Source organism: Ursus americanus, chromosome 16, assembly GCF_024610735.1.
Source record: "Ursus americanus isolate L20-20 chromosome 16, mUrsAme1.1.p, whole genome shotgun sequence".
Lineage (NCBI taxonomy): Eukaryota > Metazoa > Chordata > Mammalia > Carnivora > Ursidae > Ursus > Ursus americanus.
This window is the reverse complement of record NC_142142.1, coordinates 5,506,070-5,569,533: the sequence shown is the minus strand read 5'-3', so window position 1 is coordinate 5,569,533 and position 63,464 is coordinate 5,506,070. Positions and strand designations below refer to the sequence as shown.

Genomic DNA, 63,464 nt, shown 5'->3' with positions numbered 1-63,464 from the left:
TAAATTTACTTATAAGACATTACTAAGGGTTGCCCGGGTGGTTCAGTCAGTTAGTGTCTACCTTTGGCTTGGGTCATGATCCCAGGGTCCTGGGATGGAGCCCCACAAAGGGCTCCCTGCTCAGCAGGGGGCCTCCTTCTCTTTCTTCCCCTGCCCCCACCCCTACCCCCACCCATACTCACTCTGGCTATTTATCTCTGTCAAATAAATAAATAAATACTTTTTTTTTTTTTTAAAGACAATACTTAGAGAAAGAGGTTAAGTAGCTTCAATTTATAGAGGGGCCAGGCTCCCTTAAGGGCACCAGAATTTGTAACACAGGGAGCTATAGGAAAACAATTCCAAGAGTATGGCCGTCTATTTTGAATGAAGTCAATAAGGTTGTTTACCTTATATTTAACAGACAGACTGCCAGGGAAGTCAGAAAGCCTGCTCACACCCTCTAGCTTCCTGTTAGCTCTGTTTTTGTATCTGTTTCTGAAACATAAAGATACAATGTTCCTTCTGCCACCTGGACTTTTTAGCATTTTACTGGCATCAGGGTTAGTTAGCAGAATCCCTTGCCTGCAACCTGCCACTGCAGAGAGCATGAGGTTAGTAGAGCGTGCAGTGCTTTCTATGTGAGCTGTTTTATTATATATAACATGCTTATACCATGTCTTAAATAATCTCACTTCAAGATATCCCACACAATGTTCCCTGTTTTCCTCAAAGCCCCCCCCCCCCCATCTGCCTGTATCTCATTTGCTGGCAATGGCAGTCACACAGTCATTTAAACCAAAACTCTCAGAGTTATTCTTGACCCTTTGCCCTTTATAACCTTAACAGTACAATCCAGCAGCCACTACATCTTACTGAATTATTTGATATCCATCCAATATAGCATATGTCATTCATCTCTGCCATCTTTAGTTGTGACATTTATTCATTCCCATGTAGTCTGTGGCATAGCCTCCTAATTATTTCTCCTGTTTCTGGATTTTCTTATACAGTCCACCTCCTCATATGATCAACTATCTTTCAAAAGTCAGATATGACTATTTTGCTTAAAATCTTATCACTGAAAACATCATCTTTCAAACAAAAAAATGTTAATTCATATTGTAAGTTTTTCTTACCTCTCTCAAGCTCCTAGTCTTGCCACTACTACCCTTCAGTGTGCTCTGGAAATTCTAGCAGCTCTGGGATCATGCTCTATGGTTTTATTTTTTATGACTTTAAACTGACTCTACCTTTGGACTTGATTAATTTTTCGCTTATTGGCTTGATGAACTCTTATCTGTCTTTTTAATTCCTGACGAACATTTTCTGAGTCTCTAAAGTGTTTGCTGTCTACCTTCACCATTGACGAACCCTCTCATCCAGTAGTCCCATATCTTTCACACACACTGATGATCACAAGTATTACACCTTGTGGTAAGTATTCCTTTACTTGTCCTAACTACTCCACTACCAATATGAGACATGAAATAAAAGGGCCATATATTAAGGACTCTGTGTCTCCAGTGCTTTGCTCACTTTTTGATACAGAGGAAGCAACTAACTGTCAGTGATTTGATATCAACTGAGATATTCTTTCTGCCAGATAATGTCACATTACAATAGTGTAAAGTTGGTTTTGAATCATGAGAGCATCTTATGTTCTACGTTGGCAAATGGGGAAGGTGGTGGTTCTGGACTCCCTAAATAGCCCTTCATCAACAAATACATTCCTCCTCCAGTTTAATCAAAGATAATACATTCTCTTAATTTTCATCAATGCTGTGCTTCCTTTCAAAAAGCAACTCCATGTGGAAGTGTAACATTATGTCCAAAGGACACTGATGTGCTGAATCCTATGGGTACAGAGGGAATTATTTTGAGACATGGAAAACAGCATTTCGTGACTATGTTTTTGAGTGACAGACATAAGTCCAAAACATCCTTTTTTTTGTTCATAATGGAATATGCTAATACATATGTTATTCTATATTTTATTTTCATTTTTTTCCAGAAACTATTATTATTCCAAATTTTGCTACCACTCAAGGAATAAGCCAAGCATATTCAAATAATAGAGAACAACAATTTATGTGTGCCAAATATATATTTTCAGCCCCTTAAACTTTTTTGGGGGGGCGAGGGCTTGAGGAAAAGACTTAGATGTATTTTGAAAGATCATTAAAGGCAATTTATTTTTCTCAACAACAAAAAAAGACATAGAAAATAGAGAAAACTTAACTCATGTCTGCAGCTTCAGCTTCATCCCATAAAATTTGCCCCATTTTCCATCTTAAACAAAAGAAAGACAGGCAAAGAAGTAAGGAAAAAGAGAAAGCTTTTTTTCTTACGTAAGCGATTGTCTCAAATTGCCATAATCTGGAGTGTTCAGGAGCCTCTCCCCTTGCACTGGTAATTTTCATTTCACTGCACTTTCACACCTCCCACTTCAAACACTCTTCATCATCAGCTTTGATGTCTACAGATAAGTAGATCTCGCCCATATTCATTGAACACTTTGCCATATGGCTTGTGCTTTACATTCCCACCTGCACTGTTGTTATATGAAGAGGTGACTTTGAAATATGTACATTTAGATCCTTTCTAACCCACTGGCTGGTCATCATTCCCACTTTCCTTCCTCCAACGATGAATTCACTGCACTATACATCATCCCACACACCTTTTTCATCATCTGTAACTGTGCCTCCTCTGAAAACCTAAATTCCAAAAACCGTATCATGGGTTGAGCATCGCGTTCTTTTCCCATACTCTAACACCCAGCACTAATTCCTTCTCTCTAGATAAACAGATTTTGTGGAATGTCACTTCAAACCTTTACTCATTAGCATACCCAGATATCTTATTCTATTCGCTTTTGTAGGGACCAAGGGCAGGCTGCCCCAAGATGGGCCATGTTGGCATGAAGATTACTCTGAGCTGAAGATTATCAAGACCCTACAGCCTCAAGAGAAACTTTTGTCCCTCCATTAAGTACATTAAATAATCCAAATTGGGGGTCTTTCCCAGAATAAGGGTTATTAGCAGAAATAATTTTTATCTGAGTGACCCATCCATATGGTAGGGCAAACATCTCATTACCAAACATCTGCTCTTCTTCTTGCCCAGTGAACTGCATTTTTCCCTCTGAAGTCCGTATTCTCTTTAGTTCGGGATGACCTATAGACCTCATTTTACCTGTCTTTGGAATTTCCATGTCTGTGTGGATTCCCTGTATGCACACTATTACGTCTGGTTTTCTCCTGTTAATCTGTCTCGTGTCAATTTGATACTGAGTCCAGCTAGAAGGACTCTTGAAAGGGGGTATGGGACACTCTTTCTCATCTATTTTTCAGCTCTCCCACATTGTCTCCAATGTGTTGAGCACTACTGGGGGAAATCATAGCTATAGGGATTAATATTACTTCAACTATATCTCGGTTTTTCAAACTCTAAAATGTAAGTAATAAAAATAAATTTTATTTCATTGTGTAATTTTGAAGAGTGTATAACCCAATTACATGAAATGTTTAGTCAGCCACCTGGCACCTAGAAAACCCCTAGTAAGTGTTAGTTATTATCATGAGAAACAATATTCAAACAGTATTCCATAGGAGGAAAGTCTGAGTATGCCACTCAGTATGTGCTCCATTCTTACTTCCTAAAAATCATGGCAATAGCAAGTATTCATTCAAATGGCTTCTATAAGAACTAAATAAGGATATTCATATAAATAAGAAAATATTAATATAATTAAGAATTTGCATTTCTTATTTATTTATTTTGATGTAAAGTTCGATGATTCATTAGTTGCGTATAACACCCAGTGCACCATGCAATATGTGCCCTCCTTACTACCCATCACCAGCCTTTCTAAAAGTGACTGGAACACAGTGAGCACTTAACAAATGCTACCTGTTAATAGATTCAATTGACCTACGCTTACTGTCTTGTCTTTGTACAGGATTAGGTATTGCTGTTTAGAAGGGAAAATTGTTAAGAATTATAAATTCCCTGAAATTCCTACTCTACTTGCAAATGCTCTTAAATGTACATTCATGTTCACCACCCCCATTCAAAGACATAAGAGAAGGACTCCTTCCCCATCTGTTTGTCTAATTATCCACTCACGTGAGCTCCAAACCAACAGTCTGCTCTTAGAGAGATTCACTGAATCAATAACTTGGGTCCTCTTAAACCCGAACTTCTTCCTCTCCACGGCATCCTCTCAGTCGACTGCACTGACTTTAAGACTCGCTAATGTTTTGCTGTTCTCCACTTAACTCAGCCCATTTCTCATATATTTCTTGGAAGAAAATTGAAAATTCCTTATTTTGTAACATCAGTATATTGCCCCTGCAGATATGTGAAACTGCTTTTGCAAAGCAGGTCAACGATTGCCTCAAAACTAATGAGTATATCTCTAACTACTGAATTTTTTGTGTCTATTTACTTTCACGTTCATCTCCTTCATGAGACCGTGAGCATCATGAAAAAGAAAATACTGGAACCCAGTAAACTCTCAATAAATTCTGAGAGCAAACTGTGTGTTTTTGTCCCTCCTCTGCAGTCTTAAGTAATTCACATATTTGTATCCTGCAATTCATGCCTCTGACCCTCCAGAGATGACCAATATCTCCATAGTCATTTTCTACTCTCAGTTTTCTTCAGCTGCTTTCATAGAACATAATCTTTCAACATTGTGACTGCCATGAGTTATAAAACCAGAAACCACTCTGTAATAGGAACTTCTTAGATTCTTGATTCTTAGATAAAAAGAAAAATACTGAATTAATACTTTTTAACCTCTGAGAATATTTCCTTCCTTTTCCAGGTCCAAGTCACATTACTCAAATATTCAAATGTCTCTTGTAAGCATGAATTGCGATTTCTCTACCTAGAAATATTCTTTTCTCACTTGACTGCCACCTGATTGATCTAAAATAATACCTCATATAATAACATGAATTGTTGTTCTCTGCAAATCTTTGAATGATGGTTTTCCATTGCAGTGTCCAGACAAAGTCACTTGCTTAGGGAATGGTTAAAATGTATGACAGCAGTGACTCTGGGGACATTTAGACCTCTGTGGACCAAGATGGCAGCCACGGCTGCCTTGTAGTGGGATGTTATGAGATTCAAGGGTCTCATCAGATTTAAGAAAGCCCAGAAGTCCTTTGATTATATCCACAGGAGACATAGAGATGGAAGGTAAACAACACAGGTCAGAACTATGCACAAGACATATTAACCCTGGAACATCCATAGAACACTGTGACTACCCAGAGTCTGTTTCTATTTGGGGAAATACCGTGTTTAGAGACAGACCTATAGTACCCAGTGTCACTGGACTGTTAATCAAATGCTTAGGCCATAGACAATGTTGTAAGAAGACAAGTGAAAATAAGTTTAGTGTAGACAGTCTGGCGATTCCTATTAAGTTCAGGAACTAATAAGGCTTGAGTTAAAAATAATTCACACTATTTCAAGATCTCCATTTTATTATTCTTTTCCCTTGTGCCATTTTACTGAGACCCAATGTGCATATGTGTGGTTACTTTTAATTCTTCTCACCAGCTACACGGGGGTTCATATACACTCATGGATTCATGTGTATTCTCTATCCTCCTATCAGTAATTCATAAGTTATATTTCTTATTATAAGCTCTGGATTTTAAGTCTCTGAAATTTTCTAAAATGGTAGATAAGTGGCGCTGCAAGTTTTCATACATTTCAGGCACTGCACTTTTATTGCTAATGCTTCTGAGCATCCTCACATATGCTGGAGAGACACCTTTATGTCATTTGTGCTTTTTTTCTCACATAAAGTAGTTGATTTAACTTATTATTTTTATTGTTGATTTTGAGTTTTCTTGTTGACTTGTGGGTGCTTCTTAGATATGCTAACCTAAAACTAGTAGTAAACTCTGCCAATGACTTCTATCTTACCGTTAACATTCTCCATGATGCCTTTAGTTGAGAAAAAAAAAATCCTCATTTTGATGTAAAGTCATCCAAATTTTGCCTATTTTTTAATAATTGACCCTGCTTTTAACATTTTCCCCGCCTTTTCCCTTGGATTTTAACCCCAAAGATCTATTTTCTGGACTCATTTCCTGCCTAAACTCTGAAAATCTAGAATAATGATCCTGTACCTATGTTTTGGCCACTCACCCTCCTTCCTTTCCCCCTTGGCTTCTGAGTGTCTCACTCTTGGCTTTTTCCAGCCTGGCCCATCTCACCCTCTAAATGCTAGTTTTATCATTTTCCTTAAAAATGCATACAGTTCATTCCTTCTTTCCCTTTTTTGTTCTTGCTCTTTTCTATTTGAGAGCCGGTGCCATTAACTTCAAAACGACCTTGAAAGTGCATAGAAATAATTATCGTTCATATTTTCCACAACATTCGTTTCCATATCATCTTGTCCATCTATCCAAGCTGTGTTATCCCTCCTGGGAATAATACAAATGCTCCCTGAAATGAAAAATTATGGGTCTCAGGCCTTATTAATAAACAAGGAAACAATCAACAAAACTAAAAGACAACCTATGGAATGGGAGAAGATATTTGCAAATGACATATCTGATAAAGGGTTAGCATCCAAAATTTATAAAGAACATATCAAACTCCACACCCAAAAAACAAATAATCCAGTTAAGAAATGAGCAGAAGACATGAAAAAAATGAAATTTTTTTTTCAAAGAAGAATACAGATGGCTAAGAGACACATGAAAAGATTCTCAACATCACTCATCATCAGGGAAATACAAATCAAAACCACGATGAGATACCACCTCACACCAGTCAGAATGGCAAAAATTAACAACACAGGAAACAACAGATGTTGACAAGGCTGTGGAGAAAGGGGACTCTCTTACATTGTTGGTGGGAATGCAAAGTGGTGCAGTCATTATGAAAGACAGTATGGACGTTCCTCATAAAGTTAAAAATAGAGCTACCCTATGACCCAGCAACTGCACTACTAGATATTTACCCAAAGGATACAAACATACTGATTTAAAGTGGCCATGCACCCCAATGTTTATAGCAGCATTATCAACAATAGCCATACTATGGAAAGAACCCAAATGTCTACCAACTGATGAACAGAGAAAGAAGATGTAGGATGGATAGATAGATAGATAGATAGATAGATAGATAGATAGATAGATGATAGATAGATAATGCAATATTACTCAGCCATCAAAAAGAATGAAATCTTGCCATTTTTGCAATGACATGGGTGAAGCTAGAGTGTATTATGGTAAGGGAAATAAGTTAGAGAAAGATAAATACCATATTATTTCACTCATACGTGTAATTTAAGAAACAAAACAGATGAATATAGGGGAAGGGGAAAAACAGGGGTAGGCAAATCATAAGAGACTCTTAACTATAGATTATAAACTAAGGCTAGATGGAGGGAAGTTGGTGGGGGATGGGCTAGATGGGTGGTGGGTATTGAGGAGGGCATTTATTGTCATGAGCACTGGGTGTTATATGTAAGTGATGAATCACTAAATTCTACTCCTGGAACCAATATTACACTATATGTTAACTAACTAGAATTTAAATAAAAACTTGAAGAAAAGTAAACAAGAGAAATACCATATGTGCTTCAGTTGCATAAAGCAGTAGTTTCTAGCCTATTTAAGTATAAGGATGGGTTTTGGGTAAGTTTTTATCTACTTGTATAAGGAATAATTTTGCTTTCAGCAATTGCATATTGAAAAAATACATTATGAAAAATATAGCTATACCAAAGAAATATTGAATTAATTGCACATTATTACTCATAGAATTTATATACTCTGAAAAACACATATATGCATTTAAATTTTATTCAAGTAATCTACAAAAGACGGTTGATAAATGCTTGGACTTACACATTGTTTGCAGTGAGTTTATGGCTCTCTAGGCATCAGAAGCCCACAGGCTGGGAAACACTGATATAATGGATTTTTTTTTTTTTTTTGTCCTCTTGGTCTCTGCCTTTCATCACCCCCCAGATATTCTTTTTCTACTTCTATTTAATTATTAATAAATCTGTTTTGGCAATAAAATAAATAAATAAATAAATAAATAAATAAATAAATAAATAAATAAATAAATTTTATTATGAAATAAATGTGATAGCCTGATTTTAAGTCCATAGTAGTAACATCATTTTTAATAAGAGACACATGGTTTTAGGGGTTGACAGGAATTAAGATGTTGTGAGACAATTATCACTGTAACTGAAAGAAATTGGTTTTGATCATGATATTAAATCTGAGTTTGGTTTCACATAAGTTGCCATGTTACTCTACCAGGTTATGTTGCCAGCCACAGGGAGCTAGTATTTTTCTTGGTGGTAATTTAGACCACAACCAGCTTGCTCCATATAGCCCACATGGAGACGTAACTTTAGCTATAATGAAACACGGATTAAAGGTTGCCTCAAAAGGCATACGAGGTAATCATATCTAAGGACTCTGTGGTGTTTACCATGGCAGAAAATCTTCTCTCCATTTTTAAAACTATTCCTTTCACCAGTGTTCATTTGCCACAATTACGGTGTTAGATACGTTAGAGCTCAGAGAGAAAAGTATGGTCATCTCTCCAGACATTATTTCCTAAACTTAAAGTTAAGATCACTTTCTTGAGAAAGCCCGTGGAGAATGTTTAATCTTAAATTTATTTAGCCAAGATTTAGTGATGTTTAGAAGTGTTTCTGTAACGTCCTAAAGCCTTATTCTCATTTCTTTTTGTCTTCCATCTTGTCATCATGGAAATATAGAACAAATTCAGGAAAAAAAAAAGTGAACTTTAGAGTTTATTTAATTCAAACGTTTTGTCAAAATTTTGGGAAATACTCAATACACAACTTTTAAAATAAAGAGTACATCTTGACAATTGTTATAAAATTAATAAATATTAGCTAATGACCCCCAAAGGTATACAAGTTATAGAATAGAATACATTTTAACAATTCCCCATCTAACCTAAATAAGCGATTTCACTATTCATATGTGTGATTTTTATCTCCAAAAATCTTGCTAACTTACATTCACATTAAAAGCATACACAAGTCTCTGTATCTTAACAACCTCAGCAACACTGGATCCTGATGAACATGTTTTATTTTTCCAGTTGTATACCAAATATGAAATTGTATTTGACCTCTTATTTTATTTTTTTCTCAAAATATACCTTTTATTATCATTTTGATGTCTGAACTGTAGTAATGCATTACCAAGCAAAAATTATTAAATTACAATTTTATTTTTTTACTTAATTTTTTTAATAATAATTTTTTATTATATTATGTTAGTCACCATACAGTACATCCCTAGTTTTTGATGTAAAGTTCCATGATTCATTACTTGTGCATAACACCCAGTGCACCATGCAATACGTGCCCTCCTTAATACCCATCACCAGCCTATCCCATTCCCCCACCCCCCTCCCCTCTGAAGCCCGCAGTTTGTTTCTCAGAGTCCATAGTCTCTCATGGTTCATTCCCCCTTCTATTTACCCCCTTCATTCTTTCCTTCCTTCTCCTACCGATCTTCCTGCTATTTCTTATGTTCCATAAATGAGTGAAACCATATGATAATTGTCTTTCTCTGCTTGACCTCTTATTTTAAATTTTGTGGTTATTGAATTTTAAATGAGATTGAACATATTTTAATATTTTATTGACTATTTCAGTTTCTAAGTACTGACAACTTAAATTCTGTATCTTGTTTTTATTGGTTATATTGTTTTTTGTCATATTGATTTGTAAGTGTGTTTTGTCTGAGTAAACTAATTTTGTCATGTGTTGAATTGCAAATAGTTAAAAGTTTGATATTTCTTATTGTTTTTATGTATCGCCATATATGTATGTGTGTTTGTGTCAAATTATTGATTTTCATTTTAAACTCTTGTTTCCTATCTGGAAGCTACAGCTTATTTAAAAATATTTGTAAAAGAACAGTTTTTCCTTAATTTTACAGTTTCAGTTTTATATGTGTGATATTGGTATAAGTATAAATGATTTTGGAATATTGTAATAACTGTATTTGTGTTAAGAAATTAGCCATAGGGCAGGGGGATGGGGTAAATAGGTGATGGGCATGAAAATAAAAACTTGAAATAAAGAGCAATTAGGTATAGATTTATCTCTTAATCAGCTAAATGATTATTAAATAATCCATATTTTCTTAAAACATTTAAATGACACTAAAAATTCATTAAATTTATTCCTTATTTTTTCTATGTATCTACTGTTACTTCTGTACTTAACATTATGGTATATTGAGATGTGTGGGTGTGGGTGTTCTTTGTTCTTATATCTTATTGTATAAAATATTGTTGTTTTATATGTATTTTATTAATTTTAGAAATGACTCCCAAGCATTACTTGAACTGTATTTTTTTAAAGATTTATTTATTTATTTATTTATTTGAGAGAGAGAGAGAGGGAGCATAAGCTGGCAGAGGGGCAGAGGAAGAGAGAGAGAGGACCTTTAAGCAGACTCCCCACTGAGCAGGGAGCTCAATGCAGGGCTCAATCCCAGGACCCTGAGATCATGACCTGAGCCGAAATCAAGAGTTGGACATTTAACCAACTGAGCCACCCAGGTGCCCCTTGAAATGTGTTTTTTAAATTCTATTATTTCTCTTTTAATCTTTCCTAAGAAACTACAAAAATCCTGTTAAAAATATTGCTATTTGTTTAGCCCAGTGAAACTATGGAAATATTTAGAACAGATACAGTTACATAGAGTAAGGAATGTATTTCTATTTCAGGTGTATGCCCTTACAACCTCTATCAGAGTTTTAATGATTTCCTTTTTTTCTTTTCTTTTCTTTTTTTAGACAGAGAGAGAAGAGGGGCAGAGGGAGGGAGAGAGAGAATCTTAAGCAGGGGGCCTGATCTCAGAACCCTGAAATCATGACCTGAGCAGAAACCAAGAATCGGACACTCAATCGCATGAGCCACCTAGTCACCCAGAATGCTTATGATATTAACAAATTTTTAGGAAAAGATCTTTGAGTATTACACTTAGAGTCAGTTTGAAGTCAATAAGAACATTACCTTCTTCCATCTCACATGAACATTTTAAATAATTTCTTAATTAATCTCATTAACTAATAAATAAAGAAATAACATTAAATTATCAACCTATAATGAAAATTCTTGACTTTTTCCCTACTTTAAAGAAAATGACAAAAATATGAAAAATCTTTTTTTTTTTTACATAATCATTGCTGTTTTAAACTCTATCTCTTTGATTATAAGTTGAATGGAAAAAACTTATTTCTTAAATAAATTCAGATTGGTGATTCTTTTCAGTTCACAAAGTAAAGAGGCATAAATAATTAATTATATGTTTTAAACCAGATTCATTTACAGTGTAGCCTCATTTACATTATGGAAATTACTTCCAAGTTTTTAATCATTTGACTATTTTTCCTTATTTTTGAGTTGTGAAATCTATATTTGATACACATTTAGATGCATTTTAATGGGAAGTAGGAAAAAAGACAAATATGATATTGTAAACCCAATGCCATTTTACCTTTGAAGACTGGAAGTTATTTTTATTTTCAGTCTACTACACCATTCATGATTTGCTCAAATCTTGAGTTTCCAAAATATAAGGACTCCGAAGGAATCTTAAAAGAAATGCACATTTTCCCTAGGTAGAGTTCTTCACCCATTCTTCTATCTCTATTTTACACATTTTCTAAAAGATTAACATTTAAGAGCTATCAATTTATACACTTATATATTTGCTATCAGTAAGCTGATCTCATATATATCCATGCATCTTAATACATTTTACATGTATGCCAAAACAAGCCAGCCTCTTCAAGGATGCATGTTATGAAGATTGAGTCATGAGATTATTGATTCAGACCCCCAACAATACAAGAGGGAAGAGGACTATGAATTACAGTAGTTGGAGAAATCCTTTAAGGACATGGAATGCTTGCCAAGTTTGCTCTCAGAAGCTTATGGACAGAGTTCCACAAAGCAATAAAGATCAGCTCTATCCAGTAGCATACGTACGACTATTTTTCCTAATTTGGTGAAAAGAATGAGAAGGATGAAGATGAGTTGTTGCTACAGATTAGAAAAGGTAATGGTGTCTTCTCTCTTCGAGATCCTCATGAATGAAATTCCACATGGTTTCAAGTACAGACTAGGCTTTATTACTTTCCCAAATGGCAGTTATCTGACCTCACATTAATTATTAAGGGAATGTGGTTTTACCATCAGTAGGAAATGCCCTTACAAAAAAAAAAAGTTTTGCCTTGCTGATATTTATCAAATCCAGAAAAGATAAAAGAAATTCCTGTAAAGCAGATCAGTGAAACATTTATTCTACACAGTAAAAGACATAAATTTCTGTAAGACTTAAATTAAGATTGTCAGTTGAGTAGTCATTAGAGATATGTAAAAAAGTGATAGAAGTTCTTCTGAGAAGCAGGAAACAGAGTTGTCTGTTGACAAATTAATGAAAAGAAAAGGGTGATGATGCTTTGGAATGACTCTCAATCAAACTACCAACCAGTCTGAAAACATCACTTAAGGTTAGAAACCAATTGTAATGTCTATATTGATCAAGGCAACCACACCAAGTGGTGATAAAATTGTGCCTCCAGGGTTGAATATACCCTGTGTGCTTGGATGACTTCTTTGTAGATATTCCTTGCAAGTTCAACTTCTCTGGACAACTGTAAATATTACTTCTCTAGTCAGAAATAATAACGAAATGTGATGAATGACTCTACTATCAGAACTTCAAACTTGGGCTTGATTACTATTGATTACTATTTTTGATACTTACGAATCTTTCAAGTAATGGCATGTCCTGGAAGTCTTAGTTTTTCAGTGGCTTTATTTTTAACTTCCTTAAATAAATATATTCCTTCCCTCTCCCTGCCTGAACTTTTCTACATGTAAACCACTCGTGTCTATGTAATCCAAAGCGTTTTACTCTCTCTTCATGGAGAACCACTTCTGAATCCTGCCACGGATCTGCTGGGTCTTCACACTGTAGATGATGGGGTTCATCAGGGGTGGGAAGATGATGTAGATGTTGCCCATGAGGACGTGGACCACAGGAGAGAGGTGTTTCCCGAAACGGTGCACCATGGTGAGACCAATAATTGGGATATAGAAAACCAGGACAGCACAGATGTGGGAGACACAGGTCTGTAAGGATTTTAGCCGCTCCTCCCGGGATGCAATTGACAAGACAGAATGCAGGATCAGAATGTAGGATACAAGAATTAACATGGAGTCAAACAAAAGAGTACAAATCACCAGAGCCAAGGCATAGAAACTGTTGAAACGGATGTCAGAACATGCTAGTCTCAGTAGGTCTTGGTGAAGGCAGAAAGAGTGAGAGAGGATGTGGGAACGGCAATAGTGGAAAAACTTTAGGCGGATTATGGGAGCAAGGATGAACGCAAAACTCCTAACCAAAATTCCCAGCCCAATCTTAATGATCCTGGCACTGGTTAGTATGGACGTATACCTCAGAGGATTACAGATTGCTGTAAAGCGATCAAAAGCCATGGCGAGAAGGACTCCAGACTCTGTGAGGGACAGACCATGGATGAAGTAAGTTTGGGCAATGCAGGCATCCAGGCTGACTTCCTGGCTGAGTCCCCACAAGATCCCCAGCACTGTACGCACTGTGGACAGCCCCATGCACAGGTCAGTGAGGGCCAGCATGGCCAGGAAGTAGAACATGGGCTCGTGCAGGCTCGGCTCCGTCCGGATCACATGCAGCACCAGGCAGTTCCCTGAGAGTACCATAGCATAGATACAGGAGAAGGGGATGGAGAGCCAGGGATATTCCCGTTCCAGGCCAGGGAAGCCTGTTAGGAGAAAGCTTGAGGAATTGGTGTCATAAGCAGGAAAAGCAGGCATGGGTAATGTGAAGTATTCTCTCTATGAGTCAGCACTTGTGTCCATTTGGTAGGTAACTTTCATACAACTTGTTTTCTCATACAGGATCAATCTGAACAAAAGTGGTGTATGTATGTAATACAGAATTCTTTACACTAAAAAGTCACATTTACTGTTGTTCACATCTGTTATCCAAGTACATCTCCACTCTGAGGAATCTTGTTTTATTTCTACTTAGTAAAACATTGAGGGTAGACAAAAGAAAAAGTGGTCTAAAATAGGTTTTGTCTTTTCCCAAGCAACTAGCGATCATGATAAATTCTGACTTTCCAGATGTCTATTAATTTTTCAGAGTATTTGTAAAAAGTAGTTACCCTTCACCTTCAGGATGCAATTCAGTCTGTCTCTTCATATGTTCTGTGATTCAATCTTTTCTCTTCTATCAGGCAATTACTGCCCAAGCCTCAACTCAGTTGCAAAAACTCAAGATATATTTGAATCTCTGCTCCCAAGAAAGTAGATCGTATCTTTGTAAGTGTGTGCATGAAGAGAGAGCTAGAGGGCTGTAGTGTCTAACATCAGCAAGGAGATGGGTATAAATGGACCCCATGTCCCTAGAGATATTCTGTTCACATTTTAAAGTGAATGATCAAAATAGCTATTATCTGACTGCAATCTGGAATTATCCGTGGGGAATGCACTTGTTTTATTTAACAGACACATATTCCATTTGATGTTCAAACACTGTTCCAGGAGTTTAAAAACTATTAGGGAAACTAATATAACACTGTATGTTAGTTATACTTCCATTATAAAATAGATAATATCACACAAACCCTAAGGAGGAGGCACTATTGTGAGCCATGCTTTATAGATGACAAAATCGAGTTCAAGAGAGGTTAAGGAGCTTGCTAAAGTCGCAAGTAAGCAAAGACTCGAATCCTTGCAGACTGACTCAAAGGCACATGCTCTTAACTGCTCATTTCCGTCTTCAGTTTCACCGTGATCGCTTTTCAGTGCCCGTTGCTTTCATATGGTATGAGGCTGAAAGGTTCAGGGGTTCTCTCTAATCTTTAAAACTACATTAAAAATGTCTCATTTATCAGTTCTATTTGCTTTCAACAAGATCATCAGTGAGCTTAAGACCCTCTATCATACTCCCTTCACAAATCAAGCATTCGACTCTCACCAGCTACCACAAGGTAGATACTCTGTCCTTCTGTCGCTCTGGAGACTTCGGTGTTTGTGAGCAACTGTTTTTCATCAGTCACAAACTTTCTCAATTAGAGCTTCTTCCCCCCACTCCTGCCAGCTTTACTGAGGTAGAATGGACTCCTAGCCTTGTGTAGATTTGAGGGTGCAATGTTGATTTGATATATTTACATATTTCAAAATGATCGCCGCCGTAACATTAGCTAACACCTCCATCCTGTCACATAATTTCCATGTTTTTTTCTTGTAGTGAGAACATTTATGGTCTATTCTCTTAGCAACTTTCACATACATGATACAGTACCATTAACTATAATCACCATGCTACATGTTAATCCCCGGAAATCGTTAATCTTATAACTGGGAGTGTGTACCCTTTGGCGAATATCTCCCCACTTCCCTCACTCACCAGCCGCTGGGAACAACCACTCTACTTTGATTCTGAGTTCAGCTCCAATAGATTCCACATATAGGGAATATCATGCGGTATTTGTCTTTCTCTGACTTATTTCACTTAGCACCATGTTTTCAGATTTATCTAAGTTGTTGCAATGCAGGATTTTCTTCTTTCTCATGGCTGAAAATATTATTTATTAATATCAATATTATTTATAAATATATTCATATATTTATTATATATAATATTTATATTTATTTATATATAATATTTATTAATATTTAATTATTTATCATAATGTTTTAATAAGTATATATATGTCACATCTTTATTCATGCATCTATAGACAGATACTTAGGTTGTTTCTATATTGTGGATAGTACTTCAATGAACATGGGCGTGCAGATATTGAAACCTGCCCAGTTACATTTAAGTATCTTAGTGTTGTTTTTTTTTTTATGCTATTGTAAATGGACTGATTTCCTTATTTCTTTTTTGGGTGTTTTGTTTTTAGTGTATAGAAATGCAACTCTTTTCTGTATGTTGATTTATGTCCTGTAACTTTACTGAATTTGTAGATTAATTCTAGCTTTTGTATGTGTGTGTGGAATTGTCAGGATTCTCTCCATATAAGATCATATCTGCAAACAACAGCAATTTTACTTTGTCATTTCTTATTGGGACGCCTTTTTCCCCTTTTCTTGCCTGAATGTTCTGCCTAGGACTTCCAATTATGTAGAATAAAAGTGGGGAGAATGGGCACACGTCTCTTATTCCTGTTCTTAGAAGAAAAACTCAACCTTTTGCCCCTGAATATGATATTGGCCAGGGGTTTGTCATATACGGCCCTTATTATGTTGAGGTATGTTTCTTTTATACTCAATTTGTTGAGAGTTTTTATCACGAAAGCAGATATATTTTGTCAAATGCTTTTTCTGCCTCTATTGAGATGATCGTATGATTTTGTCTTTTATTCTATTAATGTGATGTATCACATTTATTGATTTGCATATGTTGACTTATCCTTGCATCCCAGGGATAAATCCCACTAGATCATGACATATGATCCTTTTAGTAGACTGTTGTTGCTTTGTGTGTTCAGTGTGCTAGTATTTTGTCAAGAATTTTTGTATCTATATTCCTCAGGAATATTGGTCTATAGTTTTCTTTTCTTGTGGTGTCCTTATCTGGCTTCAGTATTAGGGTTATGTTGGCCTTGTAAAATGAGTCTGGAAGTGTTCCTCCTCTTCAGTTTTTTGAAAGAGTTTGGGAAGGATTGGCATTAATTCTTCTTTAAATATTTAGTAGACTTCACCAATGAAAACATCTGATCTTGGGCTTTTCTGTGTGCAATGGATTACTGATTCAACCTCCTTACTCATCATTGGTCTGTTCAAATTTTCTATATCTTCATGATTCAGTCTTTGTAAGTTTTATGTTTTAGGGAACCCATCCATTTCTTTTCGGTTATACAGGTTGTTGGTGTATAATGTCTGTAGAAGTCTCTCATGATTTTTAGTGTTTCTGTGGGATCAGTGATAATGTCTCATCTCATTTCTGATTTTGTTCACTTAAGCCTCCTCTCATTAAGGTAATTGGAACAATATTAATGCCATAGCTGGTGATCTTGAGAAAGTTTCCAGTACATCTCTCTAGCCAAGTGTCATCCCACAGCAATCCACTTACATAGTTTTAGATATTCTAAGTAAAATTAAATGGGTGAAACAAGTTTTAATGTTTTATTTAGCTTACTAAATCTAAAATGTTACGTCAACATGTAGTCAATATAAAAATCTTTGAAGAGACATTTTAAATCATTCTTTCCCCACTAAGTCTTTGATTGAGTATGTAATTTGTACTTACATAGCATCTCAATTTGGTTTGCCACATTCCAAGTACACAATAGTCTCTGGTGGCTCATGGACAACTTATTAGAGTGCCACTCTAACCTCAGTTTCATTATCTCTAAAAGGGAAACAATTACAATTTACTTTTATTAAGTGCTTTCTTTGTGTCTTTCATGATTCTAATTGCTTTATAGTGTCATCTAACTTAATTGTCAGGACAATCCTATGAAATAATATTATCATCCCCATTTTAGATGTGGTTAAGGATCTTGCCCAAGGACACAGTATCCAAAGATGTAGGAGAAAGGTTTTCAAACCAGAAAGGCTGGCTTTGTAAGCACATTCTTTATCTCTGTGGTCTATTGCCATTCAAATAAAAGATAACGTGCATTCAATAATTCTAGAAATTAAATTAGATAACGGAAGTATTCCAATTCTGAGAATTAAACAATTCTAAGGCTCCTGGCACAGTTAAAATGCTAAAAAAAGTGCTCAGTAAAACGGTTGTTATGAAAATAGAGACTCAGATTTCAAGCAGCATATAAGGATTATCCACTTTATACAAAACTATTATGACTTTAAACAATGTTTTATTTGCCAGCACATGGACTCTGAATACTGAAGCCATAGGGTCAAAAAAAGAGAGAAAATTTGTAACTGAAATGGAGGGAAATAAAATTAAATTTTATGTTAATAACAATAGCCTCTTTTATAGAGGACATATCTGCTGCCCTTCCAAAAACATGTAAAGACTAATTAGGGAGGAAGCAAGCTACAAGATATTTCTTGATCTGTCTGTCCAACGTTTATTTCTGAATCTCCCTAGACAGAGGAATTGTTATTCAAACTTGCACTTGTAAGAATATTCAGAATTTGGTGGAGTGGAGAGTCTGCTCTGCAGACACTGCCCCTGGGTTTGCCCTCATTCTCCCAAAGGAACACAGCCCCTGTATGTTGCATCACTCACTCTCAGCACCTCCCAGGGTTCGGGTTTTACTCCGGTGACTCCCAGACCTGCATAAATCTTGCTTCTGCTAGAACGTCAATGACACTGGGACAAAAGGAAGAAGAACAAGATCCATTTTCAAGATTGGCAAGACCATCTCTACTGTGAGTGACAGCTGTTCTTTATTAAGGTGGTGAAAAAGGAGTTGTCAGAATGGACAACATGCCTGAGAAATGATTTCTACAAGTGGCTGAGTTCTTTATGTAATAAGCAGATGTTAATCGTACAGCCCATGGCAATGATTTGCAGTTTAATTCACCAGGTTTTAAATGCAAGCACTCGAATGTGTTTTCCTTTTCTACTTGGTACCCGTTAACTTCATTATTATACCTTCCCAAGCCAGAAATCATTTTTTTCTCTGTTATTTGTAGCATGACGCATTGAAGTAGAAAGTGACAGTGAGGTTGTGGATATGGACACGGATTCCTCTGATGGGGTAACGACAAGGAGGTTTCACATGTAGACATAATGTAGTCTGTTTCAGAGCAAATGCAGTTTCTGAAAAAAATACAAGCATTGGTCTTATATGTAATGAGCTGTTGTCCAAATCCAAATGGCTGTTACTTCAAAGTTAATACTAAAGCAGTGGAAAACACATGGGATTCTTAATAAGCTGTTAAATATATATTTCTTTCTTTTTTTCTTTTCTTTTTTTTTCTGGGAGGTTTCTGTTTTTATAGATCCATGTCTGTTCAGCCTGATTCCAAAATCAGTAACTCCACCTTTCTTCTTACGGGTTTCCCTGGCCTGGAACGGGAATATCCCTGGCTCTCCATCCCTTTCTCCTGTATCTATGCTATGGTATTGTCAGGGAACTGCCTGGTGCTGCATGTGATCCGGACGGAGCCGAGCCTGCACGAGCCCATGTTCTACTTCCTGGCCATGCTGGCCCTCACTGACCTGTGCATGGGGCTGTCCACAGTGCACACAGTGCTGGGCATCCTGTGGGGGCTCAGCCGGGAGATTGGTCTGGATGCCTGCATTGCTCAAACTTTCTTTGTTCATGGTCTATCATGCATGGAGTCTGGAGTCCTTCTCGCCATGGCCTTTGATCGTTTCACTGCAATCTGCAATCCTCTGAGATATACATCCATCCTCACCAATACCAGAATCATCAACATTGGCGTGGCCATTTTAGCGAGGAGTTTCCTGTTCATCACTGCTCCCATTGTCCGCCTAAAGTTCTTCGATTACTGCCGTCCTCACATCCTCTCCCATTCTTTCTGCCTGCACCAGGACCTGCTTTGGCTCGCCTGCTCTGACATCCGCTTCAACAGCTTCTATGCCCTAGCTCTGGTGATCTGCACGCTGTTTTTGGATTCAGTGCTCATTCTCGTCTCCTACGTCTTAATCCTGCACTCAGTATTGACTATTGCATCCAGGGAGGAGCGCTTCAAGTCCTTGCAGACCTGCGTCTCCCACATCTGTGCAGTTCTAGTTTTCTATATCCCAATCATTGGTCTGACTATGGTGCATCGTTTTGGAAAGCACCTCTCTCCCGTGGTCCATGTCCTCATGGGCAACATCTATATCCTTTTCCCACCCTTGATGAACCCCATCATCTACAGTGTCAAAACCCAACAAATACGTACCAGGATCCAGAGATGGTTCACTAAACAAAACTGAGTACTGGAGGTAAATGTGTTCTAAGGAACGGAAGGTAGTGTTTGCAAGGGGAATGACTAATAACAATTTGTAGCAGAAATAATACATTTATATGTAATATTTAACAGATTAAAAGCATACTTAAAATAGCCATTTTCTAATTTAGTTTTCCAAAGCTAGAGAAATAAGCAGACAATGTGTTACCAATCTCATTTCCTAATTTTAAAATTCAGTATAGTGTTAACTACGGTGAGTTATGTTCCATAGTGTGCCAATGAGCACTTGCCTGGGTAATTACTAAGTGTACAGTACCATCCATGCTTTTTGAATTCTAATTCAGAGTGTGATTTTATTTTTTCATGTAACTGGTATGTCTGTACATTTACCATGTATGGAACAAATAGCCTTTACATACTATTATCAGGTGTCACAAGTTGACTCTGTTGAGGTTGTTGAGAAAGAAAATTTTACTCTATCTTTCAAGGTTCTCCTAAACTGATCTAAGAATTAAATTGGCATGAGACAGATTACCACAAGAAACAACAAAAGGTAACCATGTGCACGCAGAGGCCCCGTAGTAAGGTTCAGACCTGAAGAAATGACCAAGGCATGAAGTTTTGTTTACTTTTTTTTTTTTTGAAGATTTTGTTTATTTATTTGAGAGTGAGAAAGAGATCAGGAGGAGAAGGAGAGAGAATCTGAAGCAGACTCTGCGCTGAGCACAGAGCCCCATGAAGGGCTCAATCCCATGACTGAGAGATCGTGACCTGAACTGACACCAACAGGAGAGCACTTAACCGACTGAGCCACCAGGTGCCCCGGTGTGAATTTTTATTCATTTTGGACAAAGAAATATCTATCTGTGAGGGACTGACAGGACAAAGAAAACCTTATGCTCAGGAGCTTCAGTTAGTAAGGAATTCTAAATTTGGACTAGAATCTGGGTTGGGGTAATACATTAGTAATAGTTACAAGGTTTATGTATTTTTATTTTTTACAAAGTTTATTTATTTAGGCTGCTTTAGCCCTTACATTCCCTACCTCTGATGATAAGGATGTCTCTACCTCTTGGTGCAGACAGGGTAACTTTCACGGGAGAGATGGATTTTCTGCTTTCTGGAGACAAGAGTCAGCATTCTTGCACTTGTTGTTTTTTCTTAAATAACTTTAATTCAAAATAATCTGTATGACATTATGTCATGCTTTGGGGCCGCCTTCCCTGGGCCCCCACGAAGTCATTCACACCTCTTCTACCTATAATTAAGCAAAAGTGCTGGGAAAGCTCATTCTGTCTCCCTAATAGAATGCAGGACTGGTAGGTTAGATTACATAGTTTAGTGCAAAAGTTTTGGTGAACAATGATAGAATTGGCTATCACATCTCTACATATTCTATCACGTACCCCCAAATCTATGTAGTTCACAGTGCTCACGAGAGTTGTCAGTTGACTTCAATCTTGGTGTCAGCATATATGAAATTTTAAAAACAGTTTGATCAACCTCTTTATTTCTAAGGGAGGCTGCTAAGGCCCAGAGATATTAGGTAAAACATCAGTAGCTAAGCTGGGGATTGAATTGTGGTTTTGAGAATCTTTCCAATGTATATTTCACTTCTAAGTCTCATCCTCTTCATGGATAAAATTAGGAAATTCAACTCAATCATAAAATGTGGAATAATTTTTTTTTTGGCACTTGCTTTTTAAAAAATATTGACCTCTCAAAATAAAAATTAAACAAAACAAAACAAAACACAATTAGTACCAGTCTCAAGATTTTTTTTTTTTATTTCTTTAAATATTGTCACCTAATCACAGCTATGTACTAGCCATGACTGGAGCAGCAGGGTTACCAGCAGAGACAAATTACAGTTAAGCTGCAGAGATGGGAGGAAGCAAATTGTTGCACATATGCCTTCAGATATATGAAGTTCCATCATCAATATCCTAACAAAGAGGGGAAAATTCAATTTTGAAAATTACTGTTTGGTTTGTTACCTTTAATTTGTCTCTTAGTGGTTTATTAGAAAATTAATATGACTTTTTTTTAGCTTTTATTTATTTATTTGAGAAAGACAGAGGAAGAGAGATAGTGTGGGAACATGAGGAGTGGGGAGGAACAAGGGGGAGAGGGACAAGCCAACTCCTTGCTAAGCAGGGAGCTGGACGCAGGGCTGGATTCCAGGACCCTGAGATCATAACCTGAGCCAAGTCAGGCACTTAACCAACTGAGCCACCCAGGCACCCCTAGTATGATTTTTAAATTAAAAGACATCAAATCGATGTTTATCACTTCTGCCTTTCAGAACTGTCACCATGTAAACCCCCCATATCCCTATAGGGCAGTCTGCATAAACAGATCTGCACTTGTCAGGCTACTTTACCTTGATGGTTTCTTTCTATTGGGCTCTCTGTGATGGTACTTCTTTATTTCATAATGCCTGACTCTCCTGTCAGTCCTCTTTCTCTCTGCATAGCTCTTTTCCTAAAGATACTTCTTGCAAGTCATTGGCAAGTGCCCTGTTTTAGTTACAGTGGGAAATAACACATCTTATTTTTCCTCTTTGTTAGGGGAATTTAAGAAAAAGGATGAGAAGAAACCTTTGTGTTCAATTATAATATTGGTTGATGATGAAAATATAAATGATTGCCATTAAAAATGCATTAAGTTTTACATTAAAAATTTTTATGGATATTATAACTTAGATTTTGAAGTAAGAATAACTCTTTGAGTTATCAAAAGGCAATAATATTACCCCCATTTTATACAACAGTAAAATGGGTTTGGAAACCTAAATTTTGCATAAGTTGAGCTTTTATTTTTTTTCCATTAATATTTCTTTTTTTTTTTTTAAGATTTTATTTATTTATTCGACAGAGAAACAGCCAGCGAGAGAGGGAACACAAGCAGGGGGAGTGGGAGAGGAAGAAGAAGGCTCATAGCAGAAGAGCCCGATGTGGGGCTCGATCCCATAACACCGAGATCACACCCTGAGCCAAAGGCAGACGCTTAACCGCTGTGCCACCCAGGCGCCCCTCCATGAATATTTCTAAGAAAAGAAGACATTGTCCTATAGTTTTCTATAAAATTTCAATTTCTTCACTCTAAAAACGGATCAGAAGATACAATGAGCCCAAGTGAATAATAGTAAAAAGGAAAAAGTTTCAATAAATGGTTTATAACCTGTTAGAGTTAAAATCTGTGTTTGCACATTTATACTTTATTTTAATTAAATTGTAACTAAACTGATAGCATAATGAGAAGTTAGTTATTAATGCATTATGTATGTGTCTATAGATATACATCTTCATATGCATGTTTGTATTTATACATACACACACACATATATATATATATATTTAGTCAATCTTTATTATTTACAGATTCTGTGTTTGTGAATTCACCTACTTGTTAAAATGTATTTGAAACTTCAAAATCAATGCCCCAGGGCTGTCGCCATCAGTGGGCATGCTCAGAGCAGCAAAAAAAAAATTTTTTTAAAGATTTTATTTATTTATTCGACAGAGATAGAGACAGCCAGCGAGAGAGGGAACACAAGCAGGGGGAGTGGGAGAGGAAGAAGCAGGCTCATAGCGGAGGAGCCCGATGTGGGGCTCGATCCCACAACGCCGGGATCACGCCCTGAGCCGAAGGCAGACGCTCACCCGCTGTGCCACCCAGGCGCCCCCAGAGCAGCAAAAAATTTGAGTTGCCTAACACACATGTTCTCAGCTGAGGTTGTATAAGGTGAAGCTCTGTCTTCTGGTTTCATCTCCAATAGGAGTAAATGAGTATCCCTTTTTGTGGTCTGTTTAATGCTCTGTTCTTTTCATTTTGTTGTTGGTGGTGGTGGTGATGGGGACTGTTGAAGATAGCCCCCAAGCTATGTTGCAGAAGTGTTGTCTGGGCCCCTATACACAAGGCTGTGATCCATCTCACAGAGGAAATAGGTGTGTCGGATAAGCTGCCTTTAGGTGTGAGTTATAGCTTTGCTGCCCATGAGCTCAATCTTAATGCATCAAAAACGCTGTACATACAGAAAAAGGAAGAGGAGATTCACCGATCTGTATATGTGGCTCAAGTGCTAAGGTAATCTGTGATGAAACTATGGAAAAGAGAGAAAAGTGACTAAATTTGTGAATTCATGAGATAATGATGGCTTAAGTAAAGTGTAGTGGATAGCACTGTGGTAGGGTGAAATCCGAAGGAATCTACAGACACGTGACCCAGGGTCAGGAAAATGTGAAATGCTTCTCGGCTAGTGTTTTATTACAATGGAATAGTGCATGAAATTCATTATTTGTAAGAAATAGATATGTGCCTTTAAGCAGAAACACACACAGATTATGTATTAATTGGTTATTGAAAATGTGATCAGAGGCTCAAAAGCAAAAGCAACTTAATGCTATGTTTCAGAATTTATTAATACAGTGTTTGCAGTAACTTCACAGAATAAAACTGCAGCAAATAATAAAATTAGGTAGCATATATATTTATACTGCAATTCTATTTTTATTAATACATAGAGCAAAATTACAGCTGCGAAAAGACATATATGCACACAGATATTTATTACATCATTAATATGTTTCAAAAACTGTTTATTTAGAGAAAAAGTTAACTGAATTATGGCACTTCTATAATATTCATTGTCATGGGCATATTAAAAATGAAAAAGCAGAAAAGTTTTAAATTAGAGAGTTGCCTATATTATTACAATTGTAGCTAAAAACTGTGCAGAATGATATTTATGATATGATCTAGTTATTATTTAAAATAATTATACATATATTCAAGTATAAAAAAGCCTGAATATCATACTCATTAATTAGCTCTAATGAAAGCATGGGGAGAGAGGACAGAAGCATTTTTTATTGTTTTAGTTTTATACAATTAACGGTATTATTTAAATTTAAAACATATATTTTTTTCAAAAGGATTTTTCATGGGATATGGCATTATTTTAACTGATCCAATGAGTTCTTATGTACATAGGCATCACAAACAATTTCATATATTAAAGACCATATACAAATTTAGTGGTTGGCAAAGTTTTCTAAGCATACCCAAAAATGTATTAAAAAGGGAAAAATGAGGTAAATAAAAAATGTTTTGTGTATAAAATCCAAATTATAATTCAGTCCAAAAGGAGCAAAAAGGAGAAACTAGAGTCAAAAGTTCACCCAATGAACAAGTAAAGAAAGTACATAAAAAGAAATTAAAGTGCCTTCAGAGGAGTTTTGAAGCAATAAGATTTCAGTGAGGAGTATTTCAGAGGTTGGAGAAAGCTGACTTTCTGAAGCCACATTTGGCAAGAGCCGTCAGCTATTTCTGACCAAAAAGGAAGATTTTCCTGGCAGAAAGCCAATTTTGAGAGTCAGATAACAGAGATTTTGGAATTCTGGAAGAGCATAAAAGACAAAAGTAGGCAACCAAAAGATCTCATCACAGGTGAGAATGGAGGAACAGAGACCTGACACTGACAACAAGTTAGTTTCCGGAGGAGACATTTACTAACCTCTGAAACTGCATGGAATGGGAAGTCAAAAGAGTATCCGGAGAGCATTTGAAAAATAGAGAGGGAGTTTTGGGCAGTCTTTTCTTTCTTTCTTTCTTTCTTTCTTTCTTTCTTTCTTTCTTTCTTTCTTTCTTTCTTTCTTCCTTCCTTCCTTCCTTCCTTCCTTCCTTTCTTTTTTTCTTTCTTTCTTTCTTTCTTTCTTTCTTTCTTTCTTTCTTTCTTTCTTTTCTTTCTTTCCTTCTTTTTCTTCCTTCCTTCCTTCCTTCCTTCCTTCCTTCCTTCCTTTTTCTTTCTTTCTTTCTTTCTTTCTTTCTTTCTTTCTTTCTTTCTTTCTTTCTTTCTTTCTTTCTTTCTCTTTCTTTCTTTCTTTCTTTCTTTCTTTCTTTCTTTCTTTCTTTCTTAGATCTTAATTAAGATCCCTTAATTTTAGATCTTCACGCACTCAAAAAGGAAGTGTCTAACTATCCATAGCTTGAAAATACACAAATCAAAGAAATCTACAGCTCTAACAGGAGAAATAGACTAATCCACATTCCTAATGGAACATTTTCACACACTTCTTTCAAAAGCTAAAAATACAAGCAAAGAAATCTAAGGATAAAAATATAAAATCACCTAAAACTAACAAACTTCACTATACACACACAGCTATGTAAATGTGGATAGAGGTAGAGATATAAATAACACTTCAGTCAACAAGTACAGGGGAATGAAAAGAACCACAGAATGGGTCATACAAAAAGCTTTAATATGTATTTTTAAAATTAACTTTAATGTGATAAGAATAAACTGGAAAGTAATGGTGCAGCATTTCAGCTTAAGCACAATAGGAGTGATGCAGATTTTCACAATGAAAACGATGATGATGATACCATGCTGACTATGATAATCCCTACCGAGTCCTTACCAGGTACCAAATCCCATGTGAAGGGCCTTACATAAACATTTTCATTTTGTTACACCGTGACCACTCTGTCTATAGTTCCCAATGAAACCTCTGTTCTTCCTTGTTGATATTTTAGGTAGCTGAATTTATGACAATAAGTTGTGTTTCAATGCATGGAGTTTGTAAGTGACAAAATAATGTTTTGAACGAAGCTCATTTTGACTCCAGAACTCATGCACGTAACCAACTTCCATGATGTTTTTTTTCCCTACCAAACTTAAATCTCCTTTTCGTATAAAATATTCTTGACAAATATTTGACTACTTGCCTTCACTTATGATGGGCTTGCAGAATACAGCTTCTCTATGAAATATTATCATTAGCATATAATCATCTCAATGCATAACAAATGTACTTTGCTTTATATTAAAAAGAAAAACATATTTTGGAAAACCAACATAGTGAGAATCCTAGCCTCCAGAATTTCTGTCCAGGTTTCTTAGACCAAAAGGTTATTTTTAGTTGAATCAGGAAAATGATTGAACAAAGGTTTAGAAAAATGTTGTCTACAATAAGTCTAAAACTTACCTTCACATTCCTAAAAAAAAAAAAATTTAAAATGTCAGAGCTTTTCTCAAATTGCTCTTTATACAAATGAAGAAATTAAATGAACACTAAAGAACCATAAAAAATTAGCATGGCATTATAGGCCTTAGTCCCAGATTTGTTGGAGTAAATATATTTTAGGTCAAGAGAAGCAGCAATTTGATTAAACATGAATTACTTAATAGAGATAGACTTTGAGAACAGGAGATATTTATAGATATTTATTTCAGACAAAGTTCAGATTATGTTTAACAAAGAGATATTCAAGCAATTAATTTTTAAGGGACAAAGTAAGTTCTAAAGAAGATTTCAGAATAGTTGGAGAAGGAATGTAGGGGGACTTGTATACTATAATAAAGGAGGTTGACCTTAGTCTCTAAGTACAAAAGAGTCAGTGTAAATATTATGTTCCACTACAATCTGCAAAAGGATCTCTAATTTGTCTATTCTGCCCAGAACAGCATCAGTGATAAGGAAAGTCATGTGTTCTGACTGTTCTTACAGGCAAGCATTTAGTATTTCAGTATCTTATCTGCTCTTCTATTTCCCTCAATTTTCTTCTAACTGCCTTCTGACTTAAAGTCAGTATACTGTGGAATTTTTCAACACAATAATTCATTCATTCATTCATTCATTCATTCATAAGCATGATGATATTCCAAACTATTCACTGTACTTTCACATCACATAGGACCGATAAATGAGCCATGAAATCTGTAAGGGGAACTATTTCCATCAAATATCAAGTCTGGTCTTTAGAACGGAATATTTTTACTATCTTATCTCGGATGTGTTTGGTCTTCACCCCATAGACAAAAGGGTTGAGGAAAGGTGGAACGAGTAGGTAAAGGTTGGATAAGGTGATATGTATATATGATGGAATAGAAGATCCAGATCTGTGGGTGAAAAAGGAAAAAAAAGCAAGGAGATAGAACTGGAAGAAGACACATATGTGGGGAATACATGTATTAAATGCCTTCAGACGTGCCTCTTTCTGGGGCAGGTGGAAGACAGTGATAAATATTTGTATATAGGAGAGGGTGATCAGAATGAAGTCCAGGCCACCAACAATAAAAGCTCCAAGGAGACCATAGAATTTGTTGATGTAAACATCTTCAGTGGCAAGCTTCACAAGGGCCATGTGTTCACAGTAAGTGTGGGATATTAACTTGGTTCGGTAAAATTTCAGACGACACTTTATGAGCAATAGACATGGGATGACCAGAATGGCAGGCCGCAGTGTCACCCCAATTCCAATGTGAGCGACTAGCTGTCGAGTGAATATGGTAGCATGCCTCAGAGGATAACAGATTGCTACATAGCGGTCCAGAGCCATAGCCAGAAGGACCCCTGATTCAATACCCTGAAATGTGTGGACGAGCCACATCTGAAAGAGGCAAGCATCAAAATAGATCTCTGGCAAGTGGAACCAAAAAATTCCAAGCATCTTGGGGACAATGCTGGTGCTAAGTGCAATGTCTGTGGCTCCCAGCATGGCCAGGAAGATATACATAGGCTCATGGAGACTGGGTTCAGATTTGATGATGATCAGAAGCAGAGAGTTTCCCACCAAAGCAATGATGTACATAGCGCAGAATGGAATTCCAATCCAACACTGTATAGTTTCCAGACCACGGATCCCAATGAAGGTCAGCACAGAGGGCATGAACACGGTGCCATTTGTAATGGGCATGGCAGTTCAGGGGCCTCTTCAGTAAAGGGGCTAAGTTTTCCACTGTGATTCTATGTACTCTGATATATCCTATTCTCATCCAGTCATACAATTATTGAAAGACAAAAAAAAGAGAATCAACTTCATCAGCTTATTTTTCATTTTTTGCATGAATGAGAAATTGTCAGAGGAAAGGTTGACTGTATACACTTTAGTAGAAACAGTCACTGCTGCTCAGTGATAGCCACCACATGACAACTGCGTATTTGGACCCTATGCCTACGATAGGGCCACCGTGATCAGGCTGTTGAGTGGTATTCTCCTTCCTTCCCCAGTCCATCTTCTCTTCCTTCTAACGTGGTCATGGAAATCAGAGAGAGAAAAAATTGGAGTGATACTGTAGACAGAAAAACATCAAAATCCACTGTACCTTGAGTCTGACTTTTCTCTCGTTTTCTCTCTCCTTTTCACTTCCATTCACTTTAGGCTGGCAAAGTTGGTTATTTCTATAGAACATATCAACACTTCTTTGATAAAGGATCAACCGAAGATCCCTTTGTGGAGTTGTGACTCCATTAATGGGGTCCAAATGACCTCTCCTCACCTTGAACTTCCTGCTCGCCAGGGGATTTACAAATATGGCATTCCTATGGCACTCAGACTCCATAAACACAGACACTAGCAGGGCACACTTTTGTATCTCAATTCTGATTCATGACAAAAGTGTTAAATAGAAATACCTCTGTTAGATAAGCACCCACAGCTCCACACACTCTTTTTTCCACGTATTGGAGAGGAAGGACAGTTTGACAATATTAAATAAAATTAAAAGGGTTAAAGAGGACCTGGTGTAAAAGAGAAACCTTGGGTGTCTCACCAGGAGAGCCATCAGGAAGACGCTGAAGTGATGTGGGGTAATTTAAGTGAACGAGATTGGGAGCCCAGGGTTGGAAGAGACGATCCTTGTACAGACATTGGGGGTACATACTGCTGAAGGAAACTAGAAAGTTCTAATTTTTATCTACCACAAAAGCTGACATGAGAAAAATGTGAGGGATTCGGGTTCTTTGTGAATTATCCAAGTTATTCCATGGAGAATGGTTGCCAAACACATGGGTACATTCAGGTAGAAATGCCTGGGGAGTCAGCAGAGGCAGGAAGAGAAGCCTCCAGAACAGAATTCTCATTCCAATATGCAGCCTTTTGCTGGGCGCACTTTACACTCTCCAGCAACTAGACATCAGCAGCTCACTACAGTTAAGCTATGGGGCTGAAAAGATTGTGCGTGGGTAATTTTTTTTTTAAGTGAGAGTGGATTTGTTGTCCAAGTGATAGCTGTCTGAATCTAAATGAAGCTGATCAATATATCTTTAAAGTGCTATTTTGTTAAGCATTTCAAAACATTTGCCCATAAATCAAGTCATCACCTCCAAAACTTAATCTGAGATTTCCCTAGATTCCAAAAACCATAATTTCTACTCAGAATTTTTAAATTCAGAATGATGTGGAGATTATTCTGCCATATCACCCACCCAAAGCAGGACTTTAGTACAGAAACCTGGCAGCTGACTATAAGTATGCTAGTGCCTTTCCACACCTGCCTGTCTACCATGCAACTCTCACTCTCAGTAAGACCTCCTCATGAGGAAGAAACACATTCCCTGCAAGCAATGCCCCCCTTTTTGAATTACAAATCATCAGATATAATAGCACAAGATTCAAGTGACTCATGATCTGCTCTCCTTCAAGGAAAACATCTGCGGCTCTACCCACCTTCTCTGGGAGCATGCTGCTAACTTCCTTAACCTCCCAATGTTCTAAAGCAGATTCTCCAGTCTATCATGACTGCTGTTGAACTGTAGTTCCTAAAACATCAAAGTCAGACTCTATCAGAAATTTATTTGTACTCTTGACTTCTTTGATTTGTAACTCTGCTTCTGGAATCTACATCCATTGACTGTACTTGGGTTTATCCTCCAGGACATAGAATTTCATGTCCAGGTAACCTGCTACTCACTTACTTAGTATCCAGAAGCAGCAGTGGGAAGTGCCTGGAGCAGGAGAAAGTTGCTGTTTGCTGGTCCCAGTGGTGGAATATTTGTGGTTTCTAACATAATTTCCCCTGATGACCAAACTTCATAAGTGTCTTGCAAATCACGAGATATTTTTATTCCCTGTGGCAAAGATGGGCGATTAGAGTCAGAGGAGCAGCCACCATGACTCAGGACGAGCTTCTCAATCAGTTCCTGGGAGAGCTGATACGTGTTTAGTGCAGCCAGGAGCTGGTGGTGTTGAAGTCTCTTTGCTTAGTCAAACAGTGCAGTGTGTTTCACTCCACCGCAGATTGGGATTCCTTGTTCTCACTCATGTGATGGAGAAATGGAACACAAAATGGGGATGCACAGAATGGGACTCCATGTCTTGCCTGAGCAAAGGGGCCAACTTTATCTTTTGCTTGTTAAGGAAAGGAAGTTGGAAATAAAACAAATGGTAGCCTCTTCTTCTTTATCTCACGAATGAACTCTTGGCCACCCGTGGAATTCAAAGGATTCCCAGATGCAGTTCAGTGATCTCAGGGAGGGGGGTGTTTGCAAGTTGTGGGGAGAAAGCTTGGATGTGGCAGGGAGCTTATTGTATGGTAAGCTCTTTTGTCCATGTGTCTGATTCCTGGACTATGCCATTTGTTTGTCCATCTTTAACTTAAAGCAATCTCTTCCTGCTCTCAGAGCAAGACTTTAGATTAAGTCCCTCATTCCTTGCATCATAGACAGGGCATAGGTCACTGTGACACATATCTCCACCCATTAGCTGGTCCCTGTGGTTGCCTATTACCCTGGACTCTGCATCTAATCAGCCGGAACACTCAGTTAAGGGGACCTCAGAGGTGGGAGAGAAGCAGCTCTTCAGTGACTGTGCCTACAGCATGACTTCGTGGGCAGGTCCTCTGTACTTTAGAAAGTTGATATGTTCCCAGATCTGTAGCGTGGAAGAAATTTGACTGGGAAGCGGACTAAAAGGCAACCAAAATACCAGACAGTTCCATGTGTGGATTGAAATCTGATGGGCCAGGCTCTTGTGCTTCATATGGACGTTCTCTCAGTAGACTGGCTGGGTTTTCATCAAGAAGCACAGGAGGGATGATATTATGCTCTGAAAAACCATCTCTAGGGATAGGAAAAGTAGATTTCGATATAACAACTAAAGCATAGGACTCTCAAGCTCTGACCAAATACCAAGTGCTAATTGCCCTTCCTTGGAGTTTGAACCATGTGCTAGCTGGTGCAGACATGCCACTGGCCACCCATGAGAAACTAAATGCCAGAGGCAACATACACATTCCATAAAGCTGTGAGGTCACTTGAGCAGCCTGCAGTGGGAAAGAGCCAACTTTTGGAAGGAAACAGCTCTGGCCCTTCCTAGCCAGGACCCAAACTTGGGCTATTTGTGCTTCTGGATATTTAATTAACTCTTCAGAGCCTCATTTCCATCATCAGCAAAATAAGAATAAAACAGCAGATGCTCTTTATTGACTTCCAAAGTGACCTATGGAGCTCACTGCCACTCTCCCCTGCCAGACACACACCTACTGATGTTCCAGGGAGCTAAGTTGATCTCCTCTCAGCCTTTCTCTCTTTTTCTCATCTGCTGAATTTTGAGCTGATCGAGTCAGCTGCCTTCCTCTAAATCCAGTATATACGTGCTATATTTGTTTTTATAATTATATGTACCAATTAAATATTAGGTAAATCACACACAAAGAAATTCAATCAATGTAACTAGCCATGTAATCAAAACAAAGGAAAGAATTCATGTGATCATTTCAGTAAGTACAGAGAAAGCATATGAAAATATTCAATATCCATGGAAAATAGAAGCCATCAGAAAAGTAGGGATAATAGAGAACTTCATAAACTGATGAAACGTATCCATGAAAAACTTAGCTAATACCATATTTAAAAGTGTAAAACCAATATTTCTCCATTAGATTGAGAGAAATGCCAGAATGCCCAGTGTCAACACCTTTATTCAACATTGTACACAGGTCCAAATCATAGCAATATTATCATCATATTCTATTAGTGTTGATTACTTATTCAGAAATATCACACAGTTATCTCCATTCTTTATCCTTTTGGTCTATAATCTCTAAAATTTCATATATTTGCCATTTTCTTCCCTTGGAGGGATAAAGTCCTCATCGGTTATTCAGGATTGCCTATGGTTGTCACAACTCCCTGAAATATTTAGTCCCGTAAAACAGAATTAAATTGAATTAATTAAATGTTTATTATCCTTTTAAACATCTTTTTTCCTTGTCTAATAACCACAAATGTGTTTTATTCCTTCTATTGTCATACTTGCTATTTCTTACTTTATATACTTCATGTTCACATAAATTTTATTAAGCACCAAAACGTTGTGACTCAGATTTATTTGTTTTATTCAACAAGACTTTTTTCCCAAAAAATATCCTTCATCTCTGCCTTTTGAATTCTCTCATCCCCTCCATTTTCCATAGTGGTCTGCTTTCTTGGGTTATTTCTTCCTCTGACTATGTATAAGTCCAAAATTGGAGATCCAGATGTTTCTCTCTGTCTGCTCATTTCTTTTTAATAAGCACCTTATTGGTTCACAGTCTTGAAGACTGAATGAAGAAAATTTAACCGGGTATCTGTTGTGGAGGCATCCTGACAGAGGTTGAAGGGATTTGGGCAGAGGAACAGCAAAGAGTGAAGAGCTAAAGTCACTGTTTTAGGAGTCAGGATCTCCTATGCCAGTTTGTGTTTGGGTCACACTTTATTTCAGGATTTCATAATGATTCATTCAAGTCATCATCTTTGTTTATCTTATTAATATGGGAATAAACTCCGTTCTATGCAGGTATTCTGTATACTGATGTTGCATATTTCCTTAAGCTTTCAGATTGGTTCCTTTTGAATACCACTGATCAACAGCATGAAAATGAAGTGTTCCTTTTTCAAAGTCATTTTTACTGTATGCTGGCTAATTGAACATGATAATAAAAACAATAGAAAAAAACAAAGTCATTTTTACTGAGGTTCTAAGAAGTCTCAGGCATTTATTGCTGTATGTGTTGTTGAATCAGGTGTAATAAAATACAGGTTTTACTCAAAATACTTGCAGTAGACAATTACTAGCGGAATTATTTTCTATGTGTTCATTTCTGGAACCTCAGCTTTCACATTTGGGTGAAAGTCAAATTAGATAAAATCATTTGTACACGTGCCTATAGAAGGATTGTTTCTGTGTAAGTACTGATCACATTTTCATTCCTGAATAAAAGCATATTAGTGAGTGAAAGAAGAGACTAGAAAAGGTTCTACACTATATAAATCAAATTTATAAAATTCTTGAGAATACAAACTATGCCATAGTGACAGAAAGTAGATCGATGGTTGTTGGGGGCTGGCCAGCGGTGTAAGGAGGGTCAGTAGGAATTGGTCGCATGGAGCATGAGGAAACTTTTGCATTCCCACTAACAGTGTAACAGCGTTTCTCTTTCTCCATGTCAGCACTTGTTATTTCCTGTCTTGTTAATTTTAGCCATACTAACCGGTGTAAGGTGGAATCTCATTGTGTTTTTGATTTGTATTTCCGTGATGGCTAGTGATGTTGAACATTTTTTCATGTATCTGTTAGCCATTTTTATATCTTCCTTGGAGAAATATCTGTTCATGTCTTTGGCCCATTTATTGACTGAATTATTTGAGGGGACGGGAGTGGGGGGATGGGGTAACAGGGTGCTGAGTAATAAGGAGGACATGTGTGGTGATGAGCACTGGCTATTATACACAACTAATGAATCATTGAACACTACACCAAAAACTAATGATGTACTATATGTTGGTTAATTGAATATAATAAAATAAAATAAATAAATAAATAAATAAATAAATAAAATCCTTAAAATAAAAGTAAAAAAAAAAAGCATATCAGCTAATATGCTTAACTTTTCTATGTATCACTTTAGTATATTTTTTCTATGATATTCATCACTGTTTATAGTCTATGTCCATGTATTTGTGGTGTTGATCATATTGTTATCATTGGTTTTACATTATCTTTATATTTACTAGTATTTCAGACAGTATAGACAAACATAGATAAGTGATTCCAAATGTGTCAAAATATAGGTACAAAATCAAATATTAGAAAATGAGATATAGCCAGAATGATAACTATGGCCTGGGTTACCAGTTTGAGAATATTCATGTAAGACATGGTCCTTGGAAAAACCTGGAATTGTCCTATTTTCTGTAATTTGGTTTCTATGTAGGTCTAAGTGTTGCCCGAGAGGAACACCTACATTTAAATAAATAGATCAAAAACACAGGAATAACAGAAACATTTGAAATCAGGCCATAAGATAATTTCTTTCTCATAAGAATAGTAAACCACTGTTCTTTAGTATATCACAGTTGTTGAATGCCTCATTCAATTGTGAGCATCTAAAATTAAATATTTTTTGAATATAGGTATTTCTGAAAGATATTGCCTTTTCACCATATTGATGGTCCTATATTAAATCAACTTAAAATGTCTGGAGAAGGAGCCAATAATGATCAAGATGGTTTTTTAGAGAAAAATATTTTCAGGACATGGTCACGAATTTGTTTGGTCTTCACGCCATAGACTATAGGGTTGAGGAAAGGAGGGACTAACAGGTACAGGTTTGATAAGAGGATATGAACGTATGGTGGTATGTGAGCACCAAACCTATGTGTGAAGAAGGAGAAGAAGGCAAGGAGGTAGAACTGTAGGAAGACACAGATGTGGGCGATGCAGGTATTAAAGGCTTTGAATCGTGCCTCCTTCTGGGGCAACTGAAACACAGTGATAAAGATTTGAATGTAAGACAAGGTGATGAAGATTATGTCAAACCCTAAGATACTGAAGGCAACAAAGAGACCATATATCTTGTTGATCCGGACATCTTCAGTGGCCAGCTTCACGATGGCCATGTGCTCACAGTAAGTATGGGAGATGACTGTAGTTCGGAAGAGTTTAAGACGGCATTTGATGAGCACAATGGATGGTGCTACAAGAATAGCAGCCCTGAGTGTCACCCCAACTGCAATGTGAGTCAAGAGTTGTTGGGAGAAGAAGGTGGTGTGTCTCAAGGGGTGACAGATGGCCACATAGCGATCTAGGGCCATTGCCAGTAGGATGCCTGATTCAGTTGCCTGCAAGGAGTGAATCAACCACATTTGTAGAAGGCAGGCTGCAAAGGAAATCTCTGGCAAATGAAACCAGAAGATGCCTAGCATTTTGGGAAGAATGCAGGTGCTAAGTGCAATGTCTGTGGCCCCCAGCATGGCCAGAAATATGTACATGGGCTTATGGAGGCTGTGCTCATATTTGATTATACCTAAAATAAGGGAATTCCCAATCACAGCCATGAAATACATGACACCAAATGGAATTCCAATCCAACGCTGCACTGACTCCAGCCCGGGAATCCCAGTGAGTGTTAGGACAGCAGGCGTGAAGACGGAACCATTGGGTATGAGCATGATGATTTGGTCGGTAGAATCAAGTAGTGATGTTGCTGTTTCATCTTCTATTCTTCGTCAAGACTATATGAGTAAATAATAATAAGAAATTACTTTACTTTAGCAAAGTATACTTTAATCAGATAATGCATATTCCATCCTCTCCTTTTATTTATTGATGGAAATATAGGCGATATGAATACTTCTAAGCTTAAGGTACATGACCTTTTGATGTGATACATTTGCATATTGAACTTTGAGTGCTATTGTAGTGTAGCCAACACTCTATCACATCGCTTTATTATGTTTTCTTTCTTCTGGTGGAAAAAATGAAGATCTAGTCTCTTAATAAGTTGGAAGTTTTTAATACATTATTTTGTATTATCACTATCTTGTGCATTAGATCTTCAGAACTTATTTATGTACTAATAAGATATCTCCCCTATTTTCCTTTCCCTTAGTCCTTAGTACTCAAACACTTTATTTTTTATTTTTGAGAATTCAGCTTTTCCCAGGATTCCACATACAATGATATGATACAGTATTGGTGTTTCTTTCTCTGACTAATCTTATGGATCATAATGCACTTAAAGTCCGCCATTTTGTCACAGATGGCAGGGTATTGCCTTCCTTATGGCTGAATAAACTAATCATTAGAGAAATGAAAATTAAAATGATTGAGATGTCACCTCACTCCCATTAGAATTGCTGCCATCATTAAGACAAGAGATAACCAATGTTGCAGAGGAAGTAGAGAAGAGGAACCATTGTACATAGTTGTTGGGAATGTATATTTGTCAGCCACTAAGGAAAGCAATATGGAAGTGCATCAAAACTTAAAGACAATCTACATATAATTCAGCAAGTCCACCTCTCATATATATTCAAAGGAGGGGAACACAGAATATAGAAGAGAAATATGCAATCCCATGTTCATTGCAGCATTATTCACAATAGCCAAGATATGGAAACAACCTCAGTGCCCGTCAGCAAATGAATGCATAAAGAAGATGTGGGTATATGTGTGATGGAATGTCATCCGTCTTATTATTTCCCTTCAACAAATTATTTCAGATTTTCTCTTTTCACAAAGTCATTGTAAGAACAACCAGTATGTCTATGCTTCAAAGGGCCTTAATCATTTTCAATGAGAAAAGTTAAATGGGTAGGACGGTTTCTTCCTTTTCCATGACTAGTGGACCAAAGAGATTCCCTGTATCCTGTGTTTTCTACTCATCACCTGTGCTTTTTTTGTGACCTGGTAATTGGACCTGGAAAAAATTATTTAATGCAGAGTATAGTCATTTCAAGAACTGGACTCCAACTAGGCTGTCAGTGCTACAGTGCTGCTAAACCATTCCTCTGATCATAATCAGAAGACAAGTTTGACCAGAATATTTTCAGTTTTGTAGCTCATCAGCCTGTCTTCTCAGCATAGTGTCTTCATAGTCTGATCCCTCGCTCCTAGATTCAGAATGTTTTCAACCTAATTGGTCAAAGTGTCTATGGTTTTCCAAAACCTAACCATGCATGGCGCAACATTTCCTGCTTACTCTCTGTGAAAATAAATCAATTGCTTTTAATTCATGGCTTTCTTCTGTGGCAGTTTCCATCACAGCTTGTTCTTACTGTGCCCTGCTTTTCACACATCTCTTGAATATATTTGAAATGCCAATCTGGGCTCTCTGCTCTTTTCTTTTCCCATCAGTAATCATTCAGTCCCTAAGCCTGAGCAGGCATTTATTCTGAAGTCTTTGTAGTAACAGTGACTCTCTCTGAAATGTAATATTTTCTTTACTTCTACTCTTATGCATCTTCTGTCCACAGAAAGTACAATGAAATCACTTCACATGGTTTTTCATATGGTTATATCCATCCTATTCTTGTCTCTGCCCTTTGCTGCTCAATCTAACACATTACACTACATTCATCAGGGTCTCCTATGAGTGGATTTGCCTTATCATTTTCAAAGCCCTTGAGCGTTTTCTTGCCTGCTGACTCTTTACAACCAGCATTTATATTTTCTTCAAGAAAGTGTTTTCTCCTCAGAACGTGCAAAAAGTTATCACAAGTTATATTCATTTTCTCTTAGTAATTTCTAAAGTCATTTAAAAAATGATTTCAGCAAGTATAAAACAGAGAAATACAGGACAAGGATCTAAAATGAAAGATTGGCAATCATAAAACATCACACAATCACATCTTGTCCATAATCCTTCACGTATTTCCCTTAGATAAACTTAGGTTGTCCCTGAGATGCGTGAAGTTCTCCAGAACATAACTCAGTCAATTGCAGAAACATTTTTTCCTCCCTTTTCTTAGAACTTAATTCAGCTCTGAGTAAGGCTTTCCTATCTAAGACTCCTTGTTTTGGGGGTGCCTGGGTGGCACAGCAGTTAAGCGTCTGTCTTCGGCTCAGGGCTTGAGCCCGGCGTTCTGGGATCGAGCCCCACATCAGGCTCCTCCGCTATGAGCCTGCTTCTTCCTCTCCCACTCCCCCTGCTTGTGTTCCCTCTCTCGCTGGCTGTCTCTATCTCTGTCGAACAAATAAATAAAATCTTAAAAAAAAAAAAGACTCCTTGTTTTGGAACCCTTCCTTTTTGCAAATAAATATGAGTCAACCTAGATATACCTCAAATCAGAAGTTTATATTATTATCCACAAATAGAGGATTATGTGCTAATGACTTATTTCAATACACATTTATTTGTATCTATGTGTTTCAAACACTTGAATAACAATTGGATGACATGTTAAAGTTATTTATCCTATATTTTGAAGAATCACTGTTGTTGGTTTTTTGTTTTTTCTTTTTTTTGTGTGTGTGTGTGTGTGTGTGTTTTTTTTTTTTTTGCCTTTAAAAATCCACTCCAACCGATCCAGAAGGATGAGATCTGGCATAGGAAGAGGAAATTAGAAGAATACTTGTGATAGGACGGGATAGGATGAAGTGACCAGTCCACATCAGAAGAGTAACACAGGAAAGGTATTGGTGCTGCTCGCTTCCTTGATGGATAGAAATCACGGAAGGAGAGACTAAGATGTCCCTGGGGTGAGAGTAATGGCACTGGATGACAAGGACAAGCTGGAAGCAGCTGTGTGTCTACACATACGTGCATGTTTAGAAGAGGGAGGAGACATATCTTAAACCCCTGAATTTCAGGGGCAGGAAAACAATCAGAGTTCTCATTTTCAGCATGAACCCTGAGCCATTAGCGTTACTTAAATAAGTCGGACTCAGGCTGACTCCCAGAACCTAAAGGAATGACGGGATTGAGTCTAAATCCACCCTCCCTATGATCTCAGGAAACCTTTCCCTCTACAAGCTCTCTGGCTTTCACCCTTTGATCTCTGCCTCAAGCCCCCAGGGATAGACTCTCTCTGTTTCTGAGGTAGCTTGTCCAGTGCGGGACAGGTCCAAATGCCAGATAGGTCTTCTGCCTACTGAGCCTCAGACTGCCTCCCTCTTCATGACTCATAAAAGTCCTCAATCCACCTTCCAAAGAAGCACAGCAGCCATGGAACATGGCGGTTAACCGTGTGGATCTGAAGTCAGCCAGGACAGTGTATATCCCTAGGATACTCCTTAGCTTTGCATGCTCTTCAGGCAGTTCTAAAACTTGTCATTGTCTCAATTCTTTATTACTGAGGCAAAGTTAACAGAAACACACTTCATGGTGACTGTGAGGATGAAATGATGTAATACATTTAAAGTATCTTGACAGAAACATAAAATGTATTATTCTGCCTGAAGGCCAGCCATCCACTGATAGAAGTTACTCTGTCCTTCCCATGACTAACTTCAGATATTGAAGAGCATGTCCCCAGATGTGATTTCCTCTGAATGACTTGAGGGCTTTGTTTCTACGGAATCTTTTCCAGTCTACACATGTATAATTTCCTGACCTTTAACCAATAAGCTTCCTGTACATCGATCAGCCCTGATGCTCCTCTGGGATCCTCCTGTCTGTCAGGTCACTTTAAAACGGGTCACCCATTGTGTGATTAACTGACTCAGAACAGCAACATGAGACAGAATCTTCTTCATGTTTTAACAGTCAGCTACTGTACGATTCCATTGTTTGTTTGTTTTTAATTATCCTGCCATCTTCTTGGCTCATAAGGGTGCTGTGTTCTCTTTGAAACCAGTCCTCCATTTCCCCACACTCAGTGCAGATCTAAGGCCCAAAGACTTACCCAGAGTCATCTGTGGTAAGATGCGCAGAAGCCACAGAGTGAAAATCTTCTGGTGGTTCCGACAGTGAAGATGGCTGTTTTGTACTGTAGGAGCCACCTGGGGGATTTTTTGCACGAGTTGCTGGTGAGCTTTCAATTAGCCCGGGACAAGGGTGAAAAACAATATGGTTCAAAACCCAGGAGAACTTGTCTAATAGCAGATCTACATCTAATAAAAACTCTCAAATCCTGGTGTCCCTGGGGACTGGGAGCCAAAATGACCATCCTTTCAGAAACTTCTAGGAGAAGACAGCGCCCCAAGGCAACACAGTCACTGACACTTTTATACAAAATAATGAGCCAATGAAGGGTAATGAAAACATTTCAGGATATTCAGACTAATCAGTGTAGACAATCTGACAGAGAACTAAAAGGAATATTTCTATGTAATATAGACACTGTCCCAGTTGTGATCATAATTCTGAGGATGTGATAATGTGCAATTTCAAAATTTTAGTACCGGTCAGAATACCTATTTCACGTTTCCAGCTCTGAACGAATATTCATGCCTGACATTTACTTACGTGAAGAAAAGGGTTTGAACTTAAAGAGATTTTAATCTTTGGTCTCAAGCAGAAGAACGGAAAAGATTCAGATTCTTTGTGTGATAAAGAAAGTACCTAACAAGACTGTGTATAGTCACATAGCTTTTGTCTTGTGTCATTGGGTCAGGCCCTATGTAATAGACCTGTTCTCTTTGCATTGAAAAGATCTCTGAAATGATCTTGTCATTAAACTGCCGTAAAATTGCATTCATTCTGGAAAAATCAGTGGTATAGGATGGGCTGTGCTGTGTGCTGGGTGAGCTCACAGGGGTTTTAGGAGGACTGGTTGTGCACTTCTCTTCCCAGCTGTGCACTCAGAGATGTTGTGTTGACAGACTGTATAAAGCCATACCCAGAGCTGTTACACCAGAAAAAGGAGCAAAGTAAGTACATCAGAGTATCAGCTGTCCATCAGGATAACAATGGTGGGCTTAATTAAAATAAGATATTTTCAGGAAAAACAGAATCTTTCAATTAGAATATGAAGCAAGCTGAGATGAAGTCAGCACATTCTGAAATTTGTAAACTACTGTTTATCTAGAGAATAATAATATTGTGAACATACTGAATGACTCACAAGACACTTTTGTGAAATGCAAAAAGTATTTGAATATCACAGAATCATTACGCTATTGAGAGTTAAAGAGAAATTTACTCTTAGATACTGTTTAGCTAAAACCCATTAGCGCTTGCATTCCCACCGAAGTGTAAGAGGGTTCCCCTTTCTCCATATCCTTGCCAACATAAGTTGTTCCCTGTCTTGTTAATTTTTGCCATTCTAACTGGTGTAAGGTGGTATCTCATTGTGGTTTTAGTAATCTTTAAACATTAGCAAATGCTCTGTGCCCACCATGATTCATTAGCTAACGTTTCTTTGTATATCTATATATCATGCATTCTTTCCTTGAAAGAACAGAGAACTCTTGCATGTCACAGAACAGAGACCAGGCCCCCTTGCACAACCTCCCAGGCACTAAAGAAGCAGTCTCTCCCAACCCCCACCCCACCACCTACACAACAAGTGAGCACTGGGATAACTTCTGTAGCTGGCAGCATGGAGTCTGCACACAAGCAAGAAATGTTACAGACCCTCTGACTCCCTTGTTGATTAAGTTCCCTAAACCCCTTTAAAAATTCTTGGGCCAGGGCGCCTGGGTGGCTCAGTTGGTTAAGTGTCCGCCCTCAGCTTAGGTCATGATATCAAGGTATTGGGATCAAGCCCTGCATCTGGCTCCCTGCTCAGCTTCTCTCTTGCTCTCCCTCCACCCCTGCACCCCCACCCCGCCACTCATGTACTATCTCTCTCTCTCTCTCAAATAATAAATAAATCTTAAAAAAAAAATCCCTGGGTCAGGCAGAAACCTCAGAGGTGGCTTTTAGACAAGGAACTGCCTTCTTCACAGGTGGCCAGCCTCCTAAATAATGCTCATATTCTTTTCTAATCAACACTCTTCCGTTGCATATTATTGGCCTTTCCAGCCACAGGCAGCCAAAATTGGGTTTTCCTAACAGAGGCTCAGTGTGTTTTTGTTCCTACCCGAAAGCCAATACCAAGAGTGAGAATAGTCAACTCCAGCACCGAATGGGTCAAAACTCACTAACATTCAGAAATTCTTCTTAATCTGCAATCACTCCTCCTAGGGAAAGCCCATGGCATGTTGGAAGCTCTATCATGAAGTGCTGAGGAATAAAACCCTTGAAAACTTAAACTCCGTATTTATCAGGTGTAAACACACAAAGGAAAAATGAACTCAAATGAGAAAATGGTCAAAGGAAACAATAAAGTACTTCAAGGAAAGGACATACTAGTGAAAAAGCTGCAGAGTTGTTGCACTCTTTTTAAATGCTATTTGTAAAGTAATCATAATTCACCAGGCTTTTAAAGCTTAAAAGTTTCAATCATAACCACTGTTTGAGGATTCACACATATAAGTGCTATTAGTCATTGTTCTAACTGATGCACTTTCTTGGAAGGATCACTTTGAAGCTTCTAGAAATCATTAAAATGACGCTTTACAAAGGTTTTTTTTCCTTTTCAGCCAATTTCCTGTTCAAGACTGTATTAGTTGTCCTGGTCTCTGTGTGGGAGAATAGAGGGTCCTGGTTATCCTCTTGTCCTGGCAATGATCCATTTGTTTTCCTTTCTTCCGTTTTCAGATCTCAGACTGGAACTGGTCCTGATAATTTGAAGGCCACAGAATGGAGTCCTGATCAAGCACTGCACAGACTCTAGTCCCGGGATCCCTGCTGGTGTCAACACAGAAGACATAAAGACTGTCATGTTGGAGATGGACATAGTGTCTTTGGGCCTCCAGATAGAAATGAAAGAAATGTCTCAGTCAGTAGTACTCTTCTCTTCTAATTCCATTTTTTTTTTAGTCCAGTCATCATAATGAGTCCCTCTGATTTTGGCAGAATGCTAAGATCATATTATCCAACCAATTTACCTTATCAAAGGTAAAAATAGATCCATAGATGCCCATCATTCTTTCAGGGGGGACTTTCACAAGGGCTAGTCCACAAGAAGAGGTTATGTGCCTGGCAGGCCAAATGCATTAGAACCACCAGATCATCTGAGTAAGGGAATCAACTGCTGACCTGTCTGTGATGTCCTTCTGGACCTGTGGACAGAATAATTATACTTGTTTATTTTGCTTGGAAAGGACATTTGAATCAGACTTTGATGAACCTCTCCATTTCGCACATTCCAGCTACCCAATGGTACTATTATTTTCCACTGTTTCTAGGTCTAGAACTGTCAGTTTGACCCAGCAAATCTGACTCTGACCCACATATAGTATAAAAGCTTGTGATTACAGAGCTGAGAGTAGCAGCTGACATCCAAGTGTGTAACATACGAAGATATCTTATACCTGTATTGTCTGTATCTATGTAAGACTAGATGTCCTTTCAAAGGAGTGTGAAGGAAGAGTTTTGGAAAAGATTATTTAAATCAACGTACTTTGGCTATTACGGGTCAAAATTCCATGCTATTTTTATATTTCTTATAAGATTGCATCCTATTTTGCCTATATTATTAACAACTGAAATCCTGAAAATTAATTATATGCTTAAATTAACTGACATTCTGTAATATACATTAGTGAATAGCTAGAGGTGAGGAATCTCTAGGAAGCATGAGAACCCATTCTTGCTGACTACAGGATGTGGACAATGGGTAACTGCTTAACATAGAAGAAGACAGGACAGTTGCCTGGGTCCCATAGTTCAGAGCTGCCATTAGCATGAGATATGGCCAATTTAGGTTCATTAATTCTTGATGAAATAGAGATCATTGGAAGCAATGAATCAATTTTGTGAGCTCAGGAGTAAGAGATGCATAGGAAATAAATGGGGGAAATGATAGTGTCTTCAACCAGATTCAAATGAGGAAGTAGAAATGCAAGACAGATAGCAAGACTTGGGATACCAGATATGATTCAGGAGAGGGCCGTAGAGCAATTGAGGATAAATTTTTTAAAAATATTTTACTTATTTATTTATTTGTCAGAGAGATAAAGAGAAAGAAAGAGCACAGGCAGGAGGAGTGGCAAGCAGAGGGAGAAGCAGGTTCCCCACTGAGCAAGGTTCTGATGCTGGACTTGATCCCAGGACTCCGGGATCATGACCTGAGCTGAACGCAGACACTTAACCAACTGAGCCACCCAGGCTTCCTGAGGAGAATTTTAATGACCTCTTTATTTACTGATGTCTGAATTTCTAGAAATGTGAAGTCTTAGTCTTTACATAAAGTCATTCTTTGATCAAAATCATGGCTTTTGAGAATTACATGTCTTGAATCAAGAAATTCCCAAGCTATAAAAGAGAGAAATTGTTAGACTATAAACAATGTTCAGTTATTTCATGCTTTCCTAGACCCTCCAACACTGTTGCTTTATGTCAACAAGCTCATGATCATCTAATCATATACTGAATGTCCCCAAATATGCCAACAATGCAGGAAGAGCTGTGGTTTCTGTGGCTAAGTCTCAAATGAAGGAACCCAGTCAACAAGGGCCATTCTATGAAGAGAGTCTGTGTCAGCAGACCAATATAAAAAAGAAACCAGTTAATCAAATAAATCCTTGATTTTCAAAGCTGTGCTCCCCAATGTTCAATTCTATAGCTTCATAGATCATGGATTATTTCATTAACTTTTTCTTTCTACATTAATCAGATCTAGAATAAGAATCCTTTAGTAAACAATCTCACTGTCTATTATTCAAGAGAAAGAGCTGCCATGGAAGCATTACCTATCAGGTACAGATGGTGGGAAGGAAGGTGGGAGAGGTATGTAAGTGACTGCAGGGCAGGTGGGATGGAGTGGTTATCCTTGGAATAGCTGGTAGGGAAACAGTATGGGGTGAACTTGGGGATAGTGAGACTTCCTCACCCTTTGCTGTTGAGAGCCATCACTGCTCTTACTAGACACCTGAAGACCATCATCAGTCTTCACAGGACTATCTCTCATTGTTTTCCCTTCATCCACTTTTCCTCTTTCTGAGATTCTATTCTCACTCCCTTGTTTCTTGTGCTGGGCAGTGCCACTTCTTTCTGTCTGCACCCTTAGTAACAACCTTCATCAATGTCAACATCATGAACTCTGATCCATTTGTTGGTGGGCCATCTGCCAGTTTGAGGGTATCTCTAGGGTAGCCTTTCCTGCCTTTTTTCTGTCCTTGAAAAACAGCCTTGTTCCCTCTAGTGTATGTCTGTCTGAAATCAAGTTGGTGTGTTCATCTCTAACAAAATTTGCAGCAAGGTCTATATCATGCTGAAGCAGCAGCATACATTTATTGAGCTTGATTGTAGAAGAAAGCTGCTGGCCACCAGCTGTGATGTTCCCCAGTGAATGTGGAGAAGGAGGAGATCTGAACATGGACTGAGAGATTTCCTTGCCACTAGCCCAAGCCCTCAGGGACCCAGGAGCTCAGAATGATGCCTTCTAGGGTTCATACACACTTAATGTCTCAGAAATCATTTCTAAAACTGGTACCTTGCTCTCCTCTTTTCTTCTTGCTCTCTTCTCTTCCCCTACAATGTAAAGGTAGACAAATTCATATACACAAATTATATTTTGATGAGTTCAGTTCATTTTCCACTGTCCTCACTTGGAGATCATGTAAAGCACATGTAAAAATAGTCATGATCCTATGTCATGAGATCTATGTAAATAAACATCCTGGTGACCCTTCTTTCAATGAGTCTCAAAACACAACCTGGTTTATACAATTGCCTGATATCCTTTGCATTTCAAGTTAAATGGATTTGAGTTTACAGTTATGAGACTGCTCATGATATAGTCGATTAAAAACGAGTTTTGAAGTGGACTCTCTAGTTTTGAATCCAGATTCTGCCACTGTTAAACTCTGTATTGCAAACATTAAACTTGGCTTCTTCATGTTTCTGTTTCCATATCTCTACCTTCATATATTTGTTCGATGGATAAGTGATCTTAATCTATAAAAGTACTTAGTGTGGTACCCTGTGTAGAGCTTTTGCAAAATAAATACATGACCTTAATTATTGATCTTTTTGAACTTAAAATTAGAAGATAGAGCTATTGTCAATAAAATGTGATGTGATTAAGTTATTTGATTTAGTTAATGAAATATGTTGATAAAATGTGCTGTCATCAAGTTACCTGAGTTTGGAACACCTCTTCTTCTGCTTGTTCTTGCAACTGGAAAATAGGGATATAATACTATTGTGAGAATTAATGTTTATTTATTATGTAAGTTTTGGTATAAAAAAGTAATGTGTCTTTATTCTCTCATTCCTTCATTCATATACATTTATTACTAAAATGTGTTGGGCATTATCCGGGTCATAAGCAGATAAATTAGACATGATCTGTGTGGAAGATGCAGTTGCATAAAAAAGAAATGGAGGAGGAGGGCAATGCAATATCCGCTGTGAAAGCTTTAGAAGGGGTATAGAAAAAAAAGAAAGAAATGATCAATGTTACTTAATGAAAGGACGTTCCTCACTAAATTCTAAAAGCTGAATAGCAGTTAGGCTAGCAAAATGTATACATGTTAGCATACACCATAGAAGAAACAGTTTACAGATGCATTAAGCAGCTTATTTTCTATTAAAAAAAGCAAGAAATTTAAAGCCACTTCAAAACAATTTTTCCATGATATACGAGGTGACAGACTAGTTTTCAAATTTAGAAAGCTAATTTTCGTAACTTTCAGAAGTAAGACATTTGAAGAAATACCAATAAACAGATGATGAAAGATATTCTATTTCTCATAAGATTTCATGAAAGACTAAAATGGGAATAAGTACTGATATAAAAGAGAGATCATATTTTGGAATTAATACACAATCACTAGGATTAGTGATGGAGTAGTCAACAGTAGAGCCCAACAGCAGAAGAAATGATTTTTTTCTGGAATGTTAAGTAAGTGGGTGTTGTACCCTTTCTTGATTAAAAAAATTTTCAGCCAGAGTGCTTTTTGAAAAGCTTAAGATTGGTATAATTTGAAATGTACTGAATTGTGGAAGAATAGTTCAAGAAAATCCCTTATAACATTTACCCAGATTCAGATATCATTTGCATTTGGTCCCATTTTGCTTTATGATTTGATAGATAATTTCTTTGTGCGCTGTTTATGAGTACATTGAAGACATGGATTACTTCTAAATTATTCTATGTTCTTGACCAAGGACCTGGATATTCTATTGCATAAGTATTATATTATAATCAAGATCAGGGCACTTACGATTGAAACAATACTATTATCTAATCTGCATTCTACGCTCACATTTAGACAATAATCCAAAGAATGACTTTACTAAGGTAATTTTTTTCTTGACCAGAATCTGATCCAGAATCCCCCAGTGCATTTCATATTGACATCTCTTCAGAATCCTTTCATGTTCAACAGGTCATTAATATATCTTTTTATTCTTTTTGTTTTGCTTTGTTTTTTTTTCCTGAGCAATTATTTACTTTTTTAATATAATGTTTAACACTCAGTAAGAAATTAGTAAGCATGGCAAGAGACAGGAAAATGAGCTCAAGAACAAGGAGAGAGGTGCCTGAGTGGCTCAGTCGTTAAGCGTCTGCCTTCAGCTCAGGGAGTGATCCTGGCATTCTGGGATCCAGCCCCCTCCACTGGGAGCCTGCTTCTTCCTTTCCCACTCCCCCTGCTTGTGTTCCCTCTCTTGCTGGCTATCTCTCTCTCTGTCAAATGAATAAATAAAATCTTAAAAAAAAAGAAAGAACAAGGAGAGAAATAGAAGAAACAGACTCACCCACAGTTGTATTTATTGTAAACACAGTCAGGAATTTTAAAGTAATAATGTTTAATATATTCAAGGAAATAGAGGGACAGATGATAAATAAATTTATTAATTAAAAAAATTAAGAGCTGGAAAATTTTACCAGAAAAATAGAATGTACTAAAGATTAAAATTAAAATAAAGGGAGACAGAAAGATAGAATGAAACAGATGGATATTAGAAAATTCTAAAGTAGTCTGGGGAAGATGGCAGAAGAGTACAGGACCTTGTTTCATCTGGTCCCTTGAATTTAGCTGGATAACTATCAAACCATTCTGAACACCCACGAATTCAGCCTGAGATATAAGAAAATAATCTGGAACTCTACAAGTAGAAAAGCGACTGCTTTTTTGCAAGGTAGGAGGTGCAGACTTGTGAATGTACAGAGAGATATAGGAAGAGAAATGGAGGGTGGAGGGAGCCTCCATAAGCTGGCTCCTGGAAAGTGATATAATACCAGAACACTAAAGGAGAACCCTTAGAAATCTTCTCCAGTGAGAGACATCCCTTTCTGAAAGGGGCTCAGAGGATGAAAAAGGCAGAATTCTAGGTGTGTCATTGTGGTCTCAGGATTCCAGGAGACACAGAATAAATGGGCATGCCTGAACTGGTACAGTGCCCAAGCAGTGGAAGGGGGAAACTGGTTATGGTCAGTGAGCCCAGGACGGGATGCTCACTTGGGTCACCATAAACTGCATGCCAAGCCTGTCAGGGGACTGCTCTTTGCCTGAGCACCCTGAAAAGGACAGGAATGTGCTGGCTGTTTACAATCCCCTGGGAGAGGCCAACTGTCTGCATCTAGGACCAGGCAACAGCTCTCAGAGTGGCAGCAGCCCCAGAAAGGACAGTAAGGCAACACCCAACCATGGCCTGGAAGCAGCAGAGCAGGGTACTCACAAGAGTCCACAACTTCTTGGAGTCCCAAGGACAGAAAGGACAGTAATGTTTGGGGGGGCCTGAGACTCCCTCCAGGAAGATTATAATGGGCACATACTGCAAGAGTCTGCAGAGTTTGGCACACACAATAGTGAAAACTGTTTGTCCTAGAGGGTTTATTGAAGAGGTAGGATTACAATCTTTCAGCTCTGGGCCAGAGATCTGGGGACGGCCGTTTTTACTCTGAAAGTTTTGCTTTCTTTGCACATTTGGTATGTAGTGACTTCTAACACAGAGACCAAAATTCAATCAGGAACAAGTGGATCACCCTGATTTGTCCACTATGAAATTATAGTCTCTCCCCCCACCCTGCCTTTTTTGTTTGTTTGTTTGTTGTTTTTTTGTTTTGTTGATTTGGTCTGGTTTGCTTTTCTGTTGTGATTTCTAACTGCTTTGGATTCGTCCAGGGTGTATTTGGCTTGAGTTGTGGTTGATATTTTGGATTCTGTTCATTTGCTCACCCATCCTTCTCTGGGCAAAATGACTAGAAGGAGGAATTCACAACAAAAGAAAGAACCAGAGGCAACGTTCTCTGCCACAGAGCTGATTGATATGGGTATAAATAAGATGTCAGAGATGGAATTCAGGATAGCAATGATAAAGTTTAGTGGGACTGAAAAAAGCATAAATGACAGTAGAGAATCTCTAGTGGTGGAAATGAGATCTAATCAGGCCAAACTTAAAAATCCTATGAATGAGATGCAGTCTAATTTGGATGCTCTAACAACTAGGGTAAAAAAATGTAGAAGAGAGAATTAGTGATCTAGAGTATAAGCTGATAGTAAGGAAGGGAGTTGAGGAAAAGAAAGAAAGACAGCTCAGAGCCCATGAAGAAGGCTTTGAGAATTTAATGATGCCTTGAAAAGAAATAAAAAATATATCAAAATTATTAAAGTGCATGAAGGGGTGGAGAGAGGGGGGGGACAGACGGTATATTTGAGCAAATCATAGCTGAGAACTTTCCTAATCCAGAGAAGGAAACAAGCATTCATGTCCAAGAGGCAGAGAGGACCCCTCCCAAAATCAATGAAAATAGATCAACACCCCAACATATAGTAGTTAAGCTTGCAAATATTAGAGAAAAACAAGCTATCCTGAGAGCAGCTCAGGAGAGGGGGTTCCTTATGTATCAAGGGAGGAGCATCAGAATAACATCAGACCTATCCACAGAAACCTGGCAGGCCAGAAAGGGCTGGCATGATATATTCAGTGTACTAAATGAGAAAAACATGCAGCCAAGAATACTTTATCCAGCAAGGTTGTCACTCAGAATGGAAGGTGAGCTTCCAGGACAGACAGAAACTGATGGAATATGTGATCAAAAAACCAACCCTGCAAGAAATGATGGGTATTGAGGGCAGGTGTTAGAATGAGCACTGGGTATTATATGTGATTAATGAATCATTAAACAAAAATCATACAACAAAAACTTATGATGTACTATATGCTGGTTGTCTGAATATAAAAAAAAAATGTTAAGGGGCATTCTGTGAGCAAAGAGAGACCCCAAGAGTAACATAGACCAGAAAGAAACAAAGAACCTACAGAAACAGGGACTTTACAGGCAATACATTGGCAATAAATTGGCAATAAATTCCTATCTTTCAGTAGTTACTCTGAATATAAATGGGCTTTAATCAAAAGACACAGTGTATTAGGTTGGATAAAAGGGCAATATCCATCCATATATTGTCTACAAGAGACTCATTTTAGACTTAAAGACACCTCCAGACTGAAAGTGAGGGGGTGGAGAACAATTTACCATGTTAAGGGACCTCAAAAGTAACCTGGCGTTGCAATCCTCATAAAAGACAAATTAGATTTTAAACCAAAGAGCATAGTAAGAGATGTAGAGGGACACTATATTATACTTAAAGGGCCTATCCAACAAGAAGATCTAACAATTGTAAGTATTTATGGCCCCAACATGGCAGCAGCCAATTATATAAGCAAATGAATAACCACAGTAAAGAAACACATTGATAATAATACATTAACAGTGGGGAATTTCATCACCTCCCTCACAGCAATGGACACATCATCTTAGCAGAAGATCAACAAAGAAACAAGGACCTCGCATGACACACAGGACCAGATGGTTTTCACATTCTATCTTAAAACAACAGAATACTCATTCTACTCTTGTGCACATGGAACTTTCTCGACAATAGATCACATACTGTGTCATGAATCAGGTATCAAATGATATCAAAAGACTGAGAATTTTCCCTGCATATTTTCAAACCACAGTGTTTTGAAACTTGAACTCAATCGCAAGAGGATATATAGAAGGAACACAAACATTTGAGGGTTAAAGAGCTTCCTGCTAAAGAATGAATGGGTCAAGCAGAGAATTAAAGAAGAAATTAAATGATTCATAGACACTAATGAGAATGAAAACACATTGGTTAAAAATCTCTGGGACACAGCAAAGGCGGTCCTAAAAGGGAAGTGCATAGTAATACAAGCCTCTCTCAAAAATTAGAAAAAACCCAAACACACAAGCTAACCTCACAGCTAAAGGGCCTAGAGAAAGAATAGCAAATAAAGCCTAAACCAAGCAGGAGAAGAGAAATAATAGAAGTTAGAGCAGAAATCAATGAAATAGAAACAAGAAGAACAGTAGAACAGATCGACGAAACTAGAAGCAGGTTCTTTGAAAGAATTAATAAGATCAATAAACCTTTGGCCAGAATTATCCAAAAGAAAAGAGAAAAGACACAAATTAAAATCATGAATGTAAGGGGAGAGATCACAACCAACACCAAGGAAATACAGACAATTGTAAGAACAGTATGAGTAACTATATGCCAACAAATTAGGCAATCTAGAAGAAATGGATGCATTCCTGGAAACTTATCAACTACCAAGACTGAAACATGAAGAGATAGAAAATCTGAGCAGACCAACAACCAGCAAGGAAATTGAAGCAGTAATTAAAAACCTCCCCCAAAAAACAGGAGTCCAGGGCCAGATGGCTTCCCAGGGGAATTCTACCAAACATTTAAAGAAGAAATAATAGCTAATCTACTGAAACTGTTTCAGAAAATAGAAATGGAAGGAAACTTTCAAACTTGTTCTATGAGGCCAGCATTACCTTGATCTGAAAACCAAAGACCCCATCAAAAAGGAGAATTACAGACCAATATTCCTGGTGAAAATGGGTACCAAAGTACTCAAAAAGATCATAGCCAGTAGGATCCAACAGTACATTAAAAGGATTATTCAGGGGTGCCTGAGTGGCTCAGTCCTTAAGCATCTGCCTTCTGCTCAGGGCATGATCCCAGAGTTCTGGGATCAACCCCCGCATTGGGCTTCCTGCTCAGCGGGAAGCCTGCTTCTCCCTCTCCCACTCCTCCTGCTTGTGTTCCCTCTCTCACTGCCTCTATCTCTGTCAAATAAATAAAGTCCTAAAAAAAAAGGATTATTCAACAGGACCAGGTGGGATTTATTCCTGGGATGCAAGGGTGGTTCAACATTTGCAAATCAATCAATATGATAAGGCAAGACAGAAACCATATGATCCTCTCAATTGATGCAGAAAAAGCATTTGACAAAATACAGAATCCTTTCTTGATAAAAACTCTTCAAGTATAGGGATAGAAGGAACATACCTCAATATCATAAATGTCATCTACGAAAATCTCACAGTGAATATCATTCTCAATGGGGAAAAACTGAGAGCTTTTTCCCTAAGGTCAGGAACATGACAAGGATGTCCACTCTCACCACCATTGTTCAACATGGCACTAGATGTCCTAGCACAGCATTCAGGCAACAAAAGAGAAATAAAAGGCATCCAAACTGGCAAAGAAGAAGTCAAGCTCTCTCTCTTCACAGATGAAATGATACTTTGTGTGAAAAACCAAGAAGACAGCACCCCAAAATTGTTAGAACTCATATAGCAATTCAGTGATGTGGCAGGATAGAAAATCAAGGCACATAAATCCATTGCATTTATATGCACTGACCATGTAAAGAGAAATGAAGGAATCAATCTCATTTAAAATTGTACCAAAAACCATAAGGTACCTTGGAATAAATCTAACCAAAGAGGTAAAGGATCTATACTCTAGAAACTACAGAACATTTCTGAAAGAAACTGAGGAAGACACAAAGAGATGGAAAAACATTCCATGCTCATGGATTGGAAGAATAAACATTGTTAAAATGTCTATGCTGCCCAGAGCAATATACACATTTGATGCAATCCCTACCAAAATACCATCAAGATTTTTCACAGACCTGGAACAAGCAATCCTAAAATTTGTATGGAATCAGGAACAACTCCAAATCACCAGAGGGATGTTGAAAAAGTAAACCAAAGCTGGGGGTCTCACGATGCCTGACTTCAAGCTATAATACAAAGCTGTGACCATCAAGACAGCGTGGTACTGGCACAATAACAGATACATATATCAATGGAACAGAATAGAGACCTCAGAAATGGACCCTCAACTCTACTGTCAACTAATCTTTGACAAAACAGGAAAGAATATCCAATGTTAAAAAGACAGTTTCTTCAGTAAATGGTGCTTGAAAATTGGACAGCCACATGCAGAAGAATGAGACCGGACCATTCTCTTACACCATACACAAAGATAAACTCAAAATGGATGAAAGACCTCAATGTGAGACAGGAATCTATCAAATCCTAGAGGAGAATTCAACATCAGCCACAGCAACTTCTTGCAAGCCACATATCTAAAGGTAAGGGGGAATAAAGCAAAAATGAAGTATTGGGACTTCATCAAGATAAAAAGCTTTGCATGGCAAGGGAAACAGTCAACAAAAGTAAAATTCAACCTATAGAATGGGAGGAGATATCTGCAAAGGACATAACAGATAAAAGGCTGGTATCCAAGATCTATAAAGAATGTCTCAAAGTCAACACACAAAAAACAATCCTGTCAAGAAATGGGCACATGACATGAATAGACATTTATCTAAAGAAGACATCAAAATGGACAACAGACACATGAAAAAATGCTGCACAGCACTTGCCATCAGGGAAATACAAGTAAAAAACTGCTTTACACCAGTTAATATGGGTAAAATTAACAAGACAGGGAACAACAAATGTGGGTGAGGATGTGGAGAAAGGGGAACCCTCTTACACTGTTGGTGGGAATGCAAGCTGACCAACCAGTCTGAAAAACAGTATGGAGGTTCCTGAGGAAGTTAAAAATAGAGCTGCCCTACAACCCAGCAATTGCACTCCTAGGTATTTACCCCAAAGATACAGATGTAGTGAAAAGAAGGGGCACCTGCCCCCCGGGGTTAATAGCAGCAATGTCCATAATAGCCAAACTGTGGAAGGAACTGAGATGTCCTTCAATAGATGACTGATTAAGAAGATGTGGTTCATATATACAATGGAATATCACTCAGTCATGAGAAAGGATGAATATCTACCATTTATATCCACGTGGATAGAACTGGAGGGTATTGTGCTAAGTGAAATAAGTCCATCAGAGAAAGACAATTATTATATGGTTTCACTCATATGTTGAATATAATAAATAACATGTAGGATCATAGGGGAAGGTAGGGAAACCTGAATGAGAAGAAATCAGAGAGAGAGAAATACCATGAGAGACTCCTGACTCTGGGAAACAAACTGAGGGATGTGGAAAGGGAAGTGTGTGGGGGAGGTGGTATCTGGGTTATGGGAATAAAGGAGGGCTCATGATGTGATGAGCACTGGGTGTTATACGCAACTAAAGAATCATTGAATGGTACACCAAAAACTAATGATGTACTATATGTTGGCTAATTGAATTTAAATACAAATAAATAAATAATTAAGTAAATAAATAAATGAAAATTCTAAAGCACAAATGCTAAAGTAAATAATTCAGGGAAGAAGAATACAGAGCAGAAGACAATATTACTGAGCTCAAATAAAGCTTAGTAGAAAATAACAAACCTGAGACTTTCAGTCAAGATGCCTTACTAGAGAAGAAGGGTTTCACACTGATAAAAAGATCAATCAACAAGGAAGACCCCTTAACTGTAGATTTTCATGCACTCAATAAAGGGAAGTGTCTAACTACCCATAGCTTAAAAATATACAAATCAAAGAATTCTGCAGCTCAAACAGGAAAAATAGATTAATCCGCATTCATAATGGAACATTTTCATACACTTGTATCAAACGCTGAAAATATAAGCAAAGAAATCTAAGGATAGAAATATAAAATCACCTAAAAATATCAAACTTGACTATGCACACACAGCTATGTACATACGGATAGAGACAGAGATATAAATAACACTTCAGTCAACAAGTACAGGGGAATGAAAAGGACAAAAGACTGGGTCATAAAGCTTTAATTTATATTTTTAAATTTAACTTTGGGATGCCTGGGTGGTTCATTTGGTTAAGTGACTGCCTCCAGCTCAGGTCCTGAGATCGAGTCCCACATCAGTCTCCCCTTCTCTGTGGGGAGCCTGCTTCTCCCTCTCCCTGCCTGCTGCTCCCCCTACTTGTACTCTCTCTCTCTGTGTCAAATAAGTAAATAAAATCTTTTAAAAAGAAAAAAGAAAATAAAAGTAACTCTAGGGTGATATGACTCAACTGGAAAGTAGTAGTGCAGCATTTCAGCATAAGCACAATAGGAGTGATGCAGATTTTCACAATGAAAGCAATAATGATGATGATACCATGCTGACTATGATAATCCCTACTGAGTCCTTACCAGGTACCAAACCCCATGTGAAGGCCCTTACATAAACGTTTTCATTTTGTTACACCGTGACCACTCTGTCTATAGTTCCCAATGAAACCTCTGTTACTCTTCCTTGTTGATAGTTTAGGTAGCTGAATTTATGACAATAAGTTGTATTCCAATGCACAGAGTTTGTAAATGGTGAAATAATGTTTTGAACCAAGCTCATTTTGACTCCAGAACTCATGTATGTAACCAACTTCCACAATGTTTTTTTTCCATACCAAACTTAAATCTGCTTTTTAAATAAAATATTCTTGACAAATATTGGACTACTTTCCCTCACTTATGATGGGCTTACAGAATGCAGCTTCTCTTTGAAATATTATCATTAGCATATAATCATCTCAATGCATAACAAAATGTACTTTGCTTTACATTAAAAAAGAAAGCATACTTTGGAAAACCAACATAGTGAGAATCCTAGCCTCCAGGACTTCTGTCCAGTTTCTTAGACCAAAAGGATACTGTTGGTTGAATTAGGAAAATGATTGAACAAAGGTTTAGAAAAATGTTGTCTACAATAAGTCTAAAACTTACTTTCACATTCCTAAAAAAAAAAATTCAAATACCAGGCTTTTCTCAAATTCCTCTTAATACAAATGAAGAAATTAAATGACCACTTAAAACAATTTAAAAAAATTAGCATGGTATTATAGGCCTTAGTCCCAGATTTGTGGAGCAAATATATTTTAGGTCAAGAGAAGCAGCAATTTGATTAAACATGAATTACTTAATAGAGATAGGCTTTGAGAACAGGAGATATTTATAGATATTTACTTCAGACAAAGTTCAGATTACATTTACAAAGAGATATTCAAGGGATGAATTTCTAAGGGACAAAGTAAACACTAAAGAAGATTTCAGAATAGTTGGGGAAAGAATGTAGTGGGACTTGTATATTACATAAAGGTGGTTGATCTTCGTGCTCTAAGTAGAAAAGAATCAGTGTAAGTATTATGTCTCACTACATTCTGCAAAGGGATCTCTAATTGTTCTATTCCACCCAAAAAAGCATCAAGTGAGAAGGAAAGTCATGTGTTCAGACTTTTCTTATAGCCAAGCATTTAGTATTACAGTATCTTATCTGCTCTTCTATTTCCCTCATTTTCTTCTAACTGCCTTCTAACTTAAAGTCAATATCCTGTGTGATTATTTAACACAATAATTTATTTGTTTCTTAATTTATTCATAAAGAGTATGATACTCCAAACTATTCACTGGACTTTTACATCATATAGGACCAAGAGATAAGCCATGAATCTTTAAGGGGATTGATTTCCATCAAACATCAAGCCTGGCTTTTGGAACAGAATATTTTTACTACCTTATCTTGGATGTGTTTGGTCTTCACCCCATAAACAAGGGGATTGAAGAAAGGTGGAACGAGTAGGTAAAGGTTGGATAAGGTGATATGTATATATGATGGAATAGAAGATCCAGATCTGTGGGTGAAAAAGGAAAAAAAAGCAAGGAGATAGAACTGGAAGAAGACACATATGTGGGGAATACACGTATTAAATGCCTTCAGACGTGCCTCTTTCTGGGGCAGGTGGAAGACAGTGATAAATATTTGTATATAGGAGAGGGTGATCAGAATGAAGTCCAGGCCACCAACAATAAAAGCTCCAAGGAGACCATAGAATTTGTTGATGTAAACATCTTCAGTGGCAAGCTTCACAAGGGCCATGTGTTCACAGTAAGTGTGGGATATTAACTTGGTTCGGTAAAATTTCAGACGACACTTTATGAGCAATAGACATGGGATGACCAGAATGGCAGGCCGCAGTGTCACCCCAATTCCAATGTGAGCGACTAGCTGTCGAGTGAATATGGTAGCATGCCTCAGAGGATAACAGATTGCTACATAGCGGTCCAGAGCCATAGCCAGAAGGACCCCTGATTCAATACCCTGAAATGTGTGGATGAGCCACATCTGAAAGAGGCAAACATCAAAATAGATCTCTGGCAAGTGGAACCAAAAAATTCCAAGCATCTTGGGGACAATGATGGTGCTAAGTGCAATGTCTGTGGCTCCCAGCATGGCCAGGAAGATATACATAGGCTCATGGAGACTGGGTTCAGATTTGATGATGATCAGAAGCAGAGAATTTCCCACCAAAGCAATGATGTACATAGTGCAGAATGGAATTCCAATCCAACACTGTATAGTTTCCAGACCAGGGATCCCAATGAAGGTTAACACAGAGGGCATGAACACGGTGCCATTTGTAATGGGCATGGCAGTCCAACGACCTTTTTAGCAAAGTTTGCTAAACTGTGATTTTATGTATTCTAATATACCCTATTCTCATCCAGTCATACAATTACTGAATGACAAAATAGGAGAACCAGATTCATCAGCTTATTTTTCATTTTTTAAATGAGTTTGAAAATGTCGAAGGAAAGGTCACAGTATACACTTCGGCCAAATCATCCACCAACACTAAGAGATATGCACCACATGACAACTGAGTATTTGGACCCCGTGCCTATGATGGGGCCACCATGATCAGGCTGTTGAGTGGTGTTCTCCTTCCTTCCCCAGTCCATCTTCTCTTCCTTCTAACCTGATCATGGAAATCAGAAAGAAAAATAATTGGAATGATACCTTAGACAGAGAAATACGAAACAGAGAAACATGAAAATCCATGAGCTTGACTTTTCTCTTGTTTTCTCTCTCTTTATTCCTCCTTTCACTATAGTCTAGCAAAACAGGTTATTTCTATAGAACATACCAACACTTCTTTGATAAAGGATAGACTGAAGATCCCATTGTAGGGTTGTGACTCCATTAATGGGGTTCAAATAACCTCTCCTCACCTTGAACTTCCTGCTAACCAGGGGATTTGCAAATATGGCATTGCTGTGCCACTGAGACTCCATGCAGATAGACACTAGCAGGTCATTCTTTTGTATCTCAATTCTGATTCATGATGCAGGTGTTAAATAGAATACCTCTGTTAGATAAGCACCCACAGCTTCTCACACTCTTTTTCCAGGTATTGGAGAGGAAAGACAGTTTGACAATATTAAACAAAATTAAAAGGGGTAAAGAATACATGGTGTAAAAGAGAAACCTTGAGTGTCTCACCAGGAGAGCCATCGGGAAGACGCTGAAGTGATGTGGGGTAAGTTTAAGTGAATGAGATTGGGAGCCCAGGGTTGGAAGAGATGATCCTTGAACAGACATTGGGGCTACATACTGCTGAAGGAAACTAGAAAGTTCTAATTTTTATCTTCTGCAGAAGCTGACACGAGAAAAATATGAGGTTATTGGGGCACCTTGTGAATTATCCAAGTGATTCCGTGGAGAATAGTTGCCACACACATGGGTACATTCAGGTGGAAATGCCTGGGGAGTCAGCAAACAGGAAGAGAAGCCTCCAGAACAGAATTCTCATTCCAATATGCAGCCTGTTGCTGGGCGCACTTTACACTCTCCAGCAACTAGACATCGGCAGCTCACTACAGTTAAGCTATGGGGCTGACAAGATTATGAGTGGGTAATATTTTTTTTTAAGTGAGAGTGGATTGGTTGTCTAAGTGATAGCTGTCTGAATCTAATTGAAGCTGATCCATGTATCTTTAAAGTGCTGTTTTGTTAAGCATTTTGAATCATTTGCTCATAAACCAAGTCATCACCTCGAAATATTAATCTGAGATTTCCCTGGACTCTAACAACCCCAATTTCTACTCAGAATTTTTAAATTCAGAATGATGTGGAGATTATTCTGCCATATCACCCACCCCAAAACAGGACCCTTTAGTACAGACCTGGCAGCTGACTATATGTATGCTCGTGCTAGACCTGCCTGTCTACCATGCAACTCTCACTCTGAGTAAGACCTCCTCATGGGGAAGAAACACATTCCCTGCAAGCAATGCCCCCCTTTTTGAATTACAAATCATCAGATATAATAGCACAAGATTCAAGTGACTCATGATGTGCTCTCCTTCAAGGAAAACATCTGCGGCTCTACCCACCTTCTCTGGGAGCATGCTGCTAACTTCCTTAACCTCCCAATGTTCTAAAGCAGATTCTCCAGTCTATCATGACTGCTGTTGAACTGTAGTTCCTAAAACATCAAAGTCAGACTCTATCAGAAATTTATTTGTACTCTTGACTTCTATGATTTGTAACTCTGCTTCTGGAATCTACATGCATTGACTGTACTTGGGTTTATCCTCCAGGACATGGAATTTCATGTCCAGGTAACCTGCTACTCACTTACTTAGTATCTAGAAGCAGCAGTGGGAAGTGCCTGGAGCAGGAGAAAGTTGCTGTTTGCTGGTCCCAGTGGTGGAATATTTGTGGTTTCTAACATAATTTCCCCTGATGACCAAACTTCATAAGTGTCTTGCAAATCACGAGATATTTTTATTCCCTGTGGCAAAGATGGGTGATTAGAGTCAGAGGAGCAGCCACCATGACTCAGGACGAGCTTCTCAATCAGTTCCCGGGAGAGCTGATACGTGTTTAGTGCAGCCAGGAGCTGGTGGTGTTGAAGTCTCTTTGCTTAGTCAAACAGTGCAGTGTGTTTCACTCCACCGCAGACTGGGATTCCTTGTTCTCACTCATGTGATGGAGAAATGGAACACAAAATGGGGGTGCACAGAATGGGACTCCATGTCTTGCCTGAGCAAAGGGGCCAACTTTATCTTTTGCTTGTTAAGGAAAGGAAGTTGGAAATAAAACAAATGGTAGCCTCTTCTTCTTTATCTCACGGATGAACTCTTGGCCACCCGTGGAATTCAAAGGATTCCCAGATGCAGTTCAGTGATCTCAGGGAGGGGGGTGTTTGCAAGTTGTGGGGAGAAAGCTTGGATGTGTCAGGGAGCTTATTGTATGGTAAGCTCTTTTGTCCATCTGTCTGATTCCTGGACTATGCCATTTGTTTGTCCATCTTTAACTTAAAGCAATCTCTTCCTGCTCTCAGAGCAAGCCTTTAGATTAAGTCCCTCATTCCTTGCATCATAGACAGGGCATAGGTCACTGTGACACATATCTCCACCCATTAGCTGGTCCCTGTGGTTGCCTATTACCCTGGACTCTGCATCTAATCAGCCGGAACATTCAGTTAAGGGGACCTCAGAGGTGGGAGAGAAGCAGCTCTTCAGTGACTGTGCCTACAGCATGACTTCATGGGCAGGTCTTCTGTACCTTAGAAAGTTGATATGTTCCCACATCTGTAGCATGGAAGAAATTTGACCTGGAAAGCAGACAAAAGGCAACCAAAATACCAGACAGTTCCATGTGTGGATTGAAATCTGATGGGCCAGGCTCTTGTGCTTCATATGGACGTTCTCTCAGTAGACTGGCTGGGGTTTCATCAAGAAGCACAGGAGGGATGATATTATGCTCTGAAAAACCATCTCTAGGGAAAGGAAAAGTAGATTTCGATATAACAACGAAAGCATAGGACTCTCAAGCTCTGACCAAATACCAAGTGCTAATTGCCCTTCCTTGGAGTTTGAACCATGTGCTAGCTGGTCAGACATGCCACTGGCCACCCATGAGAAACTAAATGCCAGAGGCAACATATACATTCCATAACGCTGTGAGGTCATTTGAGCAGCATGCGACGGTAAGGAGTCAATTTTTGGAAGGAAACAGCTCTGGCCCTTCCTAGCCAGGACTCAAACTTGGGCTATTTGTGCTTCTGGATATTTATTTTAACTCTTCGGTGCCTCATTTCCATCATCAGTAATATAAGAATAAAGCACCTGATGCTCTTTTTTTCTTTTTAAGATTTTGTTTATTTATTTGACACACAGAGAGAGAGCAAAGCAAAAGCAGGAGGAATAGCAGGCAGGGGAGAAGCAGACTCCCCATTGAGCAGGGAGCCCAATGTGGGGCTGGATCCCAGGACCCTGGGATAATGATCTGAACCAAAATGAACTTTACCAACTAAGTCACCCAGGTATCCTACAACATATGCTTTTAATTGACTTCTGAAATGACCTTTGGAGCTCGCTGCCACTCTCCCCTGACAGACACACACCACTTGATGACCTAGGGATTTGATCTGGTCTTTCCTCAGATTTTCTCTCCTTTCCTCACCTACTGAATTCTGAGCTGGTCAAGAGTCAGCCACCTTCCTCTAAATCTCAGTATATGTATTATGTGTTTGTTGTTATAATTATATGTGTAGCAAATTAAATATTTGGTAAATGTCAGAAAAGAAAGTCAATCAATGTATCTACCCATGTAATCAAAATAAAGGAAAGAAGTCATGTAATCATTTCAATAACTACAGAGAAAACATATGAGAATATTCAATATCCATGTAATATAAAACCATCAGAAAAGTAGGAGCAACAGACAAACGTCTTAAACTGATGAAATGTATCCGTGAAAATCCTAGCTAATATCATATTTAAAATGGTGAAACCAAAATTTCTCCATTAGATTGAAAGAAATGTCAGGATGCCCACTGTCAGTACCTTTATTAAACATTGTACACAGGTCTAAATCATAGCAATATTATCATCATATTTTATTAGTTTTGATTTCTTATTCAGAAATATCACAGAGTTTTCTCCATCTTTTTTTTTTTTTTTGCCTATAACCTCTAAAATTTCATATATATGCAATTTTCTTCCCTTGGAGGGATAAAGTCCTGATCAATTATTCAGGATGCACTATGGTTGCCATAACTTCCTGAGATATTTAAGCCCTTAACACACCATTAAATTGAATTAATTAAATGTTTATTATCTTTTTAAACAGCTTTTTTTCCTTGCCTAATATCCACAAATGTGGTTTTTTTTTTGAGTTCTTTTTTTTATTAAAAAGTTTATCATTTTTATTTTGTTATATTAGTCACCATACAGTACATTCCCAGTTTTTGATTCAATGTTCTATGATTCATTGTTTACATATAACACCCAGTGCATCATGCAATATGTGCCCTCCTTAATACCCATCACCGCCCTATCCCAATCCCCCACCTCCCTCCCCTCTGAAGCTCTCAGTTTGTTTCCCAGAGTTCACAGTCTCATTGTTCATTCCCCCTTCTGTTTACCCTCCCTTCATTCTTCCCTTCCTTCTCCTACCGATCATCCTATTTCTCATGTTCCATAAATGAGTGAAACCATCTGAAAATTATCTTTCTCTGCTTGACTTATTTCACTTAGCATAATCTCATCCACTCCTGTCCATGTTCCTGCAAATGTTGTGTAATCATTCTTTCTGATGGCTGAGTAATATTCCATTGTATATACGGACCACATCTTCTTAATCCAGTAATCTGTTGAAGGGCATCTTGACTCTTTCCACAATTAGCTAGTGTGGACAATGCTGCAATGAACATTGCGTGCATATGGCCCTTCTCTTCACTATGTCTGTATCTTTCCGGGTAAATACCCAGCACTTCTTTGGCTGGATCAAAGGATAGCTCAATTTTTACTTTTCAAGGGACCTCCACACTGTTTTCCAAAGTGGCTGTACCAACTTGCATTCCCAACAGCAGTGTAAGAAGAATCCCATTTCTCCACATCCTCTACAACATTTGTTGTTTCCTGTCTTGCCAATTTTTGCCATTCTAACCGGTGTAAGGTGGTATCTCAAGGTGGTTTTGATTTGAAT

General features: G+C 37.9%; 5 protein-coding genes across 5 annotated transcripts; 1 reads left to right on the top strand and 4 right to left on the bottom strand.

Annotated features, from left to right (window-relative positions):
• Positions 1-12,949: 12,949 nt before the first annotated feature.
• On the bottom strand, positions 12,950-13,894 carry LOC123782658 (olfactory receptor 51V1-like). Its single transcript, XM_045782909.2, has one exon. It carries the CDS (start codon positions 13,892-13,894, stop codon positions 12,950-12,952), a length of 945 nt encoding a protein of 314 aa, XP_045638865.2.
• Positions 13,895-19,019: 5,125 nt separating this feature from the next.
• Positions 19,020-19,961, top strand: LOC123782631 (olfactory receptor 51V1-like). The gene has a single exon (XM_045782882.2). The coding sequence runs from the start codon at positions 19,020-19,022 to the stop codon at positions 19,959-19,961; it is 942 nt and encodes a 313-aa protein (XP_045638838.2).
• A 7,727-nt stretch (positions 19,962-27,688) lies between these two features.
• Positions 27,689-28,639, bottom strand: LOC123782621 (olfactory receptor 52A5-like). The gene has a single exon (XM_045782871.2). The coding sequence runs from the start codon at positions 28,637-28,639 to the stop codon at positions 27,689-27,691; it is 951 nt and encodes a 316-aa protein (XP_045638827.2).
• A 6,563-nt stretch (positions 28,640-35,202) lies between these two features.
• LOC123782624 (olfactory receptor 52A5-like) lies at positions 35,203-36,153 on the bottom strand. The gene has a single exon (XM_045782875.1). The coding sequence runs from the start codon at positions 36,151-36,153 to the stop codon at positions 35,203-35,205; it is 951 nt and encodes a 316-aa protein (XP_045638831.1).
• Positions 36,154-57,164: 21,011 nt separating this feature from the next.
• Positions 57,165-58,115, bottom strand: LOC123782626 (olfactory receptor 52A5-like). The gene has a single exon (XM_045782877.1). The coding sequence runs from the start codon at positions 58,113-58,115 to the stop codon at positions 57,165-57,167; it is 951 nt and encodes a 316-aa protein (XP_045638833.1).
• Positions 58,116-63,464: the final 5,349 nt, after the last annotated feature.

What these genes read in the sequence shown, in the direction of transcription:
- LOC123782658 (XM_045782909.2), bottom strand. Translation starts at nt 13,894, where the DNA reads ATGCCTGCTTTTCCTGCTTATGACACCAATTCCTCAAGCTTTCTCCTA.
- LOC123782631 (XM_045782882.2), top strand. Translation starts at nt 19,020, where the DNA reads ATGTCTGTTCAGCCTGATTCCAAAATCAGTAACTCCACCTTTCTTCTT.
- LOC123782621 (XM_045782871.2), bottom strand. Translation starts at nt 28,639, where the DNA reads ATGCCCATTACAAATGGCACCGTGTTCATGCCCTCTGTGCTGACCTTC.
- LOC123782624 (XM_045782875.1), bottom strand. Translation starts at nt 36,153, where the DNA reads ATGCTCATACCCAATGGTTCCGTCTTCACGCCTGCTGTCCTAACACTC.
- LOC123782626 (XM_045782877.1), bottom strand. Translation starts at nt 58,115, where the DNA reads ATGCCCATTACAAATGGCACCGTGTTCATGCCCTCTGTGTTAACCTTC.